The 72,089-nt window shown below is 44.2% G+C and overlaps 1 long non-coding RNA gene across 1 annotated transcript; it reads right to left on the reverse strand.

The window, feature by feature from the left end:
• Positions 1-29,634: 29,634 nt before the first annotated feature.
• On the reverse strand, positions 29,635-47,862 carry LOC139060563 (uncharacterized). The gene is made up of 3 exons (XR_011514924.1): positions 47,766-47,862; positions 34,559-34,611; positions 29,635-29,890 (listed from the first exon to the last, which is right to left on the reverse strand). It is a non-coding gene; the product is annotated as an uncharacterized lncRNA (long non-coding RNA).
• Between the last annotated feature and the right edge of the window lie 24,227 nt (positions 47,863-72,089).

The following is a 72,089-nucleotide window of genomic DNA, read 5'->3' on the forward strand; positions in this document are numbered from 1 at the left end:
TCCAGCATTCGCTGTTTCAAGATGTTCTATTTGTTTGCGCGGATGCCCACGTCGGATATTGTTGCACCTACTTCCGCGCTTCCATACCCTTTCCCCGCGACCACAAGAAAGGAAATTAGTGGGCTGTTCTTTTGTGCATCGCTAGTCCTCTCCCGTGGCGCTGTTTCGTTGGCCTGCTAGCCTCTATTTTCTCGTCCCATTCCTTGTTTCAATGCTGCCCATCTCCAGCGTATGTGCCTTGCAAGTCAACGCTTCTCAAAGGAAGGCAATGTTTGCATCACTGTTCAACGACGTTTCTTTTTCTGTGCTGATTTTTTGATTTTGCTGAAAGGAGGAGCAAGAGCTCAGGAACGTTTTGTGCGAAGAGATCGGTACCGAAGTCACTGCTCTAATTTTTAACACGCAGTAATGTCGCATCACATCACGCCACTCGCTGCACCTGCGCGTAGCTGCTGCTCCTGCCGACGCTCAGCGGTGGCACCTAGCGGTGGCTACAAGCCCCACTCGTCTTTAATAAGGGCCCAGCCGCCTGAATGACTGCACGACGCGCGGACAAAGTTGCACATTCGGAAACGTTAAGTAAACTAGCACGCCAAAGCGAAATAGTGCGACGGATTTGACTCTGCCAAGAGCAGCAGTGGCGCGCTCTATTCTCCTCTCCATTTGGCAGTACTTGCTCGGAACTATGTGGAATTTTAGGGGTGGGTGGCGGCCCTTCGTGTTTTTGAGGCTGTTGTGGCAGTGAATGGCAGGCCTGTGCAGACAAATGCAAGGCGGCAGAGAATATTGAGGCCGTACTTCCGTAGACAACGCGCCTACGCAACCACGCTGCTGGCGACCTTTTCATTTGCTCCCACAAGCGCCGCTGCTCTTCAGGATTCGTAGCACAGCCTATCCCAGGTTGGGAAGCCTATAGTGCCCTACCCCCTACATCACAGCCGAAGCCGCTGCTAGAGCGACAATCGATGCCACAGCCCATGCCACAGCCGGAGCCACAGTCACATCAAAGGATACAGCGTACCGCGGTAGAGTGCACAGCGCCGACTCCCGATAAATTTTCCGAAGAACACCGGCAAGTAGTATGTGATGCTTCGGTTCCTTATAATTACCCTTCGCGTACTTTTCAGCAGGTTGAATAGTCCGTCAACACGAAGTGCTGTGAAATCGCTCGATGCTCTTGATCCAGTGCGTGCAAGTCTCGAGTAAGCCCCATGGTTCATTCGCAGCGTCCTATGCGCGCAGTGACCACTGGCCTTCTGATCGTCCCAGATGCCATCAACGCAGATCACCAGCTATAGAACTTGACTTTGGTGTCCCGGTGCTTCACTGCAGACACAGTGATCATTTCCTCCCTCTTTTCTTCTTTCTCGTTCGAGTTTAACTTACTCCCAGTCTACGGCAGCAAACCGTACGCTCGTCTGATTGACCTCCCTGCCTTTCCTCTCTTTGCAATCTCTCTTTCCCTCTCTTAGCGCGCAGCCGATCTTATATGCGAACATCCCCTCCGGTAGCGGCCCGTAACCAGCAGATAGCCTTAGCTAGTTGCATATTTGTTCCTCGCATTTGGCTCTTGGTTGTCCAGGAGATCCTGAGCCTTTTAAAGTGCAGTTTTCTTCTCCTCTTCCTTCGACTTCTCCACTGATGCTGCTGCTGTTGTCTTGCACGCCCCCTAGTGGGGTCGCTGAGAACACGTATATTTGACATGGAAGGAGGGCCGGCGAGGGGAAAGTAGCCATCAAAAAGCGTGCATCACATAGAGTCCCTTGAATAAGGAAACTCTACTACTAGACCTGGCAACAGGGGCGAACAAACAGGAGAAAGCTTATTTCAAGGTACGGTATACGCAGTACGTTGCTGCTATTTCTGAGACATAAAAATAGAGGAAGTATTTCTGTGCTTTCAAATCAAGCAGAGCGTTTACAGGGTGAATAGCGAAGGAAATACCAGGGATATTCCTATTTCAGGTACTGGACGTACCTTTACATGAAACCGTATCTCCAAGGAGCACATACGCAGCGGTGGTGGGCTTGACGTCCCTTCCATGCGGTGGCACCGCAGTCACCGGCTGTACTGCGAGCAGGTTGACATACAAATTGTCTTCGCGGATGCGTTCACTCTAGAGGAATGAGACGGTGCTTTTGGTGATCAACGCTGCATGTTGCCTCAGTGAAAGCCACAGAATACGAAAGGATTCCTGATTCTGCCATGCTACTGTGCTATCAGCTGTCCGAAATGCAATTGGATGTTCGTTAACGGAGTGTGCCCATTCAAGCTGGGAAATGTGGAATGGTGGAGGGAACATGTGTGGTGTAGTTGGCTCGCAGTATTGACACATTTTTTTTTACATTATCCCTGAGGGCCCTCATGCGAGGGTACTACAGACATGAAATATACAGAAGAAATAGAACTACATGAAATAAACGCCCACGCACAAGGAACATAGATAAGAACAGGGGATATACGCACTAATTCATGAAATCACAAGAGCTGTTTTACGCAATATGTTAATATGCACATATCACCAATAAGTAATAACTAATCTGCTACCACTAACCGCTTTCTTGCAACAAGGTTTGGAAAGATGGTAAGTTAACTTCAGTAGCTATGCCTGATGGTAGGTTATTCCCTTCTATTGTAGTGCGAGGAAGAAATGATCTTGCGTAGAGCGAAGAGGTGGCACGTTATGCGTTTTACTTTGTTAGCGTGGTCACGGCGCGCAAAGACTGCAGGGGGTGGTGAAAAGAAGTAATCTTGAAGCGTGTAATGGTGATAAAATTTTTAAAATAGGGTTAGGCGAGCAAACTGGGGTCGACGGGATAGTGGTTCCAACTCGGCTCGTTGTTTTAATGATGTGACGCTGGTGGAGCGTGAATAATCGGCACAGATGAAGCGAACAGCATGGTTTTGCAGGGATTCAATGTTGTTAACAATGTATGTTTGATCGCGATCCAATGTGGCAGAAGCATATTCAATTTTTGGGCGGATCAGCGTGATATAAGCAAGGTGTTTTTTTAAATCAAGTAATGGAATGAATATGTGTGGTCAAGTTCATGGACCGCTGCTACTCAAGGACTGCCTGCGTTTCTTGCTGACCCTTCGTGATGGATGGCTTTCCTCAGGGATAAATAAAAATTAACTCGTATGCCAGTGTTGTACCGCTGACCTCCAAAGAAAGTATTTTAGCCACGGAAGGTCGGCAAGAGTGAGCACCACATTCTAAACAGAGACATTGCAAGTAGCACCGCTTCCTGGCGTCGTAAGTTCCTCGCACATTACCTACACAACCCAATTCAAACCAAAGGTACGCCCACTCCATCACCAAGGTATCCAGAATATGTGAATGGGCGTCTTCTTTGATCAATGTGCCGAAGCATTGATCAATGAATAGACAGCACACGAATGTTTGCAACTATACATTTTGTGAAAGTATACAGAGTAAGCGAGTGACAAGCAATAATACGTATTTTCTACAAGCAATTATAAAGTACAGAAGATCCATGTTCGAAGCCTTCTGCGCAGCAGCAACACATCTGCCGCAACTGGGCACACCCACGCGCGATTAGGCATAGCATAAAGAATCAGAGAGTGACCGCACCGAGAATGTTACTTGGGCAGAAACATGACAAGCGTCTTCTTGAAAGTGTTTGTAAAGAAAGGAACGAATAGCAATATACACTCATCCTGCTTTAATTCATAAGCGGTAAGGTTGTATACCTCGGAATACAGTTGTATCTCCATTTATAGTACAAGCACCGCATACACTGCCCGTACAGTTTCCAGAAGGCGTAATGACCCTTGAAATCGCTTACATGTCCTGTGAAGCTGTGGCTAAGACTTCGTGGTCTCTACCACGTCACCTTCTACGATAACCGCCGAACATGAAATTTTCTTAGCCACACCGGCGTCATGCACATCTATTGTAAACAAACAGGCAAGGAAGGCTGCTGAAGCAAGCAATGGACCCATCACCACGTGATGAAACATGGCGGCGTCTGTGAGATCCCCGTGACCAGGGTTTACAAGTGGGCGGAAGCAGCGTAGCATGCTGTCGCCGAAAACTTTCGGTCACATTCTGTTCCCGATAGATTATACACCTAATGAGGCGTGAGTTTAGCCGTGATGAATGGCAAAGATACATTTCGATTCATTTAGATAAACTAAATTTGTTCTTTATCTGCTTATACCACATATAACACTTTTATGGTTGTCAGAAGGAAGGCAGGTTGTAAAAACGTAGTTAGATACTGAAAAACTAAGTGAGAGATGGAGCATCTTGGTGTGTCTTGAAGTGTAACCATTGTCTGCATAGTAACGGACATGACTGGCACAAACACTGCTTCAATCCACCATTGTTGGGCTTACCTGCTTGCCAAGTTGGTATATACGTTCGGTTAGATAGAGTGGCTATGTATAACAGCATGCACTCAACACGGTTGCCGACTGGCTTTGAATAGTTGGCTAGATATGGCATAGAGACGTTTGTGTCATTAAATGTAAGGACTTACTGGACAATGACAGATAGGATTGAAGCAGACTCTGTTAGCTGGCGTACGCCTAAAGTGCGGGTCGCAGGTATTAAACGTGCTTGTACCTAGCTGGATGGCAGTGGCACCTCATCATTGCGCACAGCAGGTCTCTCCTGATGTAGACGCCCTTGGATTATGGGTTGTGCATACAATGGCAGCCTTACTTCGCCTGCTGGTTCCTCAAGCGCGTTGTGCACATTCCAGTAATGTGTTGCGGGGTGCAGCAACAGCATGCTTTGTGCCTTGCCATCTCCGCAACTTCATGTGACGTTTGGACTGGCGAAAGCTCCCCACGCGTGATAGACTATTGAACAATTAGGCATTGTGCCTGCCCGAAAGTCCAACCAGCCCGTGCCACAACAATGTGTTGTTGCTATAGGGTCTTTGGAGGTTCGTGCTTACTGGTTTTCGCGGTCTCAGAGTTAGCGCTTGTCCTTGTCTGTCTTCCTTGTGTCCGTGGTTTTACTTGTGCTAAGCTACTACTTCAAATACAGAGTTAACCGCTTAGCGCGAACTTTAACTGTGGCGGGGACTTTTGTCTGTTGCTAAAGTGGCACAAAGCAGTAGCCGCGAGACAGGGTCGCCGTGCTGTTTTCCAGTATGGAGCGGTTCTAGTCTGAGCTATTGTCATTTCTGTCAGAGGAATCGCTCTTCCTTGGCGAAGAGCAGTTTCTTCAGCAGAGGTGATGCTGTTTTCTATCCGTAGCTGATAGACGCATGCGGCTTCTTTTTCGGTATTCCCAATTCTCTAGCCAATAGATAAAACATATTTATAGAATGTATATTAGTGTGCATGCACTCATTATTTATGTGTGTGAATGCTTTCCTACGCGTAATATTTTTTATAAGGACATCTCATGCCATCATTCAGAATTATGTAAATTACCGTACATAACATTCACGCACTTGTACATATTACATATTACGTATGTCATGCCGTGTTATGTATGCAGTGTTCGAGTATGTGCAAATGTGTTTCCTGCTGGACTAAGTAGTTAGTGAGCCGTGCCGGTAGTGCACTAGACTCGCGGCATTTCCTGTTTGATTTCGTGCTGTTTCGCCAACCGCCAGCTGGGATGTCACTTCTACGATGTAACGATCTTGCCGTTAGTTTTCGAGATGACCAACTATCACAAGAAAATTTAGGCTGCAGAAAAATTTATTACTCTTCATCTAAGGGTATATAACCCTGCCGACAGAATATCTCGTTGTATTTTCTCAAATGTCGACCAATTCTTCACACCTTTGGGTATGTCGAATGTATATGAAAAGCAGGGCACAGGCAAAACACACGCGCGCACGCGCACACACACACACACACACACACACACACACACACACACACACACACACACACACACACACACACACACACACACACACACACACACACACACACACACACACACACACACACACACACACACACACACACACACACACACACACACACACACACACACACACACACACACACACACACGCACGCACGCACGCACGCACGCACGCACGCACGCACGCACGCACACACACACACACACACACACACAAACAAACAAACAAACAAACACAGGCACAAAAGTTAAAGAAGAAGGAGCTCCACACAGAAGGATAGCCCGTCTAGAGGTGAAAAGCGGTGTCTCAATACGGGTGATGAATTCTCGGCAACTCGCATTTGTCACAAGAGCTGCGAACCAGTTCGTAGAAGCTGGAACCAAACTGTGTCGAGAGAGAAGGGCCAAAGTTTTGTTTTGTTTGTGCACTTCGAAAAACCTAATCGTTAGCAGCAGTGAGCCACGGGATGACATATACGCCAAGTACTACATGCAGAAAAAAACAAGGAAAGATTCACACAAAAATAAATAACAGAGAAGGAGGATAAGGAGGTGAAAGATGGGTTCTGTGAGAAAGCTCATTTGTTCTGATGGCCGAGCAGAAGGTGAGTTTTCTTTTGAGGTCTTTTTTTGCGCCAGCCTCGGAAAAGGAAATAACAGACCCCTGGATGTGTACCTGATTTCTGCGTATAAGGATACTTACTGTCAATAAGGAAACAAACGGATAGTGGGTAGCGGGGAATACGACGAACAATAATTGCTTTGATTAAATAAGGCGCACGTCTTGGCTTTAGAGTTACACTGATTTAATGCAGAGCACAAATGGAAACAAAGGAGAAGAAACGGACAAACGCTTAAATTCATTTTGCTCCAGTTATCGCATATGACTATATAAATACGGAAACACAAAGGAAATTAAACAAAGCTGTTAGCACATATGAAAAGAAGAAAAGATGGACCACAGAAAACAAATTTCCCTTGGTATCTAGATCACAATAAAGTTAAAGAAAAGCCGAACTCTTAACCAAGAAGGCATAACCAAGATGCAAAAGAAGTCAAAATAAATATGAAAGAAGGAGCCAAAACGCGCAAGTTAGCCAAAATATTGCTTCTGCATCATGATTGTGACAACTGCCAAAGGAAATTTTGTTTCACTTCGTCCGTTTTTCCTTCATAATTTTTTATTTGTTCATTTCGACGTTTTAACTCATTTTACATTCCTTTGCGTTTCCATTTCTATATGTGCATGGTTGACGAATATATTAAGTTGGACGTTTGCGCTTGTCCGAGTCGCTCATTGCCTGCGCTTTCTTCAATTGTTGCGCTAAACTGAGTCAATGAACTTTTGATGTTGGCCAACACTTGTGCCGATGCCCGCTGGGCACGCTGGCGCTGTGTAAATAATAACCTGCGCTTGGTCGCGAGGTTTCTCGTTCGGTTCGCTGCTGCAGCTTCCGCATTTCGGTAGGAGTGTAACGAAAAAAAGAAACACTTTTGGGTCACGGTAAAGAATGCTAGATGTTTTAAAATATTTCAGGGTCTCCTAGTGCGGCTTCTGCATTGGCATTTCGTTCCCAGGCACATGATGAAAATATTTTTCTTTACTGTGTGTCTCGTATTTGGCGAGAAAACATTGCTAAACATCGCGCACGTAAGGAATTCCCTCTTACCCCTTTGACTTTCGCATTATTGGTACCTTTCTTTTGTTGAGTGCCGGTTTGTTATTTCATAATTACATGTATTACGCGGAACAATGTAGCCGGCGTCACCTAAAGGCGCCAAAGTCTCCTGAGTATGATGCATATACAGGGTGCCCCAGCTAACTTTAGCGAGAGTTTAAAAGTATGCAAATACCACTTAGTTGGACAGAACAAAGGTAATGCTGTTTGCCGTTGCTTGGAGATACTGAGACTACTGCTTTCGTTCCACCTAACTAGATAATTAGTCCTAATCATTTATCAACTTCTCACCTATAATTACATGAAAAGTGTGAATGAGAAAATTGTCGAGCCACATGAAAAGCTCAACGTTGTTGCGATGCTACCGTGCTGTACCGTTTCGCTAACAGATATCTCTTTACTCAGATTATTACTGCAGAACTTTCCGTTTTTTTTCTCTTCACCTTTTTTTTTTCCTTCTTTGTTCCCAGCAAACAGCCTTTTTATATTGAGCAATGAAGCAGCCAAACCCTTCTTGTTTCGGACGGCCCATGCTGTTTGGGCCGTCCGTCGACAAAAACAAAAACGTGTTTTTGTCGTCGACACCAACGACAAAAACATAGTAAACTCACAAGCGCGAGTGTTCGTCTGGTCCTGTCTTTCCCTGCAGGACGTCTGCAGAAACTCAACATGCAGACAAACAAGTTACGTAGAGCGTGCCTGAAGCACATCTGTCGCTAATAGGAGGCGCCCTTGTTGACTCTGCCGGAAGGGCGCATTAGGCTCGGAAGGCCACATAATCGCGGCTGTTTGCTCCAGATGCGAGTGACATAACCAAAAAGCCTTTAGAAAAGATAGCTTCCCCTATTTAGGTCAGTGCGGTATATTGCAGACGTTCATGAACTAAACTGACAGAAAAAAGGCGAACAACTTTTAGAAAGGAAAAGGTGACAACATTCTATAATATAATAAAATGTACTCAACTGTGAAGATACTGGAATTACATGCATATTGCGGATCATTACCTTAGTGGCTTGCTATGTTAGGAGCAGACACTTTTCGCGAGGCAAGTTATGAATGCTCCGCAGCTGTCTGTATATAATTGCACGTTCATCCTATACATACAGTTTTTATGCGAAGCATATTACGAGGGCTCAACCCAGCTCCTCAGGCGCGGCGGTGACCATGAAATCACGTGACACCGTGACGTCACGACAGAGGAGAAGTGGCTTTGGCTCAACTCTTGCAAGACGGGCTGGGTGGGAATCGAACCAGGGTCTCCGGAGTGTGGGACGGAGACGCTACCACTGAGCCACGAGTACAACGCTTCAAAGCGGTACAAAAGCGCCTCTAGTGAATGCGGTGTTGCCTTAGAAACGCGCTGTTTCTAAGGCGTGCGTCTCTTGCTCAGGCGCACATTTCGTTGCCGCGCCGAACGCTGCTTTGCTCGACGCTCACCGCGTCCAATGCGGGGCGCGTAGTCGCTGCCCTGTAGCCCATTGTCTTACACCCCTTGGCGGGTCGACGGGAACGCTGTCGCGTTCCACTCTTGAAGGCGAAGAAGTAATGCATGAGTTGTTTCTTCGTCTAGCCGAACCAAATATAGCCAAGCAACAGCAGTTCACCAGGCTAAACAGTGGTTCAACAACTAAAATAAAGGCTAGTATGCTTCGCATCCTGGGCTTAACCTTACCTAAGCCACAGCCATTTTTTTTACTCTTATACCAGAAACTTAATCGATCTTTGCCCCTAAGAAGCGTGCGCGGATAGTGGGCACTCAGGCTATCGTGTCGTTGGTGGTCGAAAGTGGTCAATGCCTGGACCCTGTTCAGTGGAGCATGTTTGCTGGGTACTTGTAACATCCATGGCGACACTCAGTGGTGGAACGTTCTTATGTGCAAAACTTAAGGTAAGGTCACTCACAAGATGAGAGTTTGCTGAATAATACTCTACAGTTTGCGCTGCAGAAAAAGAAATAATGTAGCTCCTGAAGGTAGGCAACACTGGCATGCACCAGGTAGTGCAAGCGCTGATAATGCAAGCGCCTGGAAAGAACTTGAATAACGATGGAGTGAGCGAGGGAATGAAAACCGCAGAAAGCTCTCCTGGGTACGTTCGCAGATTTTGTCTGCTTCTTCGGTAGAATTTGTAATTTTTGCTAGGGTACGTTAATTTGCCAGAATGGCTCACCTAGTTTTGGGTGTTTTGTGCGCCTCCTGGCGTCGGGAAGTACCCCACTCAAACGACTACTCTGGCACAGGGGTGGCAGCAACCCTGGCGACGACCGATCCTGAGTGCCAGGAGCCACCTTTCTGTGCGTGCAACAAATTAAAAGGTTTCTTTTAGCCCTGCTATGTCACGATTTACAACACAAAGGTTCAGCATAATTATCTAACTGACGTGGTTACTAGATAGCCTCAAGGTACATAATTTATTAGACGAAGGAGGTCCGATACCGAGATGTCTCGAACTCAAATTCGACCAGAACTCGGCAAAGAAGACCTTGTCTTCAAAACAGATTGGTTTATCCACAGGCCGTGAGTTTTCACAAAACATCTGCTTCACCTCACAAAGGGTATCTGCGAGGTATAGCATGCTCTACAGGGAGGGCAGTAATTCTTATGTACTGTTGGCCCATTTTTAATACAGATGCTCAAGCGCATTCATGCTGTCCGCTCCCGCCAGCACCGTTGCTGTGCATTCTTGCTTTCGGTGCATGCGTGGCTCGTGCTTATAGTATGTAGTTATAGTGTTATAGTACACTGTCTCCAGAGACGTGGAGTGCGAGTGGCTGAAAAGAAAAAGAATTAACTCGCCATCATGGATTTGCTAAAGTGGATGTCCAGCGAAGCTGTAGGAAATCACCACTACAACTGCTGAGGGGCATGTGCAACGCTTTGTGGCTTTAGAGTAGTGGCAGTATGGGTAGTTTAGAGTGATGGCAGCTGTGGGAGTAATCAAATTTTGCCAGCACGGCACTGCTGGTCGTATTACCGGTTTGTTTTTCGCTTTGCTGCTCCTCGTATTCACGCTCAACCTCGGGTGTCCTAACTATGCATTGCCTACCTGTAGCGGTGCTGCAAAAAATTAAATCAGTTGCTATGCTGGTTCTTTCATGTACGAAAGGCCGGGGACGTTACTCCCCACGTCGCAAGCTGCCGTCGCCATGGCAGCTTGTGATGGCGCTGGCTGCTAGCGTGAATGCTACCTCCAGCGTTTTCACAGACAGTTTCCGCTATCATCGAGCGAGATGGCTTCATGTTTACCTGTGCGTGCGTGACACCATGCTGGTTAATTTTGTTAAAAAACACGATGACGGGCTAGTTGGTTTGAATCCATGATAGAATGTTTCAGCGCCACTGAACAAGGACGTAGAAAGAAGCAGATACATAAAGGCAGCGCTGTCTCTGTGTGCATGTTACTTTATACGTCCTCGTTGATTCACGCTTATACATACTGTCATTGTTGATTTAGTTGGTAAGTGAATGTTTACAAGCTTATACGGCCGCTAAAACTACTATCCTTACCTCGCACAGCTATCTACTAATTTGCTATCACAGTCTGTGCTTCGCCTTTAGGGCAAAACTGCGAATTGCTTCCTTGACCCACTAGTAAATGGAGAGTATTGCAGCAGATTCGTAGATAATGATTTGCGTCGAACAGTGAAGACTAAAGCATAATTACGTATTAGATGGGGCAGCTGGTGTTTCTGCATAAGACATGTAGGTATCTCAAATGCAGATACGTAGCCATCAATTCTCCTGTCAAATCCGACAAGTGAGATTGACAGTGGTGTTAAAACGGCACATTAACAAGGTATCAAACGATAGCGCCCGATCTAGTTCAAAATTATCGATCTCGATTTTGCGCAACTTGCAGCAGGCAGACACTCATGAGCCATAAACTGAATATCGATCGGGTTAGATCATAATCAAAATCGCTTGTTTGACTGGTGATGACACATGGCGATGCAAAGAATTTAGCATATCGGAGCGCCGCTATCAATCTTCGAACTCCATCATTGTTTCCTTAGCTATTATCACGATGACTGACGCGCGTGTTCTTACTGCTCGGAGACTCCCGCCTCAAATGACATATGCGTCAGCCACCATAGCTGCTGAGCCAGTTGATAAGTTTTGCGTTGCCCAGGGCATACATGCACTTTGTTAGCAGGGTAAATAAAGGACACCCGGCATATCTAGAGATATGCTATCAATTTTCTACGGGACTGGCGAGAACCTGCCAGGCCAGGCATACGAACGATGGAAGAGGAGTTGCAACTATTCACACTGTCAGCCGACGTTTTCCGGTTCATAACTATTCCCGTTTATTGTTACCTTTTATTGTACCTCACTGATCCACCTCTGGTTACAGTAGCTCAGTGGTAAACGAGATGTGGTGACCGGGCATTCTGCGTTCGGCGCAGACTACATGCAATTTTGCCGATCTAAGGATTACACACTGTATTCGCGTATAGAGAGCGACAGCTCGTTGTCGTTGGATGTACAGATCTCTTTGAAGAACGTTACTGCCTGTGCAGTATATTGAAACCCTCTTCTGTAGTTACGCCAAAGAATGGAAGAATAAAAAAAATTGCTAAGAGAAAGCAGGCGAAGCTTGACCTTGGTCCAATGAAATACAGCGGTTTCTCTTCTCTGACGATGCAGCTTATGGCCACAGGTAAGCTGCTGCTGAAACGTTGAGTTGCCAGCTTGCGCAACTTTTCAGCCTAACTCACTGAATTTTTTTGAGGCACATCACAGCCTCTCTTCATTTCATCTAATTTAACAAATAACAGCCCTTCGCACTTTGATGGCGGCCGTATGGCTATCGTAGTAAATACTTTCAAATGCCTTTGCTTTTTGCTTTGTGCTAGGCAATTGCTGGTCCTAATGTATATATTTGTGCCGACAGTTTTTTTCGGGTCGGCTAATTCACTTGTACACGGGTGCAGGCTGCTCACGAAAGCATCCAATTTATGAAAGTGGTAATAAATACGCATGTTGACCAAAAAACAAATACAGCGAACTCTCTAATGAGTCTGAGGCACACCGGCGCGCAAACAATTTAAAGAAAGCGTGTCTCTCCCGTCAGTCCTGCACGTGTAAGGTACAATGAACTGAGCTACGCCGCTCCAAGCGACTGCCTTCTGGTGTCCGTACTCCTGCGCACTCGCATTCTCTTTTGCACGGTGCTCTCAGAGACAAGCAGCCTATTCTCTGTGGAGAACAATCTCTCTGCGGGGAACTCAAAGCGTGCATCAGTGCGGCGCTTCCACTGCTGCCATCCCTCGCTATGGTCCCCATTGTGAGCACACAATGGTAGAAGTGGTGGAAGCTCGTTTCACTGCAACAGAACCTATCTTTGCTGTCGGCGGAATGAATGCGTATTGTTCAGGCTTTTGGCTCCCTTGTCTGGGAGCCTTAATATCCCTAACGCTGGTAGGCTTCGTTCAGAGCAAGGAAACCGGTCTTGGATACTCAGAGTCCTCTTTATAAAGTGTGTATGAGTCTTGGTGCCATTCACTTCTGTGACAATGACATTTGAAAAGGGAATTGAGCAGTTTAGATCAGAAAGTTTCTGCCCATATCGGTTCTGTTTCTCGCTGTTGCGACGTCCTGGCTGCCTGAAGTTCGTCCTTAGCAAGCAGTTAATCTCAGCTATTGAAGGTTATGTCGGTGCTGGGAAAGCGTATTTTACTTCAGAGGATAAATGATGTGAAGTTCAATCACGAACAAGAACAAAGAAAAATTATGGTGATGACTGATATCTCTGAGGTTTAGCGGAGCGTTTACTGTTTGCTCTACTCATACTGCTGCACCGCGATAATTTTCACGCATAAATCAGTGGGAACACTATTGAGACGGACGGTTATTACAATTGCGAAATCAACGCAGTTCCAGCAATGCCTGAGTGTGTTGCATCTTAGCGGAGTGGTGCGCAAACGAGGAATAGCTAAATACGTTTATTAACAAAGCAGGTGTTTCTGATAACGAGGCGCCGAGAGTACAGAGCCTGTGTGTAGACGTCACATTGAACTTGGGGTAAGAAACGCATTCTATGCCACTCATGGAATTGTGCACTGGTACACTGCTCAATTGGCAAAACCAAGCACTACGAAACAGGACTGCTGTTGAGCTAGCTACCTTGACTCTCGGATCATCTCGACTGACCCCGACTGTTTCTTTCGAAGTAGTCGGGTAATGACGGCGCAAGAGCAGTTACTTCTCTTGTCGAGTCTGGCGAAAAGTGTAGCAAAAAGGAGAAAAACGACGCATTATTTTTTGTCACACTACAGAAAGCCCGAGTCTTACATAACCGGTAAACATGCCACATCACAAAAGAAGGAAACAAAAGTAAAGCGGCAGAACCCATCTCTCAATGACTGCCGTGAGTAATGCGTTAGCATCGAGTCAATTAGTGACACAACATATTGCCACCATCGAAACAAGTTATGTATGGTGCGTGTACTGCAGCAGTACGCTCTTTTCACGCTTCCCTAAGAGCACTTTGGCCCATCTCGCGCGCCACCACAAAGCCTGAGCATGGCCTCCAAAATTCGGGGCACACCTATGTGTGCGGACGCTGAGAAACGGTCCCGCAACAGCCGGGCTAGTCTATTGCGCCTCTTTCTGGACATGCTGCGGCATCTAATGGCACTGCCGAGGAGTCCGCGCGTGGCCTCCAAGAGAACCGCCGCGCCCGGGTGCCTGCGAACGCTGAGAATTGTGTTGTCACTTGCCGCCCACTCAGAGGCCCATACTCTGCTGCTCACGTTGGTGAGACATTCATTGAAGAGCGGCACATACCCGGTGCGTCCATTGTGCAGCTCGCTGAAGCGTTGGCGTGAAAAGCATTCTTTAGTAGGCGGCACATTCCCAGTAAATTTATGGCGCAGCTTGCTAATCTATCTTGTGGCTGGCTTTGAGGAACCCTTGTGAGGTGGGCTCTATCCCTCGCAGCAGCGAAGAAAATGAAGGAACCTTTTAAAGCGAAAGCTTCACTAGCCTCGTCCAGCTGAGTCTCGCCGTCGCTGCCAATTTGTTCTTCATTTGACCGCAGCTGCGCCGTAGCCTTAGCAACGCATCACGTGACTCGCCACGCCGAGCTCCGGCACCGCCACGTGCGCTAGCCGCAGCTTGGTCACCGCCTGACGAGGTGACTCACCGCGCGCCTGGCTAGGGAGCGCCCGTGCATCGCCTATACTCGCGGACAACTTTCTGTGGCAATGAAGGGAAAGCTACGGAGGCAAAGCCTGCACAAGTGAGAGTGCTTCTGAAAAGAGTCCAGTGTTTTCATCCACGTTAGTTTAGGCCAGGGCAGAGAAAATATAAACGGCTAATTAGCAACAAATACATAAGATAAAACGCACCACTGAATGTAAAGGTTTACTTATTTTACGGCGTTTCCCTTCCGCGCATGGGCAAACGCGAAACCGTTGCACATGAAGCTGTGTCGATTCAGCGCCTGTTCCGAGTGACCAAAATCACTGTCAAATACTGGCAGAGTACTTGGCGCCGTAAAACATGTGCAGCAGCCACGCGCCCGTAGTTTTCCCTTCATTGCCACAGAAAGTTGGCCGCGATTGTATCACTGCGAGCTTGGCCATGGATGAGAGCGAGGCCAGGCCGTCTTCTCTGAGCGCTGCGCGGGAAGCGGGAGGCTTTGAGCCGTCGTCGCCAAGCGGTGTCTGACCACCCCGCGGATATCGCCCGGCGAGCTGCTTCACTGAAGAAGGTGCAACAGGCGTCGCACCATCGAGGTCAATGTAGCGACCGGGTTCGCGCGCGGTCCGTTTGTGCTCCGTCACTGCGCATGTTCGCGGCGTCTCTTTGCAACTCTAGCACTTGCGCAACTCTAGCACTTGTGCCCTGTGAAACAACAGGCATCGCACCGTCGAACGATGCGTGCTTACCCAAGCCTAATCACAGTCTTGTCAAACCACCAACCTAGGCACAGCCGTCATAACTGGCTTAACGGTGATTGTTATACCTAATTATAATAATTACCGCTAAATCAAAAGTTAACCAAGTGAAACCAAGACTTAACGAGGCTAAAGCAAGCTTTCGCTTTGCATATCTAGGGTTAGCTGAACTAAGCTGCAACAAAGTTTTTAACCGCAGGCGTCGCGCACTACGCGGGCTGATAAGCAGAAAACTGGCTAGTAAACTTAAAGTAGGCTAACGTTTTAAAGGTGCATTCAAATGTAAATATCATAAGGTAAAGGGAACTGTAAATGGAGAAAAAAAAACGACCTACCGCCGGAGAGAGCCAAACACAAATCCTCCGCATTTCGGTGAGTTGCGCTACCGATCATGCTATGGGTGCGGCTGTTCCCACTTCCACATCATTGGGGATTTATGTATGTGTACAAGACATGATGCAGGGAGTGTTAGCCAAGCGCCATTCAAGGCCACGGCGGCGGATATGACACATCTTTTTAACCACTAACGTAGCGTAGTACATTAACTTTAGGAGCAGGCGACAAGACAATGAACACTGGGAGTACGTTACGTCGAAGGCATCAAACAAGCTGAACTCCAGACCCTCGCTATGCAATGGGAACGTATAGGGTCGCACTACGGGGTGATAATTTTTTAATTTTTAAGAAGCTGTCACAGGGTACATAATTCCAGTCTTTGACCTAAATTATCCGGAGACAGACATCACTTGATCAAGAAATCGAAACACATATTAAAGTAATTTAAAAATTGACTGATCACCTCCCTAATGAATTACATTACGGTACATATTGCAATTCAGAAATTGTAGCCGGTGAGCTTGCAAGGCTTATACAATTTGAAATAAATCTCCAGAATGAAACCAGCTTCAAGGTATGCGCCATCACACTTGCCGTAAAAAGCACGGTTGTTACATTTACCTATTTAACTGAATGCTCGTTTATGCATTGGAGTACGAAATTAACCGGAAGACTCATGCATTTCGTCTCGCACTTTTGGAAATGATATCACGAAGCTAGTGTCCTGCTGGAGATTCATTTCAAGCGGCTACCCCTTGCAAACTTAGCAGCTTCAATTCGCAAATTGCAATATGTAAAGTGAAGTAATTGTTAGGGCAGTTGATTAGTGAATCTTAATTAATTAGTTGAATATGTACTTCAATTTCTGGTGCTAATAATGTCCGCCTCTTCTAAAAAGCCAGCTTAAGGACAAGAATTGTGTTTTCATACGGAGGTGATCATTAAGAATTCTGGAAAACCATAAATTATCACCCTGTATACATTTCTATTGCTTACGTCCACACCATTCCCAAATAGCTTAATCGTAAGAGGTTGGCATGGGTACTGAAACCTTTTGGTAGAACAGATTCAAAAGCTACCCATGGTATCAGGGATTCTTTGGTCTGTGATGTCACCACGCTTCTGCACTGCTCCTAAACCTATATTTTGCTTATATAATCATGAATACTACCGTTATTTGTACAATCAGCCTATTTACCCTCACTGCGGGGCTTTCGACTTTTCCGAGAGATTTACAATTTCCCGTGTTCTTTCTCAGCGGCGTCCTTTCCTTTCGTAACATAACGAGCATAAACCACATTGTTTTCGATGCCGATGATGCCCATAGCTATTAAGGAAAGAAGACCTTGTGCCTCCAAAACGCAAGTCTGCAAGTCGTTGGAAGCACAGCTTTTATTTCCTTTACGACACTTGTGTTACCATTGCATAAATGTCTCTGGAGAACTCTGAGCTCAGCCGGCAGACGTACGGTTTGCACTTTTTCCCTTTTTATTTATTTATACATTATTCTGTTTTAGCGTCGTCTTCTGAGGAATTGTAATGTGCGGTGTCGTGTTATGGTATCACGAAACAAAACACCAGCGATATTGCTGCGCGGTTATGCTCGTTCGTGCATTTCAGGCTCCTTTGGGGGGAAATGTTTGCAGATAAGGTAAAGGTTCATTTGAAAACAGCTGCCGCGTTCGCAAAAGAATGGTTTGTCTCATGTTCCCTCTTCATAGCGGCACATAGTGGGGCACGTGATTACTGTCATCTTAAACGGAGAAGCATGGTGTGACGTAACTTAGTGTATAAGTCTTATTTATTTATTTATTTATTTATGTGCGTATTCTCGTAGTTGAAAAACCTTATGCTGAGTTTGTGCGTCTTTATCTATCTATCTATCTATCTATCTATCTATCTATCTATCTATCTATCTATCTATCTATCTATCTATCTATCTATCTATCTATCTATCTATCTATCTATCTATCTATCTATCTATCTATCTATCTATCTATCTATCTATCTATCTATCTATCTATCTATCTATCTATCTATCTATCTATCTATCTATCTAACTATCTATCTAACTATCTATCTATCTATCTATCTATCTATCTATCTATCTATCTATCTATCTATCTATCTATCTATCTATCTATCTATCTATCTATCTATCTATCTATCTATCTATCTATCTATCTATCTATCTATCTATCTATCTATCTATCTATCTATCTATCTATCTCGTGGTCGTGATAACCTTTGTGGTCGACGTATCGCTGTCGTTCCTTCGACACTTGTCATGCCTTCATCACCATGCCATCATAGTCATACAATCGTCACGCATTCATTGTCATAGCGCCATAGTGCTCCCATCGTGGTCGTTCAATGGTCGTCATTCCAGCTTCATGGTATCATTCTCGTCATGCTGCCATCATCATGCCTTCTACTCCGACCAAGTGGTCCAAGTTATCTAATAGATATGGCCACTAAGAATGTGTTCGGGGTAGTGATGAAGTCATGGTCACTCCAGCTTTGTCGTCCGACTCTAATCCGCCCATCGTCATCACGACATCGTCGTCTCAGAGTGGTCGTCATGTCATCGCTGTCACAAGATCATTTTATCATTGTCATCACTTAAGTAACGCTATCCCGTGGATCGTCATCATGCGATCTTTGTCATGCCGCATTCGCCGTTTCATCGACGTAAAGTTTTCTTCGTCATTTTATTGCAGTAATACTGTCGTCATTCAATCGGGACTAACGCGTCCTAGTCACGCCATCATCGCTAGTCGCTATCATCCTTCCATTGTCAGACCTTCGCTGTGATGCCGTCGTAATCGCGCCATTATCGTCCATCCAGCTGCATCATCTGAGTCTCGTCATGCCGTCTTTGTCAAACCATCGTCGTCATACAGGTTTCGTGATACAGCCACCGTCACGAACATTGCCATCATGCAGTTCTCATCATCCCATTGTCCGCATGCCACTGTCTTGCTATCGTCGTCATACAGTCGTCGTGATGCATTCGTTGTCATACTGTTGTCGTCGTACTATCTTTGTCACGTTGTCGTTTCACCATTGTCATCCCGCCAGCACCTTCATTCCATTTTCGTTCCGCCTTCGTCATCGTACCAGCATCGTCCATCTATAGACGTCATTTCTTGGTCGTCATTCTATCGTAATCATCACGTCGCCATTAAATCATGGTTATGTCGTCTTGTCATGCCATCGTCACCGTGGCGTCGTCGTCACACAGACGCTATTATACATCCGTTGTGATACTGCCGTCGCTATGCCATCTTGGTCGTGCGATTATCGTCACGCTCGCTTCCATCCATCGTCACTGTGTCAGCATCATACAGTCGCCGTAATGCCTCAATGCTCATAGGCGACTTCGGCAAGCGAGTGCCATAGCTAAGTGGGCACATATCGGAGTATCTAGCATACTTTTATTTATTTCACATATTTCCTGGCTCCAAGACATTACAGAAAGGAGTGGTAAGTACAAGAGAACAGCACGTAAATATACAGTAATACGTTTTACAAGACGGCAGGAAATACAGTAGTCTTGAAATTACCGCCGTCAGGCAGCGATGGAGGGAGAAAAGTCGTTCCAGCCAGCTCTGTTCATGGGAGTATAATAAGCATGACATATCTTCGTTCTAAAAAAAATTGAACACAAACTTTAAACATGGGATCGGAACGGGATGCAGTGCATGAGGGGTGAGTGATAAGATGATCCGTTAATAGTGGGTTCTGGGGATACATTCTGTGCGTAGGACACAGTCGGGAGCATTGTCGGAAACATTTACGGTGCAATTAAAGGTCCCATAAGGTAAGTCTGTTTTTAATTGAAGCTGCCACAGTAGAAATGGTTAGATAAGATGAAACGTGCTACTCGATTTTGGATGGATTCTAGTGTGTTAATCAGTGTGATTTGCCAGAGATACCATACTGGTGATGCATATTCCAGCTTTGGCCGCACTAACGTTTTGTAAAGGGTTAACGTTATCGGCCGAAGTGCAGTAGAGACATTTCGACGCAAGTACTCAAGAAAACGGATAGCGTTATTAGTGACGTGTTTGATGTACGTGTGGTATAAGTTACGTTAATGTGAGCACTACGGTATTTGTATGAGGTGATGGCTTCAAGGAAGTGTCGCGAAGTACTCATGTTGTCAGTGTTGTTAGTTCGACGTGATAAGTGCATTGGTTTACGTTTATTAACTTTTAGTGGCATCAGCCATTTCTCGCACCAGTTGGATATATTCTTGTAACATAGTCTTAAAACTTATTAGTATAGCTGATTCAATGAAATCCTCAGAATTATCACTATACGTGCTTTATAAGTAGCAGTTCCCGAATATGGCCCGGCACTGCATTGCTCAATTTCTATTCGAATTACTGTCTACAGTCATCATTACATTAGTTTTGTCCAAATATTTTTTTCTTTCAACTGCGAAGTTTTCTAGCTCGAAAGCAGAGACTCGAAAATAAAAATTGCAGTGTCCTTCCACCCTGTGAAGAAGGATGACCAGCGAAGCTGTGTATGTATCCGCCGCGGGTCGGCCCCACATTGCACTATATTCGGGATCGGCCCACATATAGGCAGTGCTGAACGCATGCTTCACCTTCAGCGCACGTCGACTCGGCATTGCAACATGCTTTCAGTCTTTAGCTAATAACTAAAAAGTTGCACTTGACACACCTAGTTCTCCATATCGGCTATACCTGGGATTTTCTTTTTTTTTGCAATTGGATTTTCATTAAATGGCCCTTTGGCTTTTCTACCCCTATTCATTTTCTTTTATTTGGCTTAAACACGCGATACTTTGGTGGTGCGGATTTGCCTCACTTTTATTTAGGTTATTTTTCGCATTGAGGGGCTCAAAAGCATGCCCTATCTTTGGGACCGGCTCACATATGTTTAGTTTTACGCTCGCTGTTTAGCGCCTGTTTCACGTGATTCCGCCGCGATCCGCCCGGCATTGCATTATCTTTGCGATCGGCTCACGTATGGGGAGTTAACGCCTGCGTCACCTCTGCCGCGGGTTGGCTCGGTGTCGCACTACTTTCAGGATCTCTTTGTATACACGCGGACACGATGGTGTTGAAACTAGCCCCCACCAGCTTCGCTGTAAAAGGGTTTGATTTACGTAGCAGATTCTAATACTTGCGCAGGTGATGACTGGAAAGCGCTGTGCGAGTGCCTGTCTACGGCAGCTGCCAGCTTAGCTTCGTGTTACAACATCGGTCTTCGAAACAGGACCCCAAATTGTGACACAATCTCCGAAGCCGTCCGAGCCTTTTAGCTTGCCCAGTGTTCCAAACGAAACTGTTTCCGACAGATACTTGCATTATAGTGCACTGCTTTGTGAGACAATGGGCTAAAGGGTTGTTCTGTGCGGATGCTTGCTATAACTGTTGACACAAGTCACTGCAGAGCACCATCCAAAAAGCTTTACATTAAGGCCGTCAATCCGAGTGGTGTCGAAAGATCCTGCGTATTCGGGAATAAAGCAGTGTGACAGCAGTCAGCGGGGTTGGACATGTGCATTATTCGGCTTTCGCCGAGACTTTCAGTCATGGCGATTAGTTCATATGCTGAGAGACGATCTGCGATATAAATGCTCCAATTGTCGTGAACACCCACGGATATCGACAAAAGGAAGTTTATTTGGCTAAAGTCATTTTTCCCAATTAGTAATAACTTATGAAAGCAGGAAACTAAAGGGCCCCGAGCAGCCTGTCACGCGGTAATTTTTCGCGTATTCACGGGCTTCTTTCACGCTCGGAAAAACACTTTTATGTGGCACGTATTGAGCAAGAAGAAAGCTGTATCGGGAGTTTTTCATGCAGCTCTACAATTTTCTCATTGACACTTCTTATTTAATTATGATACTAACTTACACTGATTATGCAATTAGGAAGGACGCAAAAAATAATTTCAGTACTCCAAGCGACGGCAAACAACTTTGCTGTAATGTTCAGCTACGTGACATCTGTATCGTATTTGTATTTATTTTCAAGGTTTGGCTCAAGTTTAGCGGGACGCCCTATATATGCCAAACAAATTGTAGTGAACACACCTGTATCCTTTCGTGTTTGTAAGATATTTGATCCGGAGACCGAATGAAATCCTACGACAACTTAATCACAGTCATTCAGATAGAGTGCAACCGGCATTTAACGGTCGTCATTTGAATAAATAAAGCAGCAACCGTGGCGCCTCAAAAAGCTGCTCGTATGCAGTTTCGATAACGTTTACTCAACACCACTGTCGCAGAGCTCTGTCACAAGAGCAAGGATGCGATGAGGAGACAATAGTACTGATGAAGAGCAGCAATCGCGTTTTGAAGAGCATCTGACCTCCAACTGCCACCATCCATCTAGTCTAGTTGCATACGAGGGTGTAGTGCATAGGTGGGTCGCGATCCGGGTTCTGTTTCACTTGAGGAGACGCAATGCATTTTAAAAAAATAATGCACTCTTTCGAGCCCATTGATTTTTGAACTTTATTGTGGGTTATGTTGTCGCTAATCATTATATCATTATCATCATCTTCAGCCTGGCTACGCCCACTGCAGGGCACAGGCCTCTCCCATATTTCTCCAACTGCCCCGGTCATGTGCTAATTGTGGCCATGTTGTCACTGCCAACTTCTTAATCTCATCTGCCCACCTAACTTTCTGCCACCCCCTGCTACGCTTCCCCTCCCTTGGATTCTGGTCCGTAACCCTTAATGACCATCGGCTATCTTCCCTCTTCATTACATGTCCTGCCCACGCTTATTTATTTTTCTTGATTTCTTGAGTCATTATATATACCATCCGAAAGTTGGAAACACATTTAGCCCGCAAGTTACAGCTTCGGCAGAGAGTTCACTCAGATAATTTGGACTGTTAGTTACGTACTTGAGCAAAGGGAGTATACTGCTGCTTTCTAAATTTCAATTTATTTTTTATTAAACGTAACGCAGAATATATGCAAGCATATGTCCGACATTTAGCCAGAATCTAGTCAAAGGCCCCATAAGCAAAATACAGGCTAATCGTAGCGTTGCAATACTGAAAAAAAGTAGATATGTCGTACGCGATATATTATCCCTGTGCGGACATGCAAACGTAATTCTCAGTAATAGCCGTAAGTAGATGAGGCTAATATTAAACGGACGCACACCTAATAAATAACAGAAGCAAAGGTAGAGATGTATACGTAAAATAAAAAAAAATAAGACGATAGATTACAGGCTCTCATAACTGGTTATGCAGCACCAAGCAACCATAACAAAAATTAAGAAAAAAAAAAACACCCGTTCATCAAAAAGCAAGACAGATCCGTGACGCCCACTTTTCGCTGCATACGACAGCACCAGCTTTTTCCTTTTCTTTGCTCGACTCGCCAATGTTGTTATAGACATTACGGTGTCGTATATATAGCATTATAGAAAAGTACAATTTTTGAACCAATAACCAGAAGCTCTTAAAGTACAATTTCTTAACTATTCGGTGACCCAGCGCTAGTTTGAAGTTTTTCTTTCTTTACCACTGTGGAGATAGAGAGAGAGAGAGAGAGAGGAAAAGCAGGGATGTTAACCAGAGATGATGTTTTCTAGTGCAATGCATAAACTTGGCTATGTACGACCAATAACAAGAGACAAATTTAGGCAAATGCACGATGTGCCCTTGCCTACCGAAGTACGATCCAACAGAAGTAGAGGACCACATTGTCGAAGAGCAGAGCGCTGGGAGACCGGTGCATTCAGGCAGCAAAATGCAATAGCTAAGTCGTTCACCTTTGCAAATAGTTCTTTTAAGCAATGTGGGAGCAGGTAAGGTGCCTGCTGAAGGGCTTAATTTCTTTCTTCCTGGATTCGGCACTGTCGAAGGACCATTTCATTACAGTGTTTGTAATATTCGCAGCAAATCATTTGAATATTTGTGCATCGAGTCAATGTATGGCAAATAAACACAACTTTCTCCCAACTTTCTCGCTTATTGGTTGTGCACGCGTCTTTACGAAGATGCGATAGTAGTAAGAGCTGTTGCGGGACATATCCAGCCACGACCCGTTTGCATTAAATAAGGAAATGTTAGCTATATTAAAAAATGCGCACGAAAAAGAAGAATGTCGATAGTTTAACGTACGGTATATCGCCCTCCTGTGAACTGTGATATCTGCTGAGACGAAGACTTTTATTTCTGGATTCCGTTTGTTCTCTGGCATGAACTTCTGTGTCCATAAAGCTATTTGCATTTGAAATGGTACCCCACCTACGCGACACCATAGTCGTGCATCCGAAAACGTTCTCACCTCTCACTCAAAGTAGAGCATAACAACACGAAAAACCATCAAGAAGAACCCTTTCTCGCAATGAAAGCTTATTGACCTAACTATTTGAAAGGGTGCTTGAAAAGATCTGATAATTACTGGTCCCTCTTTTTAACCTCTTGGACATTTCAACGTCCCGGACTCCTATTTGCACATATGATTTGTTTCCTTCAATACGTTACAGCCTTTGCTATCTCCCAGCTTAAAAAAACCCGTCTTTTTCTTTTGGAACCCTTAGAGGTTAGGACTTGTAGCCACGCTAAATCGTAACTACATTGAAAGAGAGAAAGAGAAAGAAAGAGATTGGTCGGCCGAGAAGAGGAAAGTCTGCTAACCGCATCGTAAATGTATAAGGTGCTGTTGACGTCTAAACATCGGTCAACCATGGGAGGAAGGAGCAGAAGGCCTATACAAGTATACATACGAATGAAGTGAGTGCTTGGAGCTCATAGCTTTGTCGACATAAGGTGTTCTGCGAATGCCTGAAACTCAGCTGGACATTAACTTCAATGGAGCCGTTATTTAATAACCCGCATAAGCAGAAACATTGGGTGAATATTTTTACAGGAGACTGTGGCGTAACATGACATATAGTGGTACATAAAGAGCGTAAGATGTCCTCCTCAGACCACTAAACGAAGTAGCTCTGACTGAGCTTCGTAGATTACCTGAGCACGATTTGTCCCCACAAATAAAATTGTAGTCCGTAAATTTGTTCCTCGCTGGCGGAAATCTTCCATCTGCAATTTTGTTCGACGCTCTCCTCTCGTCGGATGCATTCGCAAACTGAATGTAATCCAATGCAGGAGCATATTTAGTTTTACATCTCGGTACATTCACACAACCCGAACAACTCGTAGTTCTTAGCATCCCGCGAGCTAACCTGTACGAAAATGTTAATTTCTGACCTGGCCAGCTGTATACCGATCTTGTTTCAGGTTGGCTACAACGCAACCTTCGATTTGCACATGACATTGTCCTGTTCAGTAACGCTGGGTACGAGTTATTACAATTGATTGAGGGTCTTAAAAAGGAGAGTGTAAGAGTGGCGTTGAACATTAACATGCCGAAAACACAGATAATGATCAATAGCCTGGCAAAGGAACAAAAGTTCAGGATCGCCAGCCAGCCTCTAGAGTCTGTGAAGGAATACGTTTACCTAGGTCAATTACTCAGAGGAGACCCTGACCATGACAAGGAAATTTACAGAAGAATAAAAATGGGTTGGAGCGCATACGGCAGACATCAGATCCTGACTGGAAGCTTACCATTATTACTAAAAAAGAAAGTTGTCCAATGTGTGCATTCTACCGGTGCTGACATATAGGGCAGAAATTTGGAGACTGACAAAGGAGCTCCAGAACTAGTTAAGGACTTCACAAAGAGCGATGGAATGAAGAATGTTAGGCGTAACGTTAGGAGACAGGAAGAGAGTGGTTTGGATCAGATAGCAAGCAGGGACCGTCGATAATGTAATTGACTATAAGAAAAAAAGTAGAACTGGGCAGGTCATGTAATGCGTAGGTTAGGTAACCCGTGGACCATTGGGACTAAGAGAAGAGAAACGCAGTCGAGGACGGCAGTATACTAGGTGGGTTGATGAAATTCAAAAAATCGCAATGTGCAAGTTGGAATTGGTTGGCGCAGGACCGGGGTAATTGGAGATCGCAGGCAGTGGCCTTCGTCCTGCAGTGGACATAAAATAGGCTGATGATGATAGTGACACAATTGGAATGCTTGTTCACTAGACGAGCTTGGAGTGACTTCGTCTGCTCTCAACTTTTCGAGTACACGACTGCAGGCTAACAACGCTAAGTGAAGTACAAGCGGGGTTCAAATTACACTATGCAAATTACACTGTATGACACAGCGAAGATGGAACAGCAGAGATGCTTATTAATGAGTGGACTTTCCTAAAACACGGTTGCTTTCTACGAAGTGATGAAAACTTTATGCCTGAAAGGTGCGCATTCTAGCGAGGTGGAGTATGCAGAAAATTGGCTCTTAAGTAATGGCAACTGTTGTAATTATGGTTAAAATAGGATTAAATAACAATAGTACTACAGCTTCAACCTGAATCAGCTAACTGCTGGCTGTGCACGAAGCACTAGGTGCTCGAGGTAACAAATCTAACAGCTCAATTTCTATTTTCATCGATGGAGAGCACTTTGTACAAATACTATAAATTACGGAGATAACGCTGCAGAGCTGAGTCAACAATATCCTCCTCCATTTGGTTTCTTTTTTTTTCAATTTTACCCACGATTACGATACTCCATAATGCGAAATGTGAGCGCAGATGTATACGTGCTTTGATTTCGCGATATATTGGCTGGTGCGAACAATCTGTTTTGGGCGGCACATTGCAAACGGAACGAAGTGTGGCACGACTGCCTCGCTAATCGGGGGATCGCAAGAGGCAGCGCGTGGTTGACGCATGGGCGCGATTCACAGCAGCCGCCACAGACAAGCCTCCGCTCTTACAGCGCTTTGCTTCCATATATGGTATCGGTGGCGTCACCGGTGAACCGACGACGCGCGCTATATTGACGTCATCTCGTAGCCATCGTCACCGCAAAGTCAGTCTTGCGTGGCACTACGCTTTCCTTCTTACGCTCTCACCATATCCTCCTCTTCCGCTTTCTGCCTCCTCCTCAGCTTCCCCCTCTCCACGCTATCACTGTCTTTCATCCACGCTCCGCGTTCGCTCCTTCATCCTTCACTGTGCCCGTTCTTTCGGTTACGAGGACGCCGAGGGACGAGCTCGCCGCATGATCGGGCGAGCTATGCTATAAATGAAGCATTTACTTTTTAGTATACGCCCATGAACTGATTCGTGGAATTCATTAGGCCATCTGCTAGATGTCAGCATGCACCACAAGCTAAGTGCTAGAAAAATCCACTTCGACCGAAAGGTGAAGCATCGATTGCAATATCAAACTATTAGACAGCTGTACGAAGTAAGAATACTAGTTTTATGATCCGTACAACCTTGTAAACATTTCTTTACTATCTTAATAACCAAGCACGGTATCACGCGCGCACAGGTGAGCATGAACCCATCTCACTCGACGACCGCGGACACTTGCAGTCAAGGTGCTGGCCTGAGGAATCGCGGCAGCAGCAGCGAACAAACTGACCTTCATGCTGCCCATTCTCTTTAACATCAACTAAGCAGCGAGAACACAGCACACACGAAGCAATTAGCCTTCGGTGCACCTAGACTCTGTACTTCGCTTTCAAGGCAGGGCCCGCGCGGCCGCGCCATACGAAGACGTCGCAGGAGTAGAACCCTCCTCCCCGCACCACCCTCGGTGCCTTGCGCGCGATGGAAGTTGGCGCGCTTCCTCCCGCTTTCCTCGTTTGCGCGAACGAGATCGAGACACCATTTAGGCTCACCCTCGCACGCTTTCACTGCCACACAGCACACGGCGCGCAGCCATGATGTTATCGCCCTTGGACATTATGCGCAATATCACGGCGATGGCGGCGACGACGGTGGAAAGGCGCCTGAAGTGTCCATATAATTGCTATCGCAGTAAAAGAATTACCATCTAGTAAAGAAATTTAGAAAAGAAAATAAATTTAGAAGAAAACATAAATTTTGGAAATCACTCTTTATAGACCTCCCCGTAACACGTGGCCGCGGGAAGTTCTGGCATTGAAACTTAGGGCAACAAGTTAGGTAGAACAAATGGTGGCACTTCGAGAAGCAGACATTATTGAGGAAACTGCATTGAAAGTGCCACAGAGAGAAAATGGGGCCAGAGCCGAAGCATGCGCTAAGTGTGTTCTCATCTTCGGTACCCTGCAAGACATAAAGAACAGGACCCAATTAACGAGCAGGATAGTTGCTTGATGCTTGCAGGAAGAGAGTAAGGCAAAAAAAAAAAACGACAAGAAAGAGGGGGGCATACACGCAGAAGTGGCGCTTCTTGGCATCAATAGCTTGTTGCCGCTTTCAACAAGGCCTGACGCAGCAATTACGGCATGCTTGTAAGTGTGCCTCCGATAAAAACACGAAGTGCTAGCATTAGCAAGCAGTCCCTCTTGCATCGATGGTGGCGTACAGAAAGAAAAGCTTTTCTGTGCACCCGTGCTCTTGAGCGTAACATCATACCTTTCCGTCAGGGCGCGCTCTTGTCGCCTGCTATTGGTGCTTGTGTTACGCACGAGAAGCATCACTAATTAACACCAGATCTCATTATGAAGCGGCAGCCTTCATGCTGTTTCTAGCGCATCATGGTTATTGCATCATGGTTATTGTTGTTGCTTTTAGTACGTTTAGGCTTGCACTTATTGACTTGGATTTACGAAAAAGCTTTATGTAATTGTCACAGTGATATTGATTTCTCAACTGTGCCTTTCGCCTGGCTATCTCATTGATCATTTTCACAATATTGTTTGGATTTCGCGCGCCATCCTATGACGAAATGCGCTTGCGCACGAGCACTTCCACAAGTACGAGTACTGATGTGTACTTGCTGAAATTGTCAAAGGTAAAAAATAAATAGCTTTCCAGAAGATGTGCGGTGATATTTGCTATATATAGCGTCTATCCGAACAAAACGAATACCCAGTCGCCGAATTTTTCAGCTCACGAATGCCAGCTAGGTATACAAAGTTTAGGGACTGCTCTTCGTAGCGCTTTAAATTATTCAACTTCGCAGATGTAGCATTGTGCTTGCATGTTCTATAGCAGTTTTTTTTTGGGGGGGGGGGGGTTACGTGTCAATGACATTGTTGCGAGCAGCCTGCTTGGACTGATTAAGAAGACGACGATCACTGGGACGTTGTGCATGTTCAGCCATCTTGACTTATTTCTTTATTCATTATTATGAATAAGTACAAGTAATTTCCCCTATGTTGTCCTTGGTGTCAGTGCTTGCTGGCTTCTTGTGATATGACTAATAAAAATCGGGCCCCTCGGTTAACCCCCTTTTTTCTAGTTTATTACATACCGAGGGTCTCGAATCCGGTAACATTGATGCTTTGAGGTAACATGTGGGGCTTTATTGACCGATTGCCTTCACCCTAAAAAAGATCACGTTGTCGAGACGCTTGCGGTAGAAAGGATGTTCTACATCCGCCGCCAAGGTCTGTGGGTGGTGGCAGTGGCTAACACTGCCGGGGTCTTCTAGAAAACATGAATACCTGAGAAAGTGGATGGGGAAACGGCGCCGCTGTGAAGAAGTTATAGTGGTATGAAGCTTAGCAATTTGTTCATCGTATGCAAATTTCTTTTCAGGTATACCTAATATGTCCAGTTTAGAATCCATAAATGCGAGCCGTTTCTCCTCAATAGACTTTAAATCATTTGCAATTTGGTGAAGCTGACACTAAATCTGAGTGGTTTCTGGACCTGTGTTGGTCTCCATGTAACTGCTAAGCAGCAAAAGTCTTAGCAAGCATCGCGTAACATCGTTGAAGAACACACATAGAATTTCTGGGCATGGCAGTATACTTACAAGTATGGGTTAACAGACCGAAAAAAAAAATATTGCCATCACATATGCTCACCTGCAGAGTAAACCGGAAATGATTACTGCCATGCATCCCAGTTATGCTGCCGTGCCAGAGGGTTCGGCGTGCAGATCACTCGTGGCTTTTATTCTTCTTTGTGGCCACCATATCTCCCCAGTAGCGCCCTTTCGGTGGCGGAGATCAATATCGACAAGGCTGCATGGGCCAGTCGCACGTTGAAGCCATCCAGGATCGGCGGGGCAGCAAATACGGGGGCGCTGTGGTTGCTGATGGGATCCGTCGCTATAACCAGGGTGACGATTATGTTGTCCTGAACGATTAGCAGCAAGATAAATATGAAATAATTAGTTCCGCGCATCCCTGCTCTGCATCCGTGCCCCAGCCGGTATGCTAGAGCAGGGTATGTCCATACACTTTGGAAGAAGCATGTTCATGCAACTGTTGCGTGCCCACCCATGCCTCTATGGGGCCCTTAATTTTATCAAAGCGAGCCATGAGAGTATTTCATTTTTATTACGTGCTTTCACACGTCAACATTCCCTTTCTTTATTTTAAGTTACCTACTTCGCATCACTATCATGGCTATGAATCAAGAGAAGGCGCTGAAGCGTCAGGAAGAGAAGAGCAAAAAGCTACTGGTTGACACATGCAAAATCACCGAACCTACTGACAAGGAATACAACAGAATCCATCTAAACCAAAGCGAATTACGGTCATTTCGCTCCTTAGTTGATACGTCTGTAATAAACTACAAGAGCTAGTAAGCCAACTAATGAATCCACAGATGTGGATTTATACTACCATTTGTTCAAAATTATTTCTCTCGACTTTATTGGAAGTTCATTGAAGCGTTCGCAACATTATGTGCAGTAATTGAGAGGTGCCAGGAAAGGATTTGAATGGCGCATAGGAATTTCAGGAAGGTGACGAGAAGCTTACGGAGCCGCAGGGTCTTACATAACACAAGCGAACCAATCAACTTGAAACGGGTCCCATGACTTATGTTGCTTAAAGACCAGCTCCAACGTTGTTTCCTGTTGTAAACAAGCTCGAATAAGCCATATCGGTGCCTTAATCAAAACTGACAGTAAACAAACAGTAAAAGCAAAGGGCCACATTAAAAACAGCACTAAAAGACGTTCTTAAAGAGGGCAGTTAGGAATTGAACACAGAGATGAATGCTAAATCGTTTGGTAAGTGCTAAATCCATTGTTTCCCACCGGCTTAGAAAACTAAAACTTCTAGCATAAGTATATTTGTAAGCAATAACAATATTTCTTGTGGTATTGCCTTATCTGCCTCTAGGATAATACGGGTGCACAAGGAATATCAGCTTCGGTTAAGATTCGCGCGACTTATCATAACTAGGTCAGCGTTCTTTTTTTCTTTTCTCCCCTATCGAAGTGAAGCAGTCCATGTAAACGGGGTTCAATCAATGGACTTTGTGATAAAAAGCGAAAAATAATAACCACAGAGTGACCACTAGTAGCCATGAGAAAGCAAAGTGGTGCGGCGGTTTTATTTATTTATTTATTTATTTATTTATTTATTTATTTATTTATTTACTTACTTTCAATACACTCAATCGCCGAGGCATTGCAGAGGGGAGTGTGTTACAACATATAAACAAAGAAAAGAGCAGACCTACAGCGATTGCCCACCCGGGAACTCTGACAGCCCCTAACATACCGTTTGTGCATATGTATGTGTGCGCGCACATCCACGACAATGTGCACGATTATCTGAAGAGGCGGTCGTTACTTGGACGAAAGCTTTTAATATCCGGATGGCTAATTGGAGAAGTGGTTTGATGCGAAAGGAAAGGTTGGCGCTATCTTCAGCTGCCTCTGAGGTAGCACAACTCAGCGCCTAGGGTGGCTGATTAACAAACATTCTTGTAATAATTTTTAGACATTCATGTTAGGGTACATGTTGCCAATGTGACATTTTAGCCCAGCGGAAGTATAGTCATGTTTAGTTAGAAGAAATCCTAAGGCTAGAGTCACTTTCGAAGTATCGGTCGCTATATGTTGGAATAAAATGCATTGGCTTTAAAGTTAAAGTTATGCTGAACGCCTTGGCGCGCGACTCTGGGAGATTCGGCTGAAACACCCGTGGATATTCTAACACATATTAAGCCAAACTATATAAAAGGTTACGGTAGTCGTACGAATTCCGCTAAGAACGATCATTTCGCTACTGCTCAGCTTTATTTTTGCCTCGGGGAATGCGCTCTAAATATATTGATTCATAAGTTAATTAGTGAATATTTAATTAGCAAACTAGATACTCCGATTACTTATGAAAGCAATCTCTGCGTCTTCCCTAAGTATACCTGAATAGACTGGACAGCGCTACTTGTCATAATTGATATTATCTGTTGTAACTAGGACACTGCGCTCCAAATATCTCGCCATTCCTGTAGTAAGCTATATTATCACGCGGTTCGTGTACGAACTGCCTGATAATATGTGCGGCTTCGCTATCAAATAGGAAGCGAGAGCATGAAGGCCTACTACGGACATTCGTTGTACCTACGTGGGTTCTTCCAGGCCATGGACGAAAAAACTCACGGCCCTTCCACTCTGTCAAGAATGATGACCAGCGAAGCTGTGTATGTGGGCCCCTCAATGTCGAACTACACCTCCTCCGCGGGTCGGTCTGGTATTGCACTATCTTCGGGATAGGCCCAGGTATTAAAAATTGTTCGTTTGGGCACAGACGCGATCTGCCAGATCCTATATTCCGTTCCATACATAGCAGTCAATGATGTGGAGGCTAGAGAGACTCCTTGCTGTGCATGGCTGCGTTCGCACTTGGATATAGTTCGGCGTTTTTTGACCGCGATGGTGCGCAAACGTTTTTCATATATGCTCAGTGTTGAATTAAACCAGTTTTGATCCTTATACAAACAAAAACACTGTGGTATACGGCTGCTAATGCGTTGTTTTAGATCATTTGTTTCATTTTTGCTGTTCTTTTCGTGTGTTTTATTTGCAACCCATCGCGAGGAGCCTCACGTGCATGCTTGCGCGAGCGAAGCATAGACGGAACGGGCGGAACGATAACTTTGCTTGACTGAACTTCTTGCGTAGCTTCCACGCCGTTGACTGACATGTATGGAAGGGAGTATAGCCATAGACAGCTTCACTGTAATATTCCATATCCGCACCCTATTTCCTAAGCAGCCTGACGACCTTTGTGAGGTATTGCCTGTCGACGTGCGCAGATCCTATTTATGCTCACGGCCGGACGTTAATGCGCAACTCGAACGCGTCACCATTAGGGAACGACAAACTAACATGCCCGAGGCCGTCCATTTCCTGCCTCATTGCAGTTTTTCAACACGCGTCTCGCGCGTTCAGGAAGCGCCCATCGCAGCTGCGGTGCGAAGCCTTGAATGGTAGCCTCACAATGCGCTCTGTCGTTCTCTGTCCCTCTCTCTGTCTGCCAATCACAGCCGCCACAAGAATGATTTGTACTTCCTGCGAACAGTTGCGTTCCTATAGCTAAACTAAATCAGCGTGTTCATTAGGAGTGTGCTTGTTTGCTAGACTCACCACCGTGACGGCTTATGCGGGGAGCTATTGACCGACTGAAATGCCTGTCGTAAGCGAGTGCATCCGCAGAACTCGATGTCAACGTCGTTTCGCCAAAGCATTTTTTTTTTCGCGTTGATTCGTCGTAGAACTCGTGCACGGAACTATCCTTCACGAAGAAGACGAGAAGAGACCAAACCGAGAGGCCTGCTTTTCATTTGTCACAATCACAAAAATCCAACAAAAATGAGACCAAGGAACGGGTGGGGGTGATTCTTTGTTTATTTAATCGAAATGTAGAACTTGTCAATGAATGAAAATGAAAGTGCGTGGAAAGACCACTGGCTGCAGGTTGCGTACAAACCCAAGCTCTTGCTAATTGAGATACCGCGGCGCCGTTTCAACTTAAACTTTATTGAGCATTTATATATGTGCACTAGCGTTAGCGCTGGGAGTGTTAGCCAGTGCCATTACTTATGGCCTTGGCGGCAGATCGAGAACATTTTATCAGCGGCAGGTGCAACGTAGTATGTGAACTTTCTTGGATGAAGGCAACTGGGCGGCATGCAGTTGTCCTTTTCGTCCACTTGCATTTTCATTTATCTGTAAATTCTACATTTCGCTTAAATAAACAGATAATGTCCCTTATGCCTTCCCTTGAGTCATTGTCTGTTGGACTCTTATGATTCTGACCAATAAAAATTGGTTTCTGTTCTTCTGGTTCCTTATATGGTGAGTGTCTCGAATCCTGCAGCTTTCATGCCTTCACGTAGCATGTTGATATTTACTAGCCAGTTGCCATTTCCCGAAAAGTTCACATACTATGTGATGCCTGTGGTAGATAGGTAGCTAGGATGTTCTACGTCCGCCAACATGGCTATGAGTGGCGGCGCTGTCTAACACTCCCTATGCCACCTCTAATACACATACATAGTTGCCCAAGAAAGTAGACTGGGAAACGGCGCCGTGGTATCTCAGTTTGTAAGAGCATCGCATGCATATTGCGAAGATGTGGGTTCGTATCCTACCTGCGGCCAGTTGTTCTTTCGTCCATTTGCATTTTCATTTACCTATAATTTCAACATTTCTAATAAATAAACAAATAATATTCGTTATGCTTTTTTTTATGTCGCTTTCTCTGGGCTTATGATTTTGATTCATGCGGAAATAGCATAACGTTAGTTCACGCTAGCACGTTAATGAATACCTTTTACAGCTGCTTATCCTTCGAAATGTATAAGCATCACTGCTCGTCCTACACCCGAGTGTACGGATGAAATTTATCATCAATAAGAACAGACTGAACTGAGTGATTGTTTCTTTTCCTTAAATACTATTGTACTTGAGGGTATGTGCCATAGTAGGGAAGTGATAATCATCCAAAGGCGGCGATCATTTCAAATCGCTAGTTGGTGCTGATACGAGAAAAGTATACTTGCGTTTGTAGGCCGACTTGTTTTACAGATTGCTCTCCGCGTTGTCTTGTCAAATTCTGAAATAGGAAAAAAAAACAAATTGTGGACAGCTGGTTTGAGCATAGGGCTACAGCGCTGGCGGGCCGAGGTTTGAATGGAAAAGGAAATAAAGAAAAACAGCAGGATCAGCTGAGAATTATAACTTTTTTATTTCTAACTACGCTTCGTTTGTGTTGTCTATTTCAGATGCCGACGCAGGAGGAAGACAGAACTCTAGAATGTCGTCACATTTCACACTGGAAATGATGCAATATTGTTTTTTCACAAACAACAAGGACTCGCTCATAATTTTCACATGACCTAAAGATATGAGACGGGTGGCCGGTTAATCATGAAAATGCCGCACTGTTTCAGTAAAAGCTTAGGCAATGGAGTTAAAACAACCTTTCATCAATGGGAAACGTAATGGTAGAATTGCAAAGCACAACAGCTGCTTTGGGCACTGCTCAGGACACGTAGGTGGCCTAGCTGGCAGATTATTTCGAAGTTCATTGTCTTTCTCTTCAAGGAGTGTTTCGCAACGGCGTGCTTTGCCTCATTACCGGGTCCTGACATCGGTTTATTTGTGTTCTTGCTCTGCTAAGTTGTCGTCTGTCTCGAAATCAGTGATTCAGAAATGGAAAAATAAATAAATAAAAGTCCTAACTACAACCTAGTTTCGTAGACTTGCGCAAGTGATGCTTGGAAAATTCTGAGCGAGTGCTTGTCTACGACAGCTGCCAGATTAGCTTCGTGCTCAGATATCGGGCTCCGAAACAGGACAAGAAATGGCGGCGCAATCTCCAGAGCCGTCCAAACTTTATACCTTGGCTGATGTTTCAAACGAAACTGTTTCTGACAGATACTTGCATTGAAGTGCCCTGGTTGGTAGGAGAGTGGGCTAAAGTGTCGTTCAGTGAGAACGTGGGCTATGGTAAAAGTTTAATGGAGCCGCTACAGAGCTCCATCCAATAAAAAACAACGCTTACATCAAGGTCGTCAATACGAGTGATGGTGAAAGTTCCTGTGTATTCCAGAAGGAAGAAGCGTGGCAGCAATCAGTGGAGTGCGTGTGCCATACGGGCACTTCGTTTTTCTCTAACACTTTCACTCTGGCCGATTAGTCCTCATCATGAGCGATGATCTACGCAAGAAGAGTGGCAAATGTTGTTCACAGTCACGAATATCGACGAAAACAAGTGTGTGTGGTTATAGTCACATTTACCAATTAGTAATAACTTATGAAAGTGGGAATTTCAGGCACTCGTTCTGGTAATCGAGAACTTCGCGAGTTTAATCAGTATAACGCTCGGTGAACATATACTGATCCGTAATATGGTATAGTAATGAAATATAACAAACATAATAAACTCTTTAGTCTGCATGAAAAGATAAAGACAGGTCTGCCGATGATTTCCGGAACAGTTCTCATGAAAAGAGACGCGATCTTAAAGAACAGGACTGGCTTGTGTAGGCGGCCTTCTGTATAACAGCAGATATAAAACCTATAAATGATAGAATGTGTGATAGAAAGGCATGTCTGAAATGTTGCCGCAGGTCACTTTTGGTTAACCTGAAAGCGGTAGTTCAGCAGCAGCCAAAGTACACTGGAGTTACTGCAACGGCAACCTCCATAGAAGAATAGCACGCATGTCTCCTTGAGACTCTTGATGTATGAACCGGAGGTTGAAGGAGGTAAAGTATGGAGTGGAGTAAAGTGAAGGAGCAAGTGCGGCGTTACAGAACTGCTACATACAGTTAGATATGAAATATTACGGACTGCGCCCACAGAGACAACGCCGAGTTTCGCCGAATTCAGCGTGCACAACCAGGAACTGGTTAGGCACAGTGATTTTCGAGCTGGAAAATTAGGTTTTGGTCCCACCGAGTTTGTAGTTGCAGGTCATAAGTCGTGGCGAAATGGAATGGTTTTTCTCAGTAGGCGCGGTGAACAAGTGTTCCCCCCAAGCTGTAAACTTGCGTGCAGTTTCGAGTGTGTGGTCGAAATTGCACCAAGGCAGGACAAGAGAAAAGGAAAACAAAGCGAAACACTAAGTTAACATACCTCTCCATTTCTGTTTTTATATGTTTTGCCGTTTATTTCCGGGGGTTGAAGCGACAATCCAAAATTGAAAAAGCATGTTTAGAAACAGAAATAGTATCTGCGACTTCCACAGGTGCATCATTCTTCAAACGCAGAATTGTACCAGGCCTTGAAGAAAGGAATGAATTTTTCTTGTCCTTGAACGCTCCTAGGTAATAAAACATGTAGCGCTGTGGAAGTGCGATCTGCCGCCAGTATATCAAGAGCTGAGGTCACGTAGAATAATTGTTACTGCCTTTGAATACTGTGGCCAGATTTCGTAATTTTAGTGAGACTTACGGCGAAAGCATATATCATTGATCAAACTCTTCAAGCAACAATATTATTTTTCGTGAAATCCTAATCAATGTGTACGTAATGGCATATTTGTGTACATAATGGCAGATTTCTTAACCTCCCTGCCTTCTTCTTATCTCTTTCCCTCCCTAATGGCAGATTTTAACGTAACTCGACAAAATGCTCACAATTTATGGCCGACCATTACTCATTATTTGTTCTCGTCGTTTTCCAGTTTAACTTAAGCAAAAAAAAAAAAAGACAAGAATGTACGAGAGGACAATTGACAAATAACGCTGAATGGTCGGTGGAATTGTTTGCTGCAATTTTCCGTCTAATATCTCGTTAAGAGTGTTTTCTGCAGGATAACTGTTAGCTGCGTGTTTGTGACAAAGCAAATAAATACGTACTACACTTGTTTTACGTTCACTTTTCGCACAACTGTTCTCGTCTTATATCCTCCTGAGACCCCGCTATGGGGATTTGTCCAATATATTGGACATTCAGATATGAGACAGTACTCCTGTGACAAGGCTTCCATCCTCATAAAATCGCGCTGGCCAACTTATTGGACACCTGCTTGCGCCATCTATGCAGCATTGATGAAAATACATTGTTCAAATTCTCGCCGAAACATTTCCACAATGGCGGCATTCAGCGGCGCGGCGTTTTACGGCAGCTGCCGGAGAAGTAAGCACCGTTTCTGGTATTTCTACCTGCTTTTTGGGCATATCTTTGATTTTCTATTAAAGTTAATACAACAGCGTACACGCACAATACAAAATTTAAACTGTTCGTGCCCTTACTTTTTTTTACGCTTCCTTTGATTTCGTGTGTCCATTACGTTGGACGCTAGGACTCAACCCGGTTATTTTGACCGTGCTTTTGCCATGGAGTTGTTATGAACAGCAGGCGAGTACTGTTGGCATTTAGCGGCTTGTGGACGAGATCGCGTCTCTTTTTTTTGTTAGGGGACCGGCGTCGCGTGTCGGATGAATTAAGCCGGTAACTTTTCTTTTTTCAATCCATGGCTTGGACCCGCAAGACACCAGCTGTCGCAGGTGGCCTCGTAAGGGAAAGACATATCGATATCCCTCTACCAGATATTGTTCGCATGTACAACGTCAACATGGGTGGTGTTGACAAGGCAGGCTGAATGATAAGTTACTACAGGATTAAAGCACGTGTAAACAAGTGGACAACCAGAGCCATCTTTGGCTCTTCGACATTGCCCTCAACAACTGCTGGGTGAGGTAGACGCGGGACATATGCTCCCTAAAGAAACAGCGGAAATACTCAAATATGTGAAGTTCCGCCAATCTGTTGCTGAGACTGTCGTGGCTCAAGGGAAGAAGCAGGATGAAACGGAGAGTGAGAACGAAGCCGAGTGGCATCCACCATCAAAGCAGGCTCGACTGTCTCCTGGAGAAACCAAAGAAAAGCGCACTACGCACTGCTCAATGGTGGCAGGCACTGCAAACGCTGCCCGTTGCAGACTACAGGGCTGCGACATTATTATTGCACCAAATGTCGTTATTTTGCACCAAATGTCGGCTCTACTGCTGCATCACCAAGGACAAAGAGGTGTTTTGAAATTGCCCACAGGAAATGAGCACAAAAGAAATATTTTTGTTGAGCAGAAGAGTGCTCTTTTATGTACTTTATTCATTACTTTGCTTTTCGACTTATTAAAATATTTTTGCACACGTGTTTGAGCGCAATACCTGCGGTACGCCATTACGTGCGCGCTGGGTGAAAAAAGACCGGGTAGCATCCCAGTGTCCAATATATTGGACATCACGCTGAGCTGAAACTATCAGGGCTATTGAAAAACTATTTAACACTTTTCACCTTCATAACCCTACTGATTTATTCTGAAAGTTTGGGAAAAATATGTGCACCCAAATGCATCCCGGGTCTCAGGAGGATATAAATGTGGCATAAGCATATACACACTTGGTATCGGTAGAACTTTGATGTGACACAAGAAATGTTTTCAAGCTTTGTTTAAATGCATGGCATGTTTCTTCGAAAGCCTCCAGCAAGAAATACTCCATTGAAAATCGAAAAAGATTAAGAAATAAATGCTGGTTTGCCATAGGTTTTTCATGGTTTAGCCAATAGTCGGTTATACTTTAATACAAACCTAACAATATTTATTCACAAGACAGGCTATTGGTATCAAACACTGTGGCAGCTCGTCGTTGACATGATTTGCCAAAGAATTAGCAACCTGGTATTTGATAAGGTCAGCCACTCTTAAGATGTTGTGGGCGTCAAGTAAAGATTTATAGTTCATGAAAAATGAACTGAGCTTTCTGAGATCCTCATTTGGCATGATTTTTGCAACGAGTGTAATTGCGTAGCCTATTCCCTCAGCACTGACCTAGTAAGCAATGTGAGAATGAATACATGCAAAATACAAAGAAATGCAAGTGGAATGGCCACAAAAAGTGAGCGTGCTTTCATGAGCATTCGTATTCGATAAGCAATCTTCTTTTTAATGAATGTTATGTGATGAAACTTCTGATTGGAATCCAGCTAGACACCTAAGTAAGTATAGCAATCACTCGGCGAAATGAACTTGTTATTGATTCATTAGAACAGGTGGTTGTTGCTGGGATTGAAAAATGTATAAATTTAATTTTGCAATAATTAAGTTTTGGAGGTTTGGCTGGAATATTTTCTAAGTTATTTTTTTTACACGAACTATGAACGTTAAGGAGGTCAGGGTTTCGTTTAGATACTCGGTAAGAAATGCTTGTGTCTGAATGAAATATTGTTGCACCATTAACATTTTGATGAGGAAAGACAGTTGTGCAGCTCCTGGATGTAAATCAAGGACAACAGTGGTCTTAAATGGATCTCTGTGGCACTCTAAGGTTAACCGCTAAGCTGAAATAGCAGTCATTTGTTCTTCAATTTTCTGAGCTAATCGCTAGAATAAAAAAAGTACTTTTCCTTAAACGCCACTTAGGTTATGTTTGGCCGCACCCATTGCAATAACAATACCACATCTATAACGGCAATTACATATGCTGAAAAGCAAGCAAGAGAACGCGTGCCACCGCGTTTATTTCAATGTCACAGTAAGCTCAAATTTACATATTATTAAAAACATCACGTGTTCCATGTTGCCCTTCCCCCCTAAGTCCAGATACCGAGTCAGGTGGCATGACAAGCATATATATATATATATATATATATATATATATATATATATATATATATATATATATATATATATATATATATATATCTTTCTAAAAACACTGCGTGTCCCGTTTTGCACTTGCCCCCTCAAGTTCAAATATTCAGTCAAGTGGCTCTGCCTTGTTCACCCTCCTCCATTCTTACAAGAACACGCATATGCCACTTTCCTCTCGTTTGTGTATGTGCGTGCGTGCATGTGTTTGTGCACGAGAGTGTGTGTTTGTTTTGTTGGTGCACGTGTGTTTATATGTGCGTCTGTGTATGCATGTTGTGTGCATGCGCGCTCCGAGCAATAAGTAGCTACAAAGGCCGCATCAGAGCGCTGAACGCACCAGCAGTCAAGATATAAATAACTCACGCAAGAAGCATATCAGCGAAAACAGTGACAACTAAGCAAGCCATATTCGCAGGTTGCATGATTGAACGCTGGTTGCCTAGAGGAAACGAGAGCAACAACACCCAAACTAACTTTTTTTCCCCCGGCCGGATTGTAGTTCAATAAACAACGACACTCGGAGCCACTGACCCTCTGTCTCTTCCATAAGCTCTTTGTTTTCGCTTTTTGCGAGTCGACGGTAATCGGGTTATCTGCCTCGCGCGGCATTGGTGCCAAAAAGCAATCAAGCCAGTGTGCTGCTGTCTAGTCGCACACTCGTCTCGTTCTGTACAGTCAGGCAAGTTAATTAATGTGTCGGGCGCACGAGCGAGCGGTCAATATGTTGGGGCCGCAGATCGGTGCCGCAACGCCGGCTGCACCATTTGCATGTGGTCAGAGGTTCATCGCTATCCGCACGATCTCCTATAGCGGCTAATTCTGTGCCGCAATGTGAACGTTGCACTTGCAGATCAACGGGATCGTGGCGATTGTGCTCTTCGCCTGCACTTGATTAATAGTGTGGAGATGTGTATACGAAATAAAATGCTCAGGGAAGAAACATAACGCCGACTCCTGATTAATGTATAGGAACAGAATAGACAACCGCATACAACGTATTTGCGATGGGTGCCAACTCACAATATGTTCATTTCGCGTCGTTGGCTAACTATGGAATTGACATATTTTTTTTTACATCGTTTTCGCTTTGATTTCTAATGCAAAAAGATGGGCGAATAATCAACAGTTCTATTACTTAAAACTTCGGTCTGGAGAGCACACAACAGTGTCGCTAAACTGAATAATGAACAACCTTGTTGGACACATTCGTGGATTCCTTCCAGTGTTCAGAACGCCATATATGTTTCGATTTTCGTAGTTACAAACAATGTAATACCGCTTAGCTGCCTCGGAAAGGTAGATACAAATAGGGACGAAAGGCAGGGAAGTTAGCCAGTGTAATTACCGAGTGGCTACCCTGTGTTGGGGAAAGAGATAAAGGGAATAAAAGGTGAAAGAAGGTAAAAAAAGAATAAAGTGAGAAAAGTTTCAACCATGACCCGATGCTACGTGCTACAACTTCACAATTTACAATTTAAAAGCCCTTAAAAACTTTAGCAGAGCCCTTAAGGCCTTGAGTGTCAAAACCTTTCTGAGCTGTTTGAGAAGCTGCCTCTGAAGTTAACATACGAAGTGTGAAGCGTTACAACTTAATGTGTTCGTGCAAACCATACAGGCACACTCTCAGGGACAGACGCACTTGCATGCACGCATACATATGCACAAAAAGTCATTTGCTGATGTTTGGAACATTTCGTGGAAGAAAGCAGATCCACATCATTTCCTGCGTTTAAAATAAAGACCTATTGTTCATATAGGCACACTCAAACATCGAGAATAATCTTACTTATGCTTAGAATGTGAACAAAAAAAACGCACTGGAAATACTGCCTGTAATTATTGTTCGAAGCTCATATCAATAAGTAAAATAAAACTGTAATACGTGACTTCTGCAAATGCCACCCGCGCAAATTTAATGCAATTTAAAGCTGCTTCGAGATACCAGCCAGCACTAAGGAGAAATTACGTTTTTTAATAAAAAGTCAGGAAGACTACAAGAAATTTAGTAATGAAGTAAAAGCGAAAGAATCATGGCTCTTCTTTAGTTTACACATGAGAGTTATGTTTGCGCAAACTGCACACACACACAATCTGGCCGAGCTCGACGAATTCGATACATAGATATACCTTCAGAAACGCTCTTGGAAAGATCGGAGCAAGAAAGCATAAGTTTTTTTACACGACTCTTTTTGGGCCTAGCTACGATTTCACGCATATTGGTTTCGAATGTCCTATCTCTTTTCTCGGAGGCGTGAGGCGGTGCCATTACGCAATCCCAAATATCTGCTAAAGGCTGCACGTACTCCACAAGCGACCATTTGGGTAATTACCGCTAGGATAGCTCACTTTCTACCACGGAGGAAAAGAAGGGAATTTAAAGTTCATGATAGAACACGAAGATAAACACGGGGAATACGTCTAAATGGTGAGGCGGGCAAGTTGGTTGCTGGATCTCGACCTCATATTTGCAGAGCGCATTTGAAAAACGCTTACACAGAGGATGAGCGAAGCGAGGACAAGTGAAAGCAGGAGCCAACGGTTCGCCAAGTAGACTTGTCCTTTTCAAGGTAACATATGTTCTCCTCGGCTAGGTACATATAGGTAAGGTTCTTCCAAAGGGAAGAGATGGTAAGGCGGGTGTGCGAGACAAAGACCGAGGCTGTGTTACCAGCGATGGTGTGGAATTGAAAAGCAAGATTTGCTACAAAATGTCGTTGGAAGAATGTGAGGTGACACCGCGTGTCAGCCGGTTGGCGTGTACTGCAGGTTCCCCTTTTCTGCTTTGCTGGGGATCAGTGAACTTTCGTCTCTCTGAGGGAGAGAATAAATATGAACCTGTCGCGGCTTGCCCATACCTATATTATCTCTTTCAGAGAGACGAAAGTTCACTGACACCTAGTGGAGCAGATAATCGAATATCGGATTTTTAAGGCCAGTTGTTCATGTTTTTCGTGGCCCATGCGATTGCGTAGGCACGCAAGGGGCGGCCTTGGAATAACAGGGAACTGTCAATTATTGGGGTGACTCCTGTATAATGAAATGATGCGCAGCATGGATTGCAGCTAGCTCTGCGCCCGTCGATGTGTTCACACATAATCTTTTCAACTTGATTTCTGCATGTTTTGCAGGGATGATAACTACAGCTCCCTGCAGAGTAGCCAACCGGGGCTACCTCTGGTTACCCTCCCAGCCTTTCCATGCATCCTTTTACAGCGAAGGTGTTAGCTTCTAGTTGGTAGGAATTTTTTGTGTCCGTGTTCACGTGCTAAGTTTTGCTCACACAAAGACAAACGGCAGCTGGAAGGCTTTGTGTTTGAGTTTTAGCGTAACAGAATTATGTTTCCTCGTGTATTCAAATTACAGTCGGATGGTGTCATGTCTGCAGAATGTGTATAAATCGTACTTTACAAGTATTGTGACGCATTTTACTTTAAATTGAATAAGTTATATAACGCACTTGCGCCCATTGCGGGGGCTACTAGAATGAGCATGTATGTTGCGGCGTGCGTGCGCGAGGAAAGAGTGCGCATAGTGTATATGTGTGGAAGCCCTGCTCGTCGCATCTGTTACGTAACGTGTGCTGCGACCGCAGTCAACATTACAGGGAACATTGTTCAGAAAGTTTCAGTGACGTTGCAATTCTCTAACGCGGGTTACACACAAACGTATGGATACCGCGGGGTCGAAGCGCAAACGCAAAGGGCGTGAACGCGATCGCGGACGCTACTTACATTACGTCTACAGCTTCAATATACATCCACTTTCACAGGGTGGTATGGAGCCGGATTTTCCGCCTTCTCTATGCTTACAAATCTTATTTTCGATTATTAGAAGATTCCGTATGTTCGGCCAGCAAGGCTACCTAAATTCAAAGAAAACTTTTGCCCGTAAATGCGAGCTATAAGATCGTGAAAGGTAGAAATCTAAAGCGTCTTCTTCTTTTCCTGGTGCCACCGCGCGAAACGAAATTGCATAAAATTGATATGATGATACCTTTTAATCCCCATGAAGTTGAAATCACATGAAATCCTCGGATCATGGCTCTGTCTTCTGCAAATGTCATGATAACCTGGAACGGCAGTATGATGAAACACTGCCCTGGAACCACACCATCTAATTATTATTAACGGCACTGCAAGATGACTGCATTATTGCTGCATAGGTGTCAAGATGTGTTGCACAATGCATATAGACAAAAAAGCAAATGTATAGAAACAAGAAACAAATCTGAAAATAGGTTAACACTTATAGCAGCCTTGTTTTTCATATATATATCTTTCGCGGCTCTTTTTCTTGGGTGTAAAAGAAGCATAATAAGATTTCGTTCCTTCCGCAAGCGAAAGTATTTAACTTTAAGGGGAGCTTGGACGCATATAAAAATGTACGAGAGAAGGCACTTTGTAAATGAAGTGTATAGTTCATCAACGCACGGAACTTCATTCGCGACGTCTGTGGGGGGTCTTCAGAATTTTGTTCGCCATTGTACTTCGTCAGAACATTGATTTCAGCTCTATGGTGCTTAATATGTGAGGTATGTGAAGGTAAAGTTCTGTTTCCTTTTTTTCACTTTGGTCATTGTGTTTACTTTTAGCGCTACACAGATCCGCACTTACAGGCGGCCTTCGACAAGTTTCCTATTGCTGTGGACGTTGTAAGATGATAAGGAATCGGGCTCCGTAAAGAGCAGCCAGGTTCCAAATATGACAGCCCACAATTTAACCGATCGACCGTAAGGAATGCTGACCATGAATCGATCTCTGCTACCTCAATCTTGGGAGACGCAATCTTTCATCATGGTAAGCATGCTGTGTCGCGCAGGGAGCGCTGCTACCCGCCCAAATTTGTATACAAACTAGCCTCACAGCTGAGGTAAATGGCACCGTGATTTGGCTGAAGCAAACAAGAAAAAGAAAAAAGATCCACTCAACGATATGCAGTTACATCAAATAAGCAAGGGACGTGGGGTGCAACGATGACGAAAGACGCTTCAGACCACGTATAGCAAAAACGGAGAAAGAAGGAAGATAAGAGAAAAGAGAATTGATGCCTCTTTTCATCTCAGATTTTACTTTACAAATATCGAAGGGAGAAGTCCCTACTGTGATGGACATAAAGTGACACGCGTAAGGTTGCATTACTAATCACGCAAACGCGTTATACTACGAGAGCAGCGAGTTGGGAAAGTTGGTGGATGTTCCCGATTAGCGGCAGCTGAAAGGACAAGTACGAAGCGTCATGTTTTTGCTCAGGCTTCGTCCTTGCACTTTGTGCTGCCGCTATAGATACTCTTGAGCATTATAACAAAATTTTCCATCTTATTAGGCTGTAAGTCTAGGATTCATGCTCAAGTGGCATACTTCTCATTTAAAAGTAAGAGTTGATTTTTCTTTGTTTCTCTTAGTTCTTATGTCTGTTGATATATAAAATGCGAACCACGTTGCTGAAAATTTTGAGCACTTCATTGTCCCGCAGTCTAAGTCTGCTTTAATATTCTCAGTGCCATTATATTATCCCACGCTTCAGCATGAGGAGGCAGTAATGTCGGTTGCCTTTTGTTGCTTTTTCTCTAATAAAAGCGCAGGCGGCATGGAGGCATTGAAGGCGACAAACAAAAGAAAGTTGCAGTTTGATCCGAAAGGCGTAACATCGACTTGGATAGCAAATTAGTAGACAGTTCTACAAACTAAAGATAATAGTTTTATCGCTCCTATGAACTTGTATACATGCGCTCAATACCTAAATTAACAAGTATCTTGTCAGGCGGGGCCAAGCTAACGTGCACACGTCTCCCTCGACAATCGCGCACGCGCACTGTCAAAACGCATGGGTGAGGAAGCGCGGCGGCAGCAGCGAGCTTTTAACTATTTTCGCTTTTAAAACCATTTTCGCTATTACAAAAAAAATGAAAACATAGAGAGTATCAAGACTTGCTAAAATTACTGGACAAAAATATTTTTTTTTTACACTAAAGGGCTATCATAAGTACCTTCACCATCGTGTGTAACCCGAACACGCTTCACGCATGTCTTTTTTAAAATTTTATTGCGGAAGGTGCTAGAGATCTTTGTTTGGGGTGCCCTTTCTGCTAACTTTCTGTTTGATGATATGTAAGTAAGCTGTCTTCCTTTCATAGGATTCGGCGTTAGTTTGCTCCTTACAGCGCGCGCGTGCTAAACGCACACTAAAATACCATAATTATTGAGTTAGAAATTTAGGCTCCTGTAGTATTGTGAGACTTTAATAAATAACTTATGCAGCCAACATAATCTAGTACGAATAAAAGCTTCTACGTTAAGACAGCTTTAATTGACCCAAAGTGTCATATTCAGTTCTCAACTCAACTCAACTTCACTCGTCCTGTTTTACGTAAACGATATTATCTTTATAACTACCTCCACTCAGCTAATTATGCATGCCCACGACAACACGTATTTCTCATATTACACGTAGAACACCTGGAAAAAAGAACGTAAATGAGTACAGGACATCACTTTCAAACCGGCCGAAACGAAACAAGCTACATTTAAATGCTACAAAATCTATGTATGCCATATCTTGCCCAGTAAATAAACATGCAAAACACGGCATCAAGGTAAATTTTGAGAGGAACATTATACAGCGAGTAAATTATCATTTTTGTCATATCGATCAGCGAAAGTTTAACATAAAATATTCCCGTTAATAACTTAAATAAACAATTGGCGCATATGTTTCGATACCTGTACAGGATTGGTTATCTTATTGGTCAGTGGCCAAAGAAAACTTTGTGCAACTTGCTCTCCTATTCGAGACTCTTACGGCGTATTAGTATGTGTGAGGACAAGTAAAATATTCTAAAAAATTGATTGTGCTACAAAAAAAATACTTCGTCGTTATGGAAACTACCCTGGTAGCATCGACAATTTTAGCACAGCAACGTACTTTCATCAACATGGAATGCTTAAAAAAACCAGCTATATTATTTAAAGCTACCAACAAAAGGTGCATAAGAAAACTCTATATATGCATAGAAAATAGCCAGTGCTATCCCGCCAGAAGAAATTTACAAGGGATAATCATCGAAAACAAACAGTGCAGTACCAGATCGACATGCGGTTAATTATTGAATTGGAATATAACTTAGCATTTGGCGTTAGTGCGAAAGCTTTTAAAGAACGTGTTAAATAAAGTTTGTTGGAGGAGCAAATATTTTATCAACATTACACAATATTGTTCTGAACTTGCATTTAAATTATAACATTTTTGTCATACATTGGCGCAAGTGCATCGTTTCTCTTTTTTTACTACTTTATTACTGCATAAAAGTGTCTGCTATTAATCGTTTTTGTAAGCGCGGAATACTTATCTTTTTTTCGTCCTCGTGTTATATGATTCATTAATTGTGTTTTGTTTAAAGAAACATGTATCTGGTTCCGAAGTACGGGTGCCTTTGACAGGCGCATGAAGCTCCTTTTGCTTAATTTCATTTTCATTAAAGATACTACTACTGCTACTACTACTACTATTAAATGTTTGCATTTCGCAGGGAAAACAGAGATTTTGCAAGAGGAAAAATGACGAAAACGAAAAATCAGTGCGGCACCATGTATCTTGCACTATGGTACCTCTCACGTGACGTAAGCACTTGCTGATTAGCAGGTCATATGTGAACTGTATCAACTCGTCCGTCAGAAGCAGCCGGTCCTTCGGCGGCAATTTTCTCTGCAACAAATAAATATGTTGAAACACAGAAACAATGAAAAACTTTCATACAAATATTCTATCGATATAACTAGGCTTCGTAATTTTCTCTACTGTCCCTTTAAAGGTGAGCCCCTACAAATATGTACATGTTGTTTCGGTTAAGCCTGATGGTGCATCAGTATATCGCTGCTTTTCACGATAATTAGGGCACTACAACCAGCCGGCAATCGAGTCTTTTTCTTTTTAATGCTTTCAACGATGCGAAGTGGCGAAGGCCCACAACACAGATTATTTCCTCGATGGCCACGAAGGAAAATTTCTTTCTCGGATGTGCAGGACCTATGCGAAAACGAACAAACAAATAAACAATAAAGACGTTTTCAAAAATTTGTTTTAGCTTTCTGTTTACCATGGCTTGGGGCACTTTACTGTCCACGAAGAAAGCGCTATCGTTTATCGCTTTCGTCGGGAAAACATTCTCTTCTCTCAGACGCAAGAGCAAGATCGGTAAAACCATAACCGTAATCATAATAGGGTATTCTCTCGAGGACGTTCGGCCGTAAAAGCAGTATATTAAGGCTCTGTCTGGGCCAACAAAAATATTAGAGCCACGTCCCGTCCTCGTTTATTTTTTTAACGTTTCTCTTCTATAGTGAACGTGGGCACACGCTCCTATATGAGGACGGAGAGAATGTGTGCTCCTGCGAAAATTTGTGTGCCGCCGCTTGTGATACAACGCACGCTTATTGTACAATGCCGTACTTGTGCATTAAAACGCATGGCCAAAGTTGCACGGGGCACATGCCCGCCGAAACACGCTAATCTTATTTATACAATTCGGAAGCACGATCTGATATTGGCGGGTGCACCTGGAAGGTTCGCAACGCATAATTTAGACTGCAGTCCCTTAACCTCAATTTGCATTTCTAGGCGGAGAAGAAAATTTGGTTTACCACGGAATGCATGGTCCGTATACTTTTTCATGGAGGAGGAACTCCACTTACCCATATGTACGTATAGCGGCTGATCATTTTCAAGTTTTACAGACTTTTTGAATATCGCCCATGATGGTTTACAGATCACGATATACTATCAAAAACACCATTACACATGAAACAAATATTGAATGAAAGTGTGAAAAATTTAGACACGTCATGAAAAAAAAAATGAAGTAAAACAACATATGTTATTTAAAAGCAATTCTCACTACTGCTACTACTAGTGTGACAGCTTCTGCTACTGCTAAAATATTTTAAAAGGTGCAGCAAACATAACGTTACTATGCTGATCTTCTATCCACCTTTCCCCACCGAAGAGAGTTTCAACGTTGCTCATTCTTTGTGAAGCTTTGACTCTGCTGCACGTGGTCGTTCATTTTCCATTGCCCGCGCTGATGTCTCTTGGGGGGGAGGGGGGGGGACTAAGGATTGCAACATGGCTTCGGGATAGGTCGCGCGACAAATTTGACGGTGACAGCGCCTCGAATCCTCTGTGTGACAGGTCTTGCGAATCGAGATCCTCGAAGACAGAGACTATGGCGCACAGCCTTCACTTTACCCGCGAGTACCAAGATAATAATAAAAACAATCGTATCTTCCACGCTGCTGCCACGACTGCGCATTTTCGTCTCCAGATAGGCGATTCCTCTGAAACATTAAATCCGCCGTGTTCTTGCAAAGTTCTTTTTTTTTATCTGTCTGATATTGACCCTTTAGGCATTTGTTTTTTACATCTCGTATTTTGTTTAGCAAGGCAGGCCGCCTAGCGCTATAAAGAAGGCGTTAAAATGCAGTAAATCAAGTTCCGCTCCCAGAGTGAATGCCAACCTGAATTGTCAGAGACGCAAATCAAGTGGACGTCTTCTCACAGCCGTTTGCAGTGGTGACAAGGTGAAATAGAAGAAGAACGGAGTTTTCTTTAAAAGTAATATTCCTAAGATTTACGGTCGTATTCGCTCTTATTTAGCCTTTGTTGCCCACTTGGATTGCAAGGCCTCGTTTCTCTTTACTGTCTTCCTTACGACAAGATTTACGGCCCAACTCCAACTTTATATATGTGCTTTTTTAAAGACTTAGGTATTCTAGTGAACGCACTTCCCTAGTATCCAAGCAGTGAAGAAAAATGAGGCTGCGAAGGCGGGTTACCTGTTTCTGAAGTGAACGTTCTTGTTATAATGAATGTTTTGAGAAGAGCTGTTGAAATGATCATCATATTTTTCGCAAGGGCACTATCCCTGTAACGTTCATGAGCTATGCTGGGGGAACCGAGGGAACACAAACTTATTCTGGACATGAGAAGAGCGAAGACACTGAAAAGGGATTGAAAGTGAAACGCTGCTTGCAACTTTCTTCTTTTTCAAAAGCTGCCTCACGTTTATGACAACCAAGGCAAATATAACGATTTGAAAGACAAGTATATTTCAACCTGACGGTTATTCTAACGATGAAGGCCGCAGCAGTGTCCTTGAGCGCAAAATGACCATTTATATAAATAAAACAAACCAAAGGCACGGCTAAATAACCGTTTCCTACAAACACAGTTCGAGTAAACTTTGTTTTATGCTGAAAGGCAACGCAAGTAAAGAACTGTTAAGAAAAACTTTAATTATGGGGATTTACGAGCCAAAACTGTGATCTGATTATGCGGCACGCCGTAGTGGCGCCGTCCGGAAAAATTTGGATCACCTGGGATTCTTTAACGTGCGCCTACACCTAATTACACGGGTGTGTTCATTAGCCCCCATCGAAATGCGGCCGCTGGGGACGGGATTCGATCCCGCGACAAAGAACTGTTGATTGATTTGTAGAGTTTATTGGCGCAAGGGCCAGATGTGGTCAAAGAGCGCCAAGTCGATGATCCGTGCTTCTCAATGATATATGAGTGTTAATTGCGGGAAGTATATGAAACACGGCTGCATAGTGGCCTAAACATATTCACTAATAAGTGCAAAATGTACATATGGTGCAATGTGGCTGTAAAAGGGCCTAAAATTTATCCGCTCTAAAGCACGATAAATACAGGTATATACATATTCAATATGACAGTGAATGATCCTTTCTTGGATGACAATAGATGATTAGTAAAATATGTAGTATCTGTAGCACTTGTGCCTCAGAAAGGCCTTGAAAGCAAGGGCAGGGAGGTACGTGCTGTATAAGATGGTTTCATTGCAGCTACGACCTCCAGGTAGAGGCCGTGCTACAAGTAACTTGGCCAAATCACATTTAAGCTGTCAGTTTCAGTTAAAAAGTTTAATGCTGATTGAAAAGTAAAAAGGGGTTCATTGCTAAAAAAGAATGCTGGGTGTTATGGTACGTGTTGGAGATGAGCAGAGGGAAAGTACTTTTTTCTTTCTGCCTCTATTTCAGCGCATTGGATGACAACATGAATAACTGTAAGCCTGTTGCCACATTTGGTACATGTCGGAGGTTCGCTTCCCGTCAAAAGGTAAGAGTGAGTGGCGTAACAATGTCCTATTCTTAATCTACAAAGAAGCACTTCCTTATGCCTTCATGGTTATATTGCGCTCAGTTTTACAAAGACGATATTAAGAAAGGACAGGACGTGGACGGACGTAGCGCAACGTCCGTCCACGTCCTGTCCTTTCTTAATATCGTCTTTGTAAAACTGAGCGCAATATAACCATGAACGTTCACCAACTAGCCCCCTTCATTCCTTATGCCTTGCTGTTCTTTCAGATATCCAGTTCCCTAATTTGAGTTTGATAACGTGTAGCTTATTCGCTAGTTCATTATCCCATTGATCCTGCTAGTATTTCCTCAGTTTATGGCGTAAGAAGGGCTTAAGTTATGTTGCTGGCATGTCTTTATTCACATCCGTTTCATTAAAGGCGACTGATGCGCTTTCGTCAGCAGCTACATCAACTTTTATGCCCCTATGGCAAGTTACCCAACATAGGACGATATTTTGGTTGTACATTAAGCCTAAGCATTGTTCTGTGTATAGTTCAATAAAAACAGGGTTCTTATGTTTCCGAAAACTCATTAGGGCCCTTATTAAGCTTAATGAATGTGTGAAGATAATGGCCTTATTGAGATTTCTTTGTCTGATGTGTTTTACAGCTGAGATTATCGCGTAAGCTTCAGCCGTGAAAATACTTGTGTTGGGACTTAGAGTACCGGACGTGGGAAATGGCCCAAGAGCTGCATACGCGACATCAGCAGATGATTTGGAAGCATCTGCATAAAACGCGGCACATTAGTACTTCGCTTGGAGTTCGAGGAAGTATGATCGTATGCGTGCCTCAAGTGCATGTTTTGTTATTTCGAGAAAAGAGATATACCACTTCATGGTCTGCCATTGCCAAGGCGGTGCAAGGCGAGTGAGAGGCATTAGAATGCTTTCTGGGAGATGGATGTCTCTTTCTTCTGCCACCGCTTCCAAGCGCAGGCTCAAAGGAGTTCTAATAAGCGCGTGGTTACGGTAAAGTCTGGCAGCGGACAAGTCGCTAACGATGGACTGACATGGATGCTCGGTGTCTGATTTTACCTTAGAGTAGTATGAAAAACTTAATGTTCTGCGTAGGTGTAAGGACCATTCGTTGGACTCGACGTACAGACTTTCAACAGGGCTCGTTCTAAAGGCACCTGTTGCCAGTCGTATACCGAGGTTGTGGACTGGGTTGAGAATCTTTAGCACACTCTCAGTTGCGGAACGGTGCACCACGGCTCTGTAGTAGAGGAGTGATTGTACGAGACTCTTATATAAGCTAAGCAGACACTTCCTGTCACTGCCCCAGGTTGTTCGAGAAAGCAGCTTGAGGAGGTTCATGGTCCTAAGGCACTTTTCTGTAAGATATTTTAAGTGGGGAATGAATTTAAGTTTTGTGTCCAGAATAACGCCTATCAATTTGTGCTCAAGGCTGACAGTTAGTCTTTCTCCATTAAGGCTAATATCTGGTTGTGGTAGTACACCTTTCTTGCTTGAGAACAGGACACATGTGCTTTTGTGAGGGTTCAATCCAAAAACTTTCTCGTCCGCCAATTTTGAGAATCTATTCAAGCCAAGCTGTAGCTGCCTCTCGCAAAAGCTAAGGTTACACAACCTGAACCCTATCTGTACATCGTCCACATAGACGGAGTAGAAGAGTGTACTAGGTAATATGGTGTGTAGGGACTTCATTTTAACAATAAATAGCGTACAGCTCAGTACTCCACCCTGCGGTACTCCTGTCGCCTTTTGGAATGGTCGAGATTTCACGTTGCCAACTCTAACACGAAATGTCCTGTCAGAGAGATAACTTTCAGTTATCCTCAGCAAGTTAGCGCGAATGCCCATTGCTGAAAGATCCCGAAGGATCCCAAAGCGCCACGTAGTATAAATAGCCTTCTTCATGTCAAGAAACTCTGATAATACAAGCTGTTTGTGGACAAAAGCATCCCTGATGTACATTTCTATGCCTACATGTTGATCCGTCGTCGATCTGCCTTCTCTGAAACCACATTGATATGGGTCTAATTTTTTGTTTATTTCTAGATAGTGTACAGGTGACTGTTTACTATCTTTTCAAACACTTTGCATAAGCAGCTCGTCAATGCTATAGGCCTATAACTATTTGCCAAAGGATCCTTACCCGGTTTCAAAATGGGAATTATGAAGCCCTCTTTCCAAGCAGAGCGAATGTGGCTGAATGACCATAGAGAATTGTAGAGACAAAGAAGGGTTTTTTGTGTTTCAGACGGCAGGTGCTTTAGCATTTCAAATAGGATGCGGTCAGAACCGGGGGCAGATTTGTTGCAGCTGTTTAGGGCCGCCTGAAGCTCTGCCATGCAAAAAGGCCTATTGTATGCCTCGCGTTTTGTGCTTTCCCGTTCTAATAGTAGAGTTTCAGAGTAGTGCGACGAGCTGGATATCTGCTCAAAATGTGCTCCAAGAAAGTTCGCCTGATCTTCCATGCTGTCGCCTTGAGTATTCACCAAAGGCAGCGAGTAAGGCATTCCACCCTTTATTCTATTCACTCTATTCTAAACCTTTGTTTCATCAGTGTAAGAGTTAATGCCCGATATATACTGTCTCCAACTCTCTCTTCTAGCTTGTCGCCGCGTTCTCCGACCCTGGGATTTGACCTGCTTGAAACGGATTCGATTTTCTGCCGTCGGAGAATCCCGAAGTAAACCCCGCACCTTGTTCTGCTTCTTACGCGCTATTCAACACTCATCGTTCCACCACGGAAGACGGCGTTTTGTGGACAATCCACTTGTTACAGGGATACATTTGGAGGAGGCGTCAAGGAGAAAAACAGTAAAATATTTACCCGCAGAATCTATGCTTCAAGCACTTATGTCGTTACAGGATAAAGAAGCAAAATTTTTGAACTCTTCCCAGTCAGCTGAGTCAGTTTTCCAGCAAGGTAATTGTGGAGGACGTTCATTAGACATTGGTGTGCATAGAACTACAGGGAAATGGTCACTCCCCTAAGGGTTTTTAATAACTTTTAAGGTAGAAGAGTAGGAGATGTAATGCTAAGATTTATTTAGGAGTATGTTTTGTTTGCCAGATTATAATACGTGGGCTCCTTCCCATTCAAAAGAGATGCACCTGAAGAAAAAAGGAACTGTTCAATCAAGCGACCTGTCGCGTCGCAGCGCGAGGTGCCCCATAGGTTTCTGTGTGCATTTAAATCTCCAAGCACAAGATATGGTTCAACTAACTGATCCATTAATGTTTAGGATTCTTGTTTGTGAAGCTGAAAATGTGGCAGTATATATAAAGAGTAGATGGTTATCAGTTTATCTAAAAATACAGCTCGAATGTCCACTGCCTCAAGTGGTGTTTGTAGCTGTAAGTGTTGACAGGCTATAGATTTGTCAGCTATGATGGCTATGCCACCAGATGATGCGAGGGGATGATCGCGATCCTTCCGAAAAATAACATAGTGATGAAGGAAGTGTTTATGTTTAGATTTCAAATGAGTCTCTTACACACACAGCACTTTTGGAGTTAGTTCATTAAGGATTTCTTGGACATCATCGAGGTTGCAAAGCAGGCCTCTGATATTCCACTGAATAATCAGTGTATCCATACTAAAATAAATGTTGTGCTATGTGTCAAAGAGAATGAACTTGGTTTAGCTTAAGGAGAGGCTGCGACGGCGCGAGTCACACGCTCTCCTTAAGTGGCCGCCTTGACTGCAGGAGGTGCTGGCCGCGACCAAACAATGGCACCTCCAGGTGTACCAGTCACCTTTACTGTCAGGCATGATGTGTGCGTTACCAGTCCTGAGCGTACCACCTAGTTTGATGGTCCCACTGGAAGGAGATCATAGCGTTGCTCTTCCGCTAATGCTTGAATTACCTCGTGAGGCGAAATCTGCTGCATTATTCACTGAAGAGCATTAGTTACCCCTGAGGCTGCAAGCATACCAGAGAGCTCTATATCATATTGAGCGTCTGTACCGCGCATCGAAAGATCAGTCGCTCCCTTGATCGTTTGATTCACCACCCGTTAGCTCGCATGGGAAAAATGGCGGCAATATTTATGAACATTGCTAGCATTTCTGAGCATGATGCTTCAGTTCTCCGCGTCCGAAAGAAATTACCATTCGCGTATTCCCCATATACCTCACAATCCCTGACATACACTAAAATTCGGATGTGCCTGTTTCGGAAACATTTCAATTGGCTCCGTTGCACACGTTCAAAAGCTTTCGAGATTATCTTCAGCTACACATAAATGCATCTGACACGACGGTCAAGGCACTTTTGCAGCTTTTTGCTGCCCTTCGACTCGAATACAACGTATACTTCATATACCACCCCCCCCCCCCCAGCCTCGTCAACAACTGCGGAGCAATCAGCCATTAATGTTGCACTGAAGTAAGTGCAAGTGGAGTTAACCGCATCGAAGATTGTCATCTTTATGGACTCACGCGCTAACCTTATCAGATTACAATGCAGTCAGATTGATTGCCCAGTTGTGCGCAGCATTACTGAATATGCAAATAAAATTTCATCACGTGAGGCATCTCACGTTGTTCAGTGGATACTTTCACACGTTGGAAACGAACAGGCTGATCGACTCGGTTCAAACTGCGCTGGACAACAACAACAACTGCATCTCTGAACACAGTTGTTGGACTCATAACAAAGCGATTCCTCTGGACAGATGTCAGCTACAAGTACGGACACCTATACATAATAGATCCATCGTGTGACTCTTACATGCCGCGAGGCATTAGTAGACAAGACCAAGCGTGCCTTCACCACTGAACGCGGCCTACAGAAACTACTTCAGGTGTAACATTCAACTCACAAGCTCACCAATGTGCTTTGAATGTAACATCTTGAAGACCTGCAATATGTTCTACGTGACTGCTGCCGTTTCGCGTCAGAGGGAGAGTCTTTGAAGGCGGCACTGCACTTTCGGCGGGACTCGAGATTCGCACTACGGCACATTCTCGGCACATGGCACAGCACCACCTGTGCGTTTCGCGCAAGTGGTAGTATGTAAGGCGAACAGCCAGGCCAACGTCTCCAGCATATCATTAAAGCTTGTTTCTCTCTTTCCCTCTCCAATTGATGTATGTTGTCGCTCTATTTCTTTCATAATATGCCTGGCCTGAGCTGTTGATACCTCAACAATTTTTAAAAGAATTTTTATAATATAAAGCGACAAAAGGAGAATTCATCAATGCTGCCACAAAGTGGACACTAAAGATTAATGCGGTAGCCCTAATTATGGTCCTCCGTTACATTGCCATGCTGTGCTCTAAATGAGACTGGCAGGCCGAATCGCCTCGTAAATGCTACAGGCGGCCATAAGCCGAATTGTGCCTTCGTTTGCGTGTACGTTGCTTCATTGCAATGGCGAAATAGTACTGACGGGAGCCAGATTGTCAAAGGGAAAAGTAGTAGTTGGAAAGAGAATGAAGCTTTGATCCCTGCAAGTCCTTTTCCATTTCCTTTCTTTTTATTCTTTCCTTTTTTCTTTTCAGCTCCTCGTACTTAAGCAAGTATCACTAGCACTGTGGTACACCTGCACTCGTGTTAGAATTGTATGAAAACACTGCGTGATCGAGTGCTCATCGGGCACACGTTCGACGCACCCCGCCATGATAGCATAAGCACAACTGGGACGCCAGCACCAGCGCCGCAGCGTCGGAAAGCACTCGCCAGCAGCAGCTGTCGAAGCCCATCAAGGTTGGCAACGCAGTCCAGGAATCGTAGGTCATCAGTATAGGCGGCACTGCCGGTAGCAAAAGTGCCACTCTCCCCTTTTCATGCTCAAATGCGTTCGCATGCGGTACCTGTGGATCGGGGACCATATTAGTGAGAAAGCCCTTACGTTAGAATTGTTCGTGAGGCCGTATGCTAACAAATCCTGATACTAGATGTAACATTACCCGACCAATGACTAATCCCACTTACAAAGATCAAAGCTTCCTGACTTCTGCCTTGGTGTACTAAGGTGTTAATGCAAATGCGTGTCCTCCATCTCTTGGTCCAGTCTGATGTTGTATAGCTATGCATGAGACTGGAACGCCAGCTTCGCCCACACTGCGTGGAATTAGTAAACATATATCTAGTTTCTTTTGAACGCAAGTCACGATCTGCACACATGTCGGGTGCTCTTAGAGAAAGCAAGTTAAAAAAAATTCATGCACTTTGTTACATTAAACATTTCAGGGAGAATCCTTGACGGTAAAGCTCCGAGAAGCTAAGTGACTATGATCCCATTACGAACCACCTTTTGCAGTCTGTAGTTTTCTTTGGTTATTGCCAGGAAAAGGCACCGGCTGTTCTTCGGTAGTGTCCGACTAACTAAGTACAAGCGACGTTGTCGGTGTTAGTTGTTGGCTCATGCTTCACTCTCCTAGATAATTCTCGACGGCTTCGCTACGAGAAACTCTGCTCTGGCAGTCATGGCTTCATGATCAAAGAACTTCGTAGCCGAAGACTCGCATTCTTCAATAATGCATACCATCTGACCGAGTGAATGATTAAGCATTCCCCCGAGACCCTGGCTTGGAAGTAATTATAGAAAACTTGATAACATTTCGTACACGTTAGCACAACTTAGTTGCAATGGGCTTCTTGTACATATTTAAGCTTTGCAGGGAGCAATATAAGGATAGAGATATGTATTGACAGTACATTATGAAGCACAACTTTGCACTCACTTACAAAGTAAGCATCTTATGCTGTTTAGCTCCACATTCTCCAAACATGTTGTTATTACTGCTAGTAGGCCAACTGCTACAATATATTTTGACCACCTGAAATAGTCGATACCTTCAGTTAGTCTAGATGTAAAATATCGGCCCCCTTACACAATTTTACGCTTGAAATATATATGGATGCGTCACCAAAAACTAAAAAAAAGGTACACTGAATTACATTTTTTACACTGCAACTTAAAAGAGCGCCGCCTTCACCACTCGCCGGAAGTGACGCATGCCCCAGATCGTTGAGACTCAACGCGGCTTCTCGCCATGGCCATGGGCTCCAAAGTTATGCTGTGGCCACGGCTGACCGCGGTGCGCTGAGAATTGTTGGGTGCGATGTGTTGGCATTTGCGTCGCATCCGGTATTTACTAGGGGAAGCTGTCGTCGGCTTAGCTGCTACATGAAGACTGCCAATAATAATAATAATAATAATAATAATAATAATAATAATAATAATAATAATAATAATAATAATAATAATAATAATAATAATAATAATAATAATAATAATAATAATAATAATAATAATAATAATAATAAAAACACAAATAGTTATCAGTCCTGCAGCTTTGCCAAGCTTGTTTCAATTGTATACTCTGCGCTTTATAACCGATTTAGCAAGAGTGAAATGTTATTGAAGATAGCCTTTAATACGACCTTCTATCGCCTTTTGACTTCACACGTGATCTCCAATTCACTGGCGCCCGCGGAAATCACCTGTCCGTTTATTTGCCCACGGCAAGCCTGTCACGCCAAACGATCACATGACGCGCGCTGTTTCGGTTGAGGCTTGTTCAGCGACAGGAGGGTATTTAATAAGACAACACGTTAGTTTATATATATATATATATATATATATATATATATATATATATATATATATATATATATATATATATATATATATATGTGTGTGTGTGTGTGTGTGTGTGTGTGTGTGTATATACATGGTATCTTAACTATCATGCACCAATGTTGCAATATATGCAAATGCCACGTAGTTGAACCGAACCGAGGTATTGTTGCATGGCGTCGCTTGGAGATACTCAGATTTTGCATTCCGCCTAATTATATAATTAATCTTGATTCATTCATTGACTTCTCAAATATCCTAATTCAAATAAAAATGTCAATGAGAAAATTGCCGGGCAACATGAAAAACTTCCACATCCAATACCACTCTGTGTTGTTCAATACGTGCTATATAAAGTGTCTTTTCTTCGCAGCGTGAAAGAAGTCCGCGAATACATGCAAAAGTGTCGCACAAGAGGCCTCTCGATGCACTTTGCGTATATTCGCACGCTACTTTCAACCCTGCATATATACTTTTTTTTACGGTCAGATAAACAAACATCGAACACCCGTCAGGAGCGCCCTTCAACACACCTTATCATTCCATTACATGGCAAAAAGTCGCGCCAAAAAACAAAAGCAAGAGAAGCTTGCGGAAGCTGGACAATATATTGACTGAAAAAAAAAAGGGGCACTCGATGCTTAGCTATGTGATCCTGCTTTCGACCGGTGTCGATCACCGGTCGCTTTTTTTCTTCTTCTTTCTTATGTCAAGCACCAATGAAATGCGGGCTGCCAGCCGAGATTGCCTCGCATATAGATGAGCTGGGGGCTCGAATGGCGCGCCAGAATATACCATATTTATTTATTTATGTAACATACTTTCAAGGCCCGAAGGAATTACAGATGGGCGCGGGGGACCATAACAAAAATTTGTGCAATATACAAAGACATATTCAACGTGGAGTTTCTTGAATGGTCGTTTTAAAGGTGTCGGTATCCAGGATGGCTGCTACGGTGGCGGGAAGGTGGTTCCAATCTTTGCTTGTTCTAGGGATGATTGCATTGCTACAATGCTTAGTACGTGAAGACGGCACACGACCTTTGGAACTGGGGCCACAGCGAGATGACATGTATGACGGTTGGGTGAAAAGCTGTTCCTTCAACAAATGGTTGTGGCGGTAGATTTTATGAAAAAGCGAAAGGCGGAAGCATCTACGATGGAAAGAAAGTTCTGGAAAGTTATGTGCTGCTTTCATTGAAGCAACGCTAGCATATCGGAAGTAGTTTGGTAAGATGAAACGCGCTTCACGATTTTGAACGGTTTCTATGCTTTTTATGAGTGTAATGTTAGCCAGGTCGCAAATGGCGCATGCGTATTCTAGTTTGGAGTGAACTAATGTTTTGCAGAGAGTTAATTTCAGTGACGATGGTGCAGATGAGAAGTTTCGACGCAAATAGCCCAACATGCGATTGGCACTGCTGCATATAATTTCGACAGGCATGTGCCAGGAAAGGTTGCGGGTGAGGTTTAGTCCAAGGTATTTGTACGATGAGACAACTGAGAGAGCGATGCTATTGCGGAGATATGTATGCCGGTTAGTATAATTAGTACGCTGTGATACGTGCATTCATATTCATTTGCTTTAAGCTTTATAGACGACATGCCGTAGGATGCAGCCTGCCGTAAGCTTAAAACATAATCACGCGCTCTCTTGACCCTCTTAGTTTCTGCTTGTCACAGAATGGAAATTTTCGCGCCAAAGTGCTTTAGTACGGGCTGCTGAACCGTTTTTAAAACTTATTCAATATAACCTCACAGTTAGATATATACAAATGGCCACTTGTCATGGCCGACGTGGCATTGAAAATTCAAATTCAGATGTGCCAACCCTGGCGATCTATGCTTATCAATGATTCGGCAGGTTGTCTTCCTCTGTCCACCTAATTGTAGTACCGAGACAGCCGTCGATGAAACACGGGCTATATTGCAACTGAAAAAAAACTTCGATGCTCGCTTCAACCTGGCGCAACACGATTCCACATTGCGACAAACGAGAGAAGGACATCCCTTGCCACCTTGACGATCCTATTGACAGTTCTTAAGCTGCGATTTGAAGGTTACTGTCATAGAATACTTGCTCGAAACACATGGTTCACCTCGTTAGGTTCACAAGTCCACAAAAAAGTGACGTTGACAAGCGTGAGTTTGTCAACGCTGCCACCCTGCCTAATCCTCTCATTCCGATGTCTCATGTCAACTACACCATTTTGTTCTTGTGTTGCGGAGGATTCAGCGCAGCAATGAAAGGCAGGGAAAGTGGAGGTCTGCCTGGAGTTCGTGGGGAGATGACAAACTGTTTTTCATTGGTAAGAAAATCTGCTGCGCAAATTACATTGTGACACAAAGATTCCGTCAATTCAGTTTCCAGTCTGCGCCTGTTGAAGGCACTAGAAATTGAAAAGCGGCGCAAGGGATCGAGAGGATGAGGGAAACGCTTGGCTACCATTGTCAGCGTTGGCCCAATGAGGCTTGGTCAACAAGAGCTCAGCTCTCTTTGGCTACGCAATTTTGCTCAACGCTTTCAGTATTTCTGGCCTGACCAAGGCACAGCTTTGTGCTTGCATAAATGAAAGTGCGTTGCTACTGCGGGGAGTGTCAGCCATCGGAAAAAACACTACCGACGATTACGATACTTCATGATGTGAAATTCGAGTGCAGCTCCATATGTGTTTTAATTTCGCGATATACTGAGGCATCGCACCGCTCACCGCACTGACTGTCACAGCCGCGACGCGCGGCGCTGTGTGTAGACCGGCCACACAGTTGCCGCTTCCCGGCAACAGCCCCTTACGCAACCACAATATTTACCGGTGAACGCTTGCGGCGAACCCTATGCACGAAGGTGAGCTTTCTGAGTTTCATTTTTCTTTGCCCCACACGGCCGGTGCGACCGCTGCCATGGTTGGATGGTTGGATGCTATGAGCGTCCCCTTTGGAATGGGGCGGTGGATTGTGCCACCAAGCTCTTGTTATTAAATTCTCAAATGTCCTACAGATCTCTAAAAAAACAAAAGAAATGAAAACGCAAAAACATTTCCATCACCAAACTTTCTGAACCCCCATTGGCAACTATGTTTTTGTACGCATAGCACCGATCACCGGATGCGTGGACGTGAGAGCCGAGGATGAATGGATGCTGGATGGATGCTATGTTCGTCCCCTATGGAACGGGTTGGTGGACTGTGCCACCAAGCTCTTGGTATCATATTGCCTAATGTCCTGCCTTTGTTAAAGCAACAAGAAAAAAAAAGAAATAAAATTCATGAAGAATTTCCATCACCAAACCTTCTGAACCTTTACTGGGAGCTTTGCTTTTGTACACCTTCATTGTTCGCCGTTTCTCAACTTTTCTTCCACCTATCTTCCAATCGCTTCTACTAATATCTATTGCGGACATGTTTACTTTACATATGCTCTCGCAGAAGTCAAGAGCTTCAAAGAGGCCAGAGGTACTTAATTAGACCACTGGGCAGATATCTTTACATTCTAATAAAACATGCTCCATCGTTTCTCTAGCTTTACCAGCGGAAGCACATGCTTCTTTTTCCTTGTTGTATCTCGCTATATAAATGCCTGTTCTAAGTCATCCTGATCTCGCTTCGAAAAGTAATGAGCATCGCTTTAAGCTATCATAAATTCTGCAGCCATTCAGCTATTCTGCAGTTCTCCTATTATGCCATTATTCTCTGTCCATGCTAGCAGCTTTAATTAGTTCGCCTATATTTCTAACCTCTATAATACCTTTGTAATGGTCAACGGTCTATATGTGAGAATTTTATGTTTTACCCTTTTACGTTTCAAAGTTACATTCATTCTACTTTGTCGCCAAGTGTCTGGTATTCGGCTATCTTTTATTGTTCTTTCTATGGCTTTCAACAGAGCTTCCTTACAGATCGTTTTTAGTTCATTTTATCAGCCTGATGGGAGCCTCGTCTAGCCCTGTGGCTGTGCGCTTACAAATTTTGCCTTCGACTTTCTTCCAGTTGAAATTTGCCAGCACCAGCTTTTTTTCCTTCTAGTTTTTCCTTTCATGCCACTTTTTTTTCTCAGCTACAACCTTGTCAATGCCTTGGAAAGATCCGGCTGTCACTTTTCGGAGATAATTTAATGTAGCGTCCTCTTCCAGCCCGTTTCCATCTTCGTCAAGGATATGTTATTGTATTGTTCCAGACCTCCTGCCTAATAAGCTTACGTGGTTCGAAATTTTCTAGATGGGGCCTTCTTTTTCTCACGTATTTCTGACAACCAACGTTCACTTTCACCTTTTACCTTCACTTGAATCAATATTGGAAGCATAGATTTTTTCCTCCGGGTATATTTCCTATTTCCTGGCTATTTCAATCTGCGGTAACCGTTTTTTTTTGCCTGCCTGCGCTCTTGTGATGCTTTATGTCGCTCGCATGTGCGGACGACATAGGGTGCGAGCAGCACCATCTAGTGGTGTTCATATGGCTTCCCCTGCTTTCCTTCTCACGCTTCCGCTGCACCCTCTTCCTTCCCCTCCACTTACCTCCTCGCACTCTCTTCGCTCTCGCCGTATTTCATTCCGCGCAGTGCTCCACGTTCGCTCTTTCATTTTTTGCTGTGCCCGTTCACTCAGTTACGCCGAGGTACAAGGTCGAGGCATGCCGTCGCTCAACTCAGGAACGAGCGCCTAGGAGCAGCGCTTAGGAGGGTGCTCGGTAATGAGAATAATTGACGTGAGTATTTAGAAAAAGAGACTGGCCAGTAAAAGAGCGGTTAGGAACTATACGTTTCTTTTCTTCTTTTCTTAAGCAATATCTATGTTCCTTGACAGCTTATCATTGACTTCACTCAGGTACAAACAATGCGTATATTAAGTAACTATAGCTTGTATTTCAGAGCATTTACTTGCGAACACATGAGCTGAACTTTGTGAGAACCTTGCGCCAAGGGGCTGCCCAAGGAAGCAGCGAGAGCGAAATAACTTTATTTAGTGTATAGCAGTTTAGGGGCGCAAGCCCAAGCCTAAACGGCGGCTGGTGGCTCTTGGGCTCTGGCGGCGTGCTCGGTCAGCTGGATGGCCCAGAGTTAGTTTTGCCGGGCTGAGTTAAAGAGAATGATCTCCTTCTGCTCATCATCAGCTATGATGCGGCCTTGGCGGGTCGCCTGAGGGAAAGCCGGTAGAATGCGTGGTAGGTCTGCCCGTTCCTTACATAATTTACACGTGCAAAGCAACACTTGAACTCGCAGAGCAACGCTTGGCCTGCGAGGTACGCTCTATAGCGGAGGGTTCTGTGATATTTTCGAGCACCGGTAGTTGATTATCGGGAGCCTATAAATCTAAGCACTCGAGTAGGTTTTTCTGTTCTTCCTTGTAGCAGTGCCACTGAGCTACCCCGGCGGTTGAATACCGTAGTGGGGTTGCAATGACTGTTTAACCCGCATATCTTATTACCTAAACATTTAGTTTGCGTGTCTTCATTTCTTTTTCATCGTGACGATATGATAGGTTGTACAGTGTTATGCCGCGTTCTAGACAATAACAATTTCGGAACAGCTTCAGAAACGAAAAAAAGAACCGAGCAGTACGAAAGCCACATGAAACGGGAGAGGCCGATGTGGATGAACGAACTCTCCCCGTCCCTCACCCTCAACCTCATCAACAACATTACATCTCTATCTAATGACTCCGGTGTATGAGCTATAGTTAAAGAAGTATATAAAAGAGTACTTTGACAAATTATGCTCTTGCTTCGATGGAGTTTACTTGGTTGGTGTTCGGGCTTCGTGCTGGCGCATTCATGTATCCCGCCGTCTGCTAACGTGACCTTTTTCTACTTAGCATGTGAGTGCGCGAGCCTAGCAGAAATGCGAAATTTGGGAAGTGGCGCCAGAAGGCCCACCTAAGCAAACAGCATCAACCAAAATTTATTAGGCAGCCTTTCACAGTGCTAGTACCCTTATGGCCGCACTAGCACGATGCTAACACACACAAGTTCAGTTCAGTTCAGTTTATTTTCCTTAAAGACCCCCGATTTCAGGGGTATTACATAAGGGGTGGGTACAAGATTCGAATTAAGACTAGTTCAAGTAACGTTCAAGTTCAAGCACGCATATATATACACATACATAGCATACATATTCAAGTATATTCACACATGTATTTACATATATCAAAGCCTATATATGTAGACCAACATACACGTATGTAAATACAAACAACACATATAAGGAAAAATCATGTACAATGTGGTTGGAGATGGTCAGTAACATGTTGTAAAAATATGGATGGGCAGATTATGTCGACAATGGCGGCGGGGAGGCCGTTCCAGTCTGCCGCCATGCGAACAAAAAACGAGGCTAAAAATGTTGATGTTCGTGAGCGTGGTCGTGAAACTTGCAGCGAGTGGCTCGTCCGGTATGATATGCGCGCCGCGGGCATGATATATGGTGCTTGATGAAGGATAGGACTGTAAAAGAATTTGTGGTAAAGACAGAGGGAAGCGATGCGCCGACGTAAAACGAGGTCCGGAAGCCCAGATAGTGATTTCAGTGACGTAACGCTTACGTCATATGAGTACGACGAATGGATGAATCGAGCAGCGCGGTTTTGTACCGCTTCAAGAGCGTCGATGAGATATGCTTGATGCGGATTCCAGACTGCTGAGGCGTATTCTAGTTTCGGTCGTACAAGTGATGTGTAGGCAAGTAATTTTACGTGATTTGGGGCTTTCCGCAAATGACGTTTTAGGAAACCTAAAGTTTTGTTAGAAGCTGAAATGATGGTATGCACATGCGTACGCCAGTTGAGGTCGTTTGATACAGTGACACCGAGGTATTTAAAAGTGTCGGTTGATTGAAGAGCGAAATTGTTAATTGTGTACGCAAACGTCCGAGGGTTATTACTGCGGGTAAATGACATGCTTTTGCATTTGTTAACCTTTAGTGTCATTAACGAAGTGGTACACCATTCTGAAATATTAGTAAGGTCACTTTGTAGGGTTATCTGATCCGAAGTGTTAAGTACGGTGCGGTAGATAACACAGTCATCCGCGAACATGCGCATATTACAGGATACATGCAAAGGTAAGTCGTTGATATAGATTAAGAATAAGAGGGGGCCAAGAACCGATCCCTGGGGGACGCCTGACGTTACTGGAACCGGTGTGGATAGGTGGTTATTTATAACAACGTACTGCAATCGATTAGTAAGAAATTCTGCAATCCATGCTAAGATAGTAGGATGTAAATTTAGCTGGGAGAGTTTCGCAAGTAATCGTTTATGAGGCACTTTATCAAACGCTTTTGCATAATCAAGAAAGATCGCGTCAGTCTGTATGTTACTATCCAGGTTAGTGTGGATGTCGTGTAGAAAAACTGCAAGCTGTGTTTCGCATGACAAGCCCTTGCGGAAGCCATGTTGTGAAGGATGGAAAAAGTGATTACTGTCAAGGAAATTTATTATGTGGGAGTAGATCACATGCTCCATGATTTTACAGGGGACGCTTGGTAGAGAGATAGGGCGGTAATTTAGTGGGGAATTTCTGCTACCTGACTTGAAAACAGGAACGACCTTCCCTGTCCTCCAGTCGTCTGGAATGATTCCTGTAGAAATTGACTGTGAAAAAATTAGGGTGAGATAAAGTGAGACGTTGTGTTTGGTGTTTTTCAAGATTTTGGTATTAATTTCGTCCATTCCAGCTGAAGATGACAATTTAATATTTTCTATTATGGATGAAATTCCATTTTCACAAAAGTTTATCGCTGGCATGTCACAATGAAAGTCAAGCGAAGGTAAACATGGGGGTGCGGTCCCTTCATCAGAAAATACAGTACTGAACGTGGTGTTGAACAAGTTCGCACAGTCCACGTCCGTAATCCTTTCATTCAGGTCACTGGTGAGTACGATTTCTCGCGGTTCGTCGTCTTTCAGTGTTTTCCAAAACTGTTTGGGATTAGATTTTAGTAGCTTGGGCAATTCTAAGTGGTAAAAAGAGTGCTTTGCTTGATGTAGAGTAGAAAGGTAGTTTTTATCTGCTTCATAATATTTCTCCCATGCTTTTGGTTGATCTCTAATCTTTGCAACCCGGAATAGACGTTTCTTTTTATTTTCAAGCCTTTTTAATGTTTTCGTAAACCATGGTTTGTGACGACTGGCTCTGAAACTTACTTTAGGTACAAATTTATCGGTTAATTCCTTCAGCTTTTCTTTAAAACGTGTCCAGTTGGCGTCAACATTATGGTGGTGGAACGTTGTCTGAAACGTGGGAAAAAATGTGCAAAGGCCCTCATTTATCGCTTCATAATCGTCTTTGTCATACAACTGTATCGTTTTCTTGTACATTTCGCACTTTGTTGGTCGAAAAGAAAAGCCAGCATGAATTACCTTGTGGTCACTTATTTCCTTGAGATAATGGATGTACGAAAGACTTTCGGGGTTGTTGGTTAATATTAGATCTAAGATATTGGATGTATCCTGTGAAACACGTGTTGCTTCAGAAACCAGCTGGGTCATGTTAAAATTGAGGCAGATATCGAGGAAGTTCCTGGCCTCGGTTAGTCCTGTCGAAGAACACAGATTGTCAGTGTGCCAGTCTATTTGCGGGAAGTTAAAATCGCCAAATAGTAGTATGTGTGCATTTGGGTGAGCAGCAGTAAGCTGACACACGGTTTGGTTAAGCTGGCTGCAAAATTCGGAAGTAGTGTGGGGAGGTCTGTAACAAACGCCTAGTAGTACGGTGTGTGTGGGCGTGATTGGATAGCCACCCATAATATTTCCAACTGTGACCGAACATTGATTACTGCACAAGACAATCGTTCGTGGAATGCAATCAGTACACCACCACCGCGCGTAGATGCACGGTCATTGCGGTACACACGAAAGTTTGGTAGGTCCGATAGCACTTCAGTATCGCTCACGTCGTCAGTGAGCCACGTCTCGGTAAGTATTAGTAGATTACTGCTAGAGGACAATACAATGCTAGATATACGTTCACGTTTTTGATGAAAACTGCGGATGTTAGTGTAAATTGCAGAAAGTGAAAAATCATCGCTAGAGACAGCATATGCTCGGTTCTTTTCTTTCTTTTTTTGATGCTTCGTCTGCTATGATAATTCTTTGATGCTGTTAGTACTGTCGTCAAAGACGTAGCGCTTTTGGTTCATATACAGAGTTTTGAAACGTACGGAAAATGGTTTGTTCTTGCTTTTCGCAAAAGCAATTAGTTGTTTACGGGCATTTTGGACTGGGCGCGAGAAATCCTCACCGATGCCATAACTTGTCCCTTTAAGCATCCGGCCTTTTGACAATATTGCAGCTTTGGTCTTGTGTAACGCAAGCTTTACTATTATGGGCCGGCAGCGACCGGCTGAGGGACGGCCGAGGCGAAGCGCACGCTCTATTTCCCTTGGTTCCAAGGTTAGCTGTAAATTATCCCGGAAAAGGTTTGCGACCAACTGCTCTGTCTCTGCGAATGTTTCCGAGGAGGAGGGGTCGGGGATGCCGTAGAAGATTAGGTTATTTCGCCTCGAACGGTTCTCGGCGTCATCCATACGGGCTTCCAGCTCCGAAATTCGAGAGGCAGTGCGCTCTGTGCCGATGCGCATGATGTCAATTTCTTTCCGCAGTGGTACCAATGCCTGATAGTGATTTTCGAGATCTGTTAGTCGTTCGTTCAATTTCCCTATTGTTTTGTCCGTATTGCCGAGTTGAGCTTTCAGGCCTTGTATTTCAGCAAGTACCTGCGCTTGGCCGTTAGTCAGATTACGCAATTCCGCGAGAAGGGCTTCATTAGAAGGGCCAGGGTTAGATTCAATATCTCCAGCTTGGAGTAGTAGCGAGTGCATTACATCAACACATTCAGCAATAATAGCAATACAGCACCGTGGGCTCGGCAGCTGTACCAGGCAATAATTACTCGTTTTTTTTGCAAACATAACGTAAGGTTCACCAACCTGCATAGCGAAAGTGAACTGATTAGTGGTCTGTGCACTGGCACAGTCACCAAGCCCACAGGATTGCGCCGAAGGTGCTTGTTCCTTTATAGCTGGTAGACTTGTTGCTGTCGACGATGATGCGGCAGCCCAATCTCGGGAGAGTTCCGCTGTCCAGCGTGCCCCATGCGGCTTGGGTAGGAACTGCAGCCTGCCGACAGGTAGGATCCGGGCAGTGGGTCCGTAGCTTCCAGGATCGATGAGTCCGCATTCCGATGTTGTTTGCGATGCTGCATGCGCAAGCGCAGGCAGCAGCAGGCGCACAACGCAGTAAACCATCTGCATAGCGAAAGTGAACTGATTAGTGGTCTGTGCACTGGCACAGTCACCAAGCCCACCAAGGTAATATTAAGCTCGAGAGCCTCTTAATTGAGTTTAGGGAGAAATGTACACAATGGGTAAATATAATAAAAACCAAACGCAAAATTGCATGGAAGCCTGCTTGAACACAGTGAGTCGCAGAGAAAATTAAATTTTGTCACCGCCAGGAAGGAGGGGGAAGGAGAAGGGGGAGGGGAAGGAGGGCTTTCGCCACCTAAAAGTTTGTTATGAGTTGAAGAGTAAGAATACATCAAAGAAACAAAGAAAATACTGTCGCCAGTGAAGTGGATGATGAAGAAAGCTTCAGGCGAGAAGCGCGCGGGAAAATGTGTTTTGTCGAAAGTCCAGACAACGCTCAAGCCTTGTGTCACGAAATGTGCGAGAAAAATTACTCAAGGGGAGGTTTTATTGGCCAGGGGATGACTTTAATGTACGCTGATGAGTTGGCACTGCTGCCTACACGTGCCACCGACTTGCTTACAGCCCGCCTTTTTCATGTTCTTGTGCTTCCCTCTGCAACGCGCCACTGGAAAGGTTTCGGAAGAATCCGGGGCTTTCACCGGTTAATTTATATACCTGCACCAACACTGAGTGTGCGCCGGTTGTGCATTTCGGGGATTGCAATTAATTAATAATAGCTTCTCCGTGGCCAGCAAGTCCTTCTTGGAAGTTTTGTAGCACTCAACGACTACCGGGTGAGCAGTCCTCAGTGCGCTCTTGTGCTAACAATGGCGCCGATATAGACACGCTTAGTTCCATCTGCTGACGCAGCTGCTTTGGAGTATGTTGTCGTTGATGCTTGCTCTTGTATCACGCTTTTTATGTGCTTTTACACATTCATTGGACATTTCGCATATTCAATAAGTAGTTGAGTGCAGCCTTCTGCGTCGGATTTGTCAAAGTGGTTCATTTATTGAAATGTACCGTCGTGTGGACTATGACTTGCAACACCCTTGTTTTTGGTCGAAGGGGCTCCAAGGCTGTGCGGTGGCTCTGACATACGAAATAGCGATTTAATAATTACCACTACTTGGAAGCTGTGTTTAGACCTGGAACTTATTCTGTGTCTGCACAGCCATACAGTCTTGGAGCCCCTTCGATCATGGGCACCAGTGTTGCAGGTCATATTGCACGTAACTGCACATGTACATCTACAGCCACAGGTTGTTGTTAGCTTCGGATATTGTGGAAACGGCGCATCACATCTATGAAATAATGTCAAAACGCAGGAAAACATACATATCAGCGCATATGAGCCGCATTCTTTCACCCTAAGAGCAAGCATTATGAATGGCCGAGCCACTTAAACAACGCGAACTGTGAACCAGACACACATATTACGGACTGTTATTACTGATTCTCGCTTTCCTTTAACTTCATCGTACTTACAGCTTACACGTGCGATAAAGTATTATTACAGAAAACCATACCCGGCATAAGCGCTCACATTTAGGCCATGTAGTTCCCTCGTGATAACGTGGATGTCATTGCTGACACCATTGGTAGAACTGAGCGCGGCGGTTGTTTATGCTGCTGTACCGAACGCACTGTATTTTGTTTCTCGTTTGACGCAGAGGTAAACAGTGAATGAAGAAATTTGTCAGGAACACGTACAGACCTGCCGATTTACGAAGCGAATGCGACGAACAGACTTCGGGAAAGGTGACGTACAACTGTTGGGACAGCGCTGGGTCGCCGTTTGTCGCTTATTGTGTATGCGCCATGCGAAGCGAACAGTAGCTTATATCCAATCGCTACAGGGCCACAACAATATAGGGCCACAATGAGAGCAGTTTCCTTCGTCTTCATCGCTAATCTTTATGTTCAGGTCCACCGGTAGCGGGTGCACGAACTCGACGGGCCTGCGGGACTAACCGAAACTTCGCTAAATATGACCAACATTGGCTCAAACTTCATGTGCATGGCGTCAGAGGACTGAAGCTTGTGCATTTCAGCTTCCAAAGCATGTTTCGGCTCATTTTGAGAGCCATTGATTATATACACAAGCGAAAGCGCTGCGGCTATCGCGCTGTTGGTTCGGCGGCCGATTGCGTCGGGTTCGGTCAAGCGATCATGGTCGACCCGCTGATTTTGTTGGTGCCGTCGACAAGAAAACCTTAGTAAGTTCTTGATGAGGGCTAGTTGGTTTATACTTAGAACAGAAGGTAAACAGCGCGAAAAAGACGAGATATTAACCTCTGTTTTTCTTTGGACGAGCATGTATGCTGGGGATATCATACCAGATCTAAGAAAACCTCGTTGCGCTGCGACAGCGCACACTCTAAATTCATTAAGAGAGGCATAGCAACAACGTGCATTAAGGCAGCACTTAGTAAGTCATGTGAGCATGAGTGTGATCAAAGTTTTTTAAATCAGATAGCGCGATTACAGGACGCAGGCTTTCCCAGTTCTGTGATCACTTCAGTATGCGAAGCCATTTTGCAGAAAGAGAAAAGACAAGCGCACGTGGTTCCATACTTACAAACGTTGTCACACGATCTAAAGAAAGTTTCCAATAGACATAATATTATTTTGGTTTTCAGTGCCCCGTGTAAGCGGTCCTCGATATGTAATCGCATGAACAAACGCGAAAGGCACCTGTGCACCACAAATCATAAAACTCGTTTCACTGAGTGCAGGCGCAACGTTATCTATCAGATACCGCTCAGCTGTGGAAAATCTTATATAGGTCAAACGGGACAGTGCTTCAATGAAAGAGCTCCTCAGCACAGCAGTAGCCTAAAGAATAGCTATGGGAGTCATTTAGCCGCACACTGTAACAAGTGTCACTGCATCCCCATATTTGAAAAGACAAAATTCATAGGGAAAGGAAAAGGTAAGAGGGAAAGGGTAATAGTAGAGGCTTTTCACATTAGAAAGGAAGGAGATAAATGTGTAAGCACTCCCTCTCTTGCCTTGTCGGGAAA

Source organism: Dermacentor albipictus, chromosome 5 (genome assembly GCF_038994185.2).
Source record: "Dermacentor albipictus isolate Rhodes 1998 colony chromosome 5, USDA_Dalb.pri_finalv2, whole genome shotgun sequence".
Classification (NCBI taxonomy): Eukaryota; Metazoa; Arthropoda; class Arachnida; order Ixodida; family Ixodidae; genus Dermacentor; species Dermacentor albipictus.